Genomic DNA, 72,089 nt, shown 5'->3' with positions numbered 1-72,089 from the left:
ATCCAATTATGGCACATGTTGTAGGAAGAATAAGAAGCTTCTAGAGGATTCTCCACCATCTTGCATGTAACTCCCCCACTAAGTCTAATCAATTTGCATGAAGACCAAAATTGGGAAAGAATCTCCTTTTTAATTAAATTTTCTAGATAGTGGAAGGAGGGAATTTTTCTTATAAAATTATATGCAAGTTTCAAAGAAGGGAGTTGATTATGTTTTGAAGGAAATTTTCCAAGTTTTAGAAATAGATCTTTTTGGTAGTCTCATTTTCGTTGCAGGAATTTTAAGTTGTTGTTTAGGATTTCTCTCGAGTTGCAAGAAAGGATCATAAGGGTAGCTAGTGGATTTAACATCAAGCTCGATAAACCAGGTTCTCTCTTCATTGTTTATCCTTAGATTTACTTATGAGGAATTCGTATTATCAATAGTTATAGATCTTCCTTTATATAAAGGAAACTCTTTTATTTGATTTTAAATCTTTTATTTGAGGATAAATAGTAATGATGATGCCTTCATATAGTGCATGTAAAATATAGGTATTTAAATTATTTTATTTCCCTCAAGAAAATATGCACATGATCTTGCTTTTGTTTTTCTTCCAAAAAAATTTTAGCAAAAGAAAATCATATTCCTTTATTTGTTTAAAATCTCTTTTTCTGAAATCATAATTCTTCCTATGTGATTTGAATCTTTATTCCTCCCTCTGATTCTTTTCTCTGGTTCTTTGAATGGAAATCTAAATCTAATTCTTTAATCTTCCCGTGAGTTGAGTAAGATCTCTCTGTGAATAATAGTTGAATCTCTATGAATTTTTAGTTGAATAAGTTCCCTCTGTGATTATTAGATTAATTAAATCTCCTTGTGAGTTGAATAAGATCTCTCTGTGAATTTTAGTTAAATAAATCTCTCTGTGATTATTAGATTAAATAAATCTCCCTATGAGTTGAATAAGATCTCTCTGTGAATTTTAGTTAAATAAATTTCTTCGTGATTATTAGATTAAATAAATCTCTTTGTGATTATTTTAAATCTCTCTATCTTTCTGTGAGTGTTTTAAATATCTCTGTGAGTATTTTGAATCTTTGTGAATATTAGTTGAATAAAATCCTCCTGTGAATACTGGAAATAAATAATTCCCCTGTGAAATTTGGAAATAAACTTCCTCCCTGCGAATGGTGGAATAAGCTCTCTCTCTCTCTCTCTCTCTCTCTCTCTCTCTCTCTCTCTCTCTCTCTCTCTCTCTCTCTCTCTCTCTCTCTAAATATTAACCTCCTGACTGTAAAATCAATCTAAAACAATTGTTTGATCATCTATTTTATTCATGTTCTTATTTTCATAAATAAATTTTCTTTTTGTTTATATATATATCATTAAATAATTGAATGTTAACTAGATATATATGTATATCATAAATTCATTTCAAATGATAAAATACATTAAGTGTTGTAAAGCGATTTTATTTTAGCAAAAAAAAAATGGTTTCGAAAAAAAAAATGTTGGGCGGCGTGCATGGGGGAGGCGGTTATGGTAACCGCCGGGGAAGTGGTACTCTCCACTTCCCCTGCGGTCACTGTCACGGCAGTGGCCGCAAGGTAGTGGAGGGGACCATGGGGTCCCCTCATCACTACGGGCCTACTTCCGCAGACCCGCAGTGGTGATGGGACCTGTGGGTCCCACTCCTCACCATCCCTTAATAAAAAATTTGCCTATCCTTTTTTTTATATTCACTTTTTTTCTTATAAATATAAATGTATAAGTTGCAGTTTAGAAATTGTTAATTTTTTTTTGTATAAACTTTAAGTTATTAAATTTAACTTATAAAAATTTATAGATATTGGGGATTATTGTGTAGTAAATTTCATGATTAATTTATCCTTAGTAAATTTTGTATTTGTAAATTATTTTATACCAAATTCTTTTAATTAGAGTTATTCAATCCATTTAAGATCCATTGGGGCACTTAGTTGGCCTTTAGCAATTAATTCACATTAATATGATTTGAATTGAATGCCTAAATTAATCACTATTTTTGGGTTGCTTAATCATGCATGCAAGATGCACTATTCTTAGAACATGCAAATTACTTATAGATTAATTACATTTATTGACGTTTTCATGCAAGTTGCACTATTCTTATAACATGCAAATACTTATAGATTAATTACATTTTTTGACGTTTTTCATGCAAGTACACATGTATATGCAAGTTTCATGATGGTCATTGTTATGCAAAGTTATATTTCAAGTTTTGAATAATAAATAATGTTAGTTATGGTTTTTATTCCATGTAATTCATCAAGTAGTTATTTCAAGTAATTGAGCTTTACAATGTCTAAATTCATAATTATTTTTCAAGCATGATGTTTATCATAAGTTAGAAAATTAAATAAAGGAAGTTGAAAAACCAAAACCTAGTAGCGTTCGGTATATATAGTGCCTCTAGGTCACGCTTACGAGTAATGTCGTTGTGTTGAATTACTGCACTTAAAACCTAATAAAGCTACATCAACGGCGTCTGTGGCATCGTCCCTATAAATTATCGGGGAGTAATAAGGGACACTTGGAAGTTAAAATCCAAGGGGCGGGTAATCCCCCTTGGATTGATAATCTAATAAGATAATTTTTTAAAAATGATTTCACATCCGTTGAGATAAACCATAGTAAACCCCTTAGGGTTGGTTAAGTAAAATGCTTTTATGAAATCAATTTTTTAATCTTGAAGAGATATTGGTGACTGACAATTTGGTCAAGGGTGACGCTCATGATAGGTGTTAGGATCTAATTGTTAGGCCACAAACAATAGGCCATCTTGAGCCTTTGTTTAAGTGCTACCATTGTGGGTAGCAACCGCAGAGAAATTGTCTGGGACATTGACCCTAGAAAGGGTTGCATACCCACTAATCAGTTTACATCAAACCATAGAGTATAAAATAGAACTACATACTTTACGCCTTGATCCCATACCGAAGCGGGTATGTAGGCAGTCTTGGGACAGAGTTGTCCCTCGTACTCAGGCATTCGTGGGTGGGGTCTAGGCTTGGTAAAAGAAAGATTGAGTAAGGATCCTATTTGAAAGATAAGATAATTAAATTGGAAAAAGTAATTCAATGCATACTCAGAAGGAATCCCATATGGATTTGCTTGACTTCCCGAGGCTTTAAGCCAAATTTCAAGGCGGAACTCAAGCTTGTATTATGTTGTTTAATTACTCCTAAGGACGGTGACCTCGGTGCACTTCTGTTAGAAGAGTGTAGTACTTAGTGAGTGGCTCAGGACCTGAATGGTCCCGATGAGTCTAAGTCTCTAGCCAGAGCACCTCCTATCCCGATTGGATAGATGCCTACCCAGTATGGGTAGATGCCTATCCCATATTGGATAGATGAAATCTTATGTCCCGTATGGACCGATGCTTATCCCGTATGGGTAGATGCCTATCCTGTATTGGATAGATGAAATCTTATGTCCCGTATGGACCGATGCCTACCCCGTATGGGTAGATGCCTATCCTGTATTGGATAGATGAAATCTTATGTCCCGTATGGACTGATGCCTACCCCGTATGGGTAGATGCCTATCTCGTATTGGATAGATGAAATCTTATGTCCCGTATGGACCGATGCCTAAACCGTATGGTTAGATGCTCATCCCGGATGGAGAAATGCCTAATCCAAATGGATGGATGCCCAAAGTATGCAATTGAATCAAATAGAATGATTAAATTAAACAAAAAAAAAGAATGATCAATTTTTTTGGGTTAATTAAGGTGGGTTATTACACGAGGCTCCATGCATCCCAATACTATTCTATTAAATAAAAGATGCAACATCAAGACTTGGCCTATCCTGGTTCTCAAGTATATTAGCTAGAATTAAGTGCAACAAATCTAATATGTAAGAACCCTCATCAACAAATCTAATATGTAAGAACCCTTATCCAAAATTCAAGTACATAAAACAAAATTAAAAATATCATGCATGGCATCAATTAAACATGAATTTTGAGTAACACCTAAAACCATTAAACCAAGCTAAGACTTAAAATGCATTAGAACTCAAAAATAATTCTTAATCATTCAATAACATTCAATTTTTTCTCTCAACAAAATTGTCTTGCCAAGCATGGCAGGAACTATGCTGCAATGTAACACTTGATTTGGATGGTATCCTTTTTAAAAGATAGACATTTGATATAGATATGTTGGTATTATTCTGTATATAAAAAAATTAAAGACAAATATATAGTTTTAATTTATTTCAAATAAAATAATATTATTTTATTTATATTTTTCTATTATGCACTAAAAAAATGTTCAAGAAATAATATATTTAGATTTTATTTAAAAATTATTTTATTATACAAAGAAAAACATTAAAAAATATATAAGAGTTTTAATAATTTTTAATTACTATTTTATTATGTTATATTTTTATAGTATATTTTTTATTATATATTTAATCATATAATTGCTTTAAGATAAAAAAATATATTTATACTTTTAATAGAAATAGTTTAGTTAAGTAAACAATTTAATGGAATGAGGATTTGAAGTGAAGTGCCATTGATTTTATATCAAACAATTAGCATTATGTTTGTTACTAAATGATAATTGTCTTTGAATGTTTAAAACAAACCACAACAAGTGTTGAACCAAATTAGTTGATGGCCTAAAAGGGGTTTCAAAAGAGACTTGAACAACCCTTTGAAAATTTATATAAAAGGTAACCGAAGTCCAATTTAATTTATTGAAGGTAAATTAGTAACTTTGAACAATCAATATAACAAATATTTTTAATTCTCTTTCTTCCTTATTTACAAATTAGCAATCTTTTGGAGCTAAAGTCATATAGAATAAAAATCAAGCTTTAGATTATAATCCTCATGTACATATGCCAAACCACCTTTTTGACATTATAAAGTTCTAATGTTATACATGACTAGTGAAAAATTATGTCTATCCTTGGAATAATTTTGGAGATAGTTTGTTATCTATGACTTTGATGCCATCACAAAGTCCCCCACCCTTTAAAATTTGTTAAAACCAAAAACCAATTTCTAGTTGGATATGAATCATAACCATGTTACAATATGCTAGGGCACTTGCAATCACAAATAAAAGTCCACTTTTGATTTTGTTCTAATGAATGTCCATGCCTTATTTCAAATATTTGACTTTACACATGTCAATCGTATTTTCTTGAAAATTATCAAAGTCTTTTTTACAAACCTATTTTGTGCATATTCTACAATCATTGCATTCCATGAGACTCCATTTCTTAGTCATTTTGTTGGAAAGGCTTTAAGCCTCATAAGTGCACCAATTTGAGAACAAAAGACTACATTTTTAGAAAACATGGCCTCATGGCCACAACCATTGCAATATATGCACATAACTGTATTTTGAAGGAAGTTTTGATGCATGAAAAGCCAATCTCCAAATCATTTCCCATATCTTTCTAGTCTATGCCAAAACTTGAACTTCAAAGAAATGTAACAACATGAACAACAATGATTGTTCAAAACATACGCATAAAATGATATTTGCAAAATCTAAACCCATGCATAATGCATGTGAATTATTTGACATAATTCTTAAAAGAAATGTATTCTCATTGAATATAATGATTGTTGGGAACAATGTGAAACAATAGCCATGTTGTGGCATTCTACATTCCTAAACGTAGGGCGGTAACTAGTACTCAAACACATGCCGAATTTATATGTGAATCTAATGTAGAAAACAAGAAAGAATTTTTAACTATATTTAAGTACTTGAAATAAATTAGGTATATATTTTACACATTATAGACTAGTCATGTTTTTTTAATATTTAATAATTTTATCTTATACTTATGTTGACAATTACCTTAGCAAACTCTTATGGACTTTTGACATTAATGTAATGGCGATCTTGATTAAAGCCCTTTTTAACTACCTCTCACAAGCTAGTTTCACATTCAATGCATTATAAACATTATACTGGTGAAGATTTTAAATATTTATCTAATTTTCTTATTTACCAAAGACTTGGAATAATCAATCACCTTTATTTCAATAATTTTTCATGGACATGGACACAGTTGTAATAAGTTGATTATGGTTCAAACCTTGCTATAACCGTCCGTCATTGAGATTGAAATTGAAATTTACCAACGATTTAGAATAATCAATCACTTTCATTTCAATAATTTTTCATGGACATGGACACAGTTGTAATAAGTTGATTATGGTTCAAACCTTGTTATAACCGTCATTTATTTTCAAATTATATATTAATATTAAAATATAAAATTATAGTCTATTTTCAAAACATGATGAACAATATGATATTACACTTCAAAACCCAACAAATAGAGTAGGTTGGGAAAAAAACATCTAGCTGATTCCATAAAGCAAACAACTACAATAAATAATGAAGAATCTCAATAAATAATAAAACAAATTCCACCCAATTCTCAGCTCAGGTTAAAAGTAAAGTAGAATATATAAAATATATTATGTATGTTTGAAAGATATAGTTCTTCCTTCCTAACAGAAGGAAGAAGATGAATACCAAATTGGCAGCCATGGATTTCTTTATGATGCAGCAGCTCTTATCAAATATTTTCACAGCTTGTTAAGAGCTTTGAAGAGAAATATATAGAGCAAGCTAGCCTGAACATTAATTGCATTGCTATGGTACAAATTTCAGTTCAGAGAGTATTACTGTTGCCATTATCTTTTTAAAGATTTGATTGCATTTAAGAGGAAAGGTCAATAGGCAACGCGAGGCAAGATTCCTGATCACCAAAAGATTCTTCTGAGACAAGTTCACGGGTTTTAAATACTGTTGCCATTCACTCTGTAAGAAATCAATATCAATTATGAAAGTGACATTTCTGTGAAGATAAGTGGCGTATATGTGAGAAAGGAAGCCTGCAAATTTAGATGTGGTGTTAAATGTTTTGCAGGTTTTGGACAGTTGTGTTCCTCGAGCATTGAATATTTGACTCATTATGAATGTTTGTCATTACAGGTGACAAAAATTCCATGGAGGACAGGCATAATTGTCTGAAATACGGTGCTCTCCTCCAACTCTCTAAGAGCTTTGAAATACGGTGTCTTCTTCCATTTATCCATTAATTACTTATAGGTGCTCTCCTCCAACTCTCTAAGAGCTCATCTTATTACGTAAAAGAATGGAGTTTTCCTATCACTAAGGGGAGAGGAGTAAGTACTTAGAGGTCTCTCCTCCAACTCTCTAAGAGTTTATCTTATTACCTAAAAGAATGGAGTTTTCCTATCACTAAGGGGAGAGGGGTCAGTAGTATAGGGTCAAATAATTATACATTCATTTGTGCTTATAATATCTAGACTTACCACATATTTATACTATATATTGTAAATAAATAATTTACATATAGATTAAAAAAATACCAAATGTTGGTCAAGATGGATCAATACTTGAACATAGGAGAACCTATAAATGTTATATAAAAGGCACATTACGACGTGACTAATCTAGCTCCAAAAAGTGTCGTAACTTGTTCTGCCATTGTACTTTTTCATGACTTTTTGGAGCCAGTTTAGCCACAACCCATAAATAAGTTCATTAACAAGTGAAACAAATAATTTTTGTTTCAAATAAAATATCATAGTTGTCCATTATAAGTGTGTCATTTATAAAATAAGATGCTCACTTAAACAAGTACTCTTATCATAGTGAAAAAATATTATTCTTATGTATACAACTATTGTGGTAGCAATATATATGCATTAGAATATTTCATATTAATAATTTGTCTTATCACAAATATAAAAGGTGAACACAATAAATACCTTGTGTTTTCCCACGAAATGTGAAGGATTGTCCAAAGGTTTTAGTGTTCAACAATTGGTCTCTTTGTGTTCAATATAAATTGTATTTTATATAATAATATGTTGTTTTTATACCAACACATAATTTTTTGTGTACAACTATTGGTCCTTTGGTGTTGGATATACAAGTTAGAAATAACACACATTTATGATTGCTAATAGGTATTTGGTCTATTTAAGTTACATATAAGTTATATTTTACATAAAAAAATGATAGTAAATTATTACAAATGATATTTTTTTATTCAACTACTAGGGACTTTTAGATTAAGTTTTGGTCAAATCTTTAAAAAGTCATTTTTTGGACACTTCACACTAGATGTGTTATTTTCACAATTTGCATGACGAGTCACACCTTCAAGCCTTAGTTGTAGATAGTTAAGTGTCCATTTTACATTTCTAAAAAGAATGGAGCTCTTGCGATATTCCATATGATGGCTACATGTTGACGAAGTTAACCCTCACGACTACTAGTCCCTCCCCCCTAAAAGTATTTCTATTAGACATTATTCCATAGGGCCATTTTTTTAGCACCACAGAACGAGGGTGAGGTACAAGTCACATTTATGGTATGAAATCTTTATATTGCACAAATTAAAAAGATAAAATAGAAGTTGAATGATGGTCAAGAATTAAATCAATATTTTTACTTTGAGACACCTTTCTTGACATTATTGCACTTGTACAAAAATTCAAAAAAAAAATATAATGACATTATCGATTATCTGCTAGGGGCCAAGAGGTTCATAAACTTATTATACCACCTAAATTTATTTTTGCTAACTATCTTCATTAACACATCATATCCTCTACCATGTCATGAACAAAATGATACTAGATATCTATCTGCTTCATCCTTACATGAAAGGTCAATTTTTTTGCCAAACACATGACATTCTAAATATCACAAAGAACTCTTATAGCTCCTTGTCTCCGTCCCACATCCAAACACAATCTCTTAAGCCAAATGGCCTTCTCCTATGTGTGACTAGCTACCATGAACTTAGCATCTATAGTGATATATATCCACTCGCATAGCTTCTATTTTTAACATCTCTTTCCCAATCTAAATCCATTAATATCCACTTTGTGCTAATCCCATATTAATATAGAATCATCACGATAACAAACATAGTAATCAAAGGAACCCCGTAAATATATGATGACCCTCTTAACTACATTTTGATGGTCTCATCTAGGATCAACCATGAATTGGCTAAGGATTCTCATTTTTTGGGCAATGTTAATCTTTGTACAAATCATAGCAAACTCCTAATAGTACTAGCATAAGATATTCAAGCCATGTTGTCCATCTTACTAGGTGTATATGGAGACTACTTTAGAAATAACTTAGTCTTGACCAAAATTGGAACACTTAGTGATGTAAAAAATATCACATTGAATCTTTCTAACATAAAGCTCAAATACTTACTTTGACCCAACTATAAATTTCTATTTTACCTTTCTCTTTGGATCTCCAGACCATAGATACACTTGACACCTCCTGATTCCTTTATGTCAAATTATGATAGTAGATAAGACATCAAATTATAAATACCATCCTTAATATTACTAAAAAATAACAAATGATCTACATATAAGGTGATAAAAAATAATTGTCATTCATTTAATGATAAACATACTAATCCAATTCATATTTAAAGAACCTTAAGATCAACATAGGCGGTGGATGATATTTAACAACCACTTTGCAACAACCACAATGTTCCTATATATATATATGTTGATAAAAACTTATAATGAGTTTGTGCTTCATGAAATTCAACTATTTTTATTTGAGATAAGTTTAGCTTAGAGGAAAAGGTTTTGTAAGATAGAGTGGGAGCTGACCAATAGAAAATTAACAACAAAGGCTACTAGCCCAAAAACCAATTCATCATGTGATTGTACATTTAGTCATAAAGGAAAATCTCCATATAATTTCTAGCCTTGTATATACCCTAGTATAGTGTAGCATTTAAATATCATATTCTCATGGTTTAGCATATGATCATGTAAGAATACCATCTAGTTTAATTGATGCAACCACCTAGTAGTATTATATCTACGATTAGTTATTAACTAGAGGAGATCGTGATCCATATGGTGGAGAGGGTGTCGTCTTCCATGAGTACAATCACTATCAGTGTATGTATATTGGGAGCTTGCAACATGATCAAATAGTATAACCTTGGAGTAAAGCACACAAAATGTGGTGATCATTGATGATTTAATATAAATTTATAACATATATTTTAAAATTTTACTTTAAATTTAAAATAAAATTAAAAAATTAATCAAAGAATTAAATTAAAAATATGCAATTATTATACATTATAGGGTTTAGGATCATAGGGTGGTATGACATTTAATCGACCCACCAAAAAAATTTATGCTCCTATTTGTCTAATAGATAAAAAAAAATTAATATATGTATGAGTATTAAAATATACATTTATTTATTATTATATCATTCTAAGGTCTCTCTCTCTCTCTCTCTCACACACACACACACACACACACACATATATATATGTATGTATATATATATATATATATGTATGTATATATATACACGTGTATGTATATATATACATATATGCATACACACACACACATATATATACATATATATACACATACATATACATGTATATATATATACATATATATATGTATGTATATATGTATGTATGTATGTATATATATATATATATATATATATATATATATATATATATATATATATATATATATATATATATATGTATATGTATGTATGTATGTATGTATGTATGTATGTATATATATACATGTGTATGTATATATATACATATATGTATACACACACACACATATATATACATATATATACACATACATATTCATATATATACACAAATAGATATATGTATATATACACATACATATACATATATATATGCACATACATACACACACATGTATATGTATATGTACACACACACACACACTTTTTATTATGTTAGATAGACTGATGCAAGTGACACAATCTAACGAAATGCCTCTCTTGATGATGCTAAGCATAATACCTCTCTCCCTCTCTCTGTTTCTCCCTCTCCACTTCTCCCTCTCCACCTCTCTCTCTTTCTCCCTCCTATTACTATCTCTCTTTGCCTATGTCTTTATCTCTCACTCTCTTTGTACCTATTGGGACTCAAATTTGTAATGTCATTTTTTTCTTGAACCCCTTCTTTTCTATGTGTCTTGGTGATATTTGGCCCAAGTTAATAAATAATCTAAGAAATTTTAAATGGGTCAACCATGATTATTTTTATGTCTCTGGATGTTGTTTGATTTTCGTTATCGGAGTTTGAAGTTTTCTTTTCCATTGTATCATTTTTGGCACACATTTTAAGGGGTATCTCTAATATTCAATTTCTTACATCTTCCCTATCCATTTTGAAATTCTTCTAAGTCTTTCAAAATTTTATACTTTCCTCTACCTTCCTATCATCCTTGATTCCATGAATGTTTGCCTATCCTCCCCTATTAGCACAATGAAATCATCTCCCTTTACTAACATCATGCTAACATAATCCATCCCAAGAATTCCCTTCCATGTTGATGTTATCATTAAGTCATTTTGATGTCATCCTTTTCTAACATCATCATCAGGGTCAAAATTTTAGAGTATCTCTTCTTTCCCCTTCTCATTGGCAAGTAGTTTATCATGCTTGATAAATGTATGTCTTAAGGTATTGATGGTGTATTTTCTCTCCTCCTTCCTTAATGGGTATGTTTTTTGAGGGAGGATCGAGGCCCAATATTTGACAATGAACTTGGTTATAATAGTTCTGTTTGGGATGTTAGTGGTGTCTTTGCTTCTCTCCCAAGTTTGATGGTTTAATGGGTATTTGATTCCTCAATTCCTCATGATTTTCATTTTTTTGTATCAGGGGTTTGAAAATTATAATAATTCATCCGCCAAAGGTCCAATATAGTATAGGGAGATTATTCTAAACATGAGTGTGACCTATTGGTACAATTCTCCTCCACTTCTTCCACCAACGCACTTTAATGGCACTAACTTGTATGTCCATTAGAAATAAATGTAAATGTCCTTCATTGATATAAGGTGTCCATTTGAGTGGGACTAATCCCTAACCATATATTTTGTGGGTGCTAAAATGCTACAGATTAGGGTTTTTCCCATATGTTTTAATAAGTAAAATTTTAAACCATTTTGGATAGGTTGGTTCAATGATGGTTTTCTAGACACCAAAGATTTTTCAGTGTTGCAAGGTAACCATAGAGACCACATCAAATTTTGTTAATTGATATTAGATCTGAGGAGGGCAATATTGTAAGTGGATTTTGTTGAAAAGTTTCTCCATGGTATTAAGTAAGGATCTAAGAAGGTTTCTTAGTCATAGATAGGATTTTTTATTTTCCATATTTATCGATAGGAATGTAATTTTGAGCTAGATGAATGTAACAACATTTTGAAAATATAGAAGGCTTGTAATGATATTTCTTAGTTTATATATGACTATATGCAGTTATAGGTCATGGATTACTAACTATGTGCTATTACAAGATTTCAGAATTAATTATATGCAAATAAATAGCTCCTTGTTCATCTATCCCAACTTGTTCTCTTATTGGTGTGTTGTGACTTTGTTTCCTAATTAGATACACACTAATTTGGAACCACACTTAAATATCACTTCATTTAAACCAAATCTTTAATCAATATATTATAGTGTAATAAATTAGTTCGTCTTGTGCACCCACATTCGTTGATATACCAAAAAAAAATTCTTAAGTGAGAATTCAATAAATACATTTTACGTGGGTTATGCTTGCATAGTCTTATCAACTATATAAGAGTTGCATGCAACTAGTCTTTCTTGACCCAGTGACAATTTATTTGGGGTGAAGATTACAATTGGGTTTAGTTGTAGTTATTTTGGTTGTCCTTTTTATTTAATTTTAATACATGTTAAGGTCTACCCCTAGGAATACCTCACCCTCTTGTAACCCATACCATATGTGTGTACACACACATGTATGTTATATGTATGATAAATTTACTAAGTAAATTAAGTTGAGGTTATCAATAAACAAGTTAAAAAGAGAATTTAAATGGAATTATTACTTTAAATTGATGGAATATTGATTTTGATTGTTATGTTGTTGCAATAAAGAGATAAAAACTAAAATCTAGTACTAGATCTAAGATCAAAGGCCTAAGAAAAATAAAAGTTAAGAGTACCAAATCCTACAATACATAATTATATTTATGCAATATGTAGTCTATTTGGCATAATTTTTCCTTGTGATATTTTTTTCTAAATTAAAGATGAATCCTTATTACTTGTGAAATTTTCTGCCTAGCACATATTTGTATATGAAAAATCTTAGTGCTGCTAAGAATCACTACTAAGACACTATAAAAATGAAGGAAAGTGTTTCACTTCCATGTTAATAGTTAGCCCTAAAATTAATTCAATAATCATAAAAGAGAGAAATAACAAAGGAATTGACACTAATGTAGACAAAGTAGTTGATAGCTAGAATCTACAATATTTAATAACGTATATACACATGAATGTGTTCTTCTCTTTCACTAATTAGCTCATGTGTTAGAATTATATAGGGTGTTACCTTTAAATAAAATCCCTAGACATTGTACTTGAAGTATTTGACATGCATGTTAACAAGTAATGGTCATGCCTATAATTGTAGGCTTTGGGATGTGGCTAATTTTAGTTTTCTAAATAGGAGATAAGATCACATCCATGATCTAATCTAGGGTAGTTAATTTGTTTGAATATTATGGGTAGAAGGAAACAAATTATATAATAGTGAATTGGATTTAGGATTTAGGTTAGTGAGTGCACAAAAAGAGTGAAAAGTTGTGTTATAATCATCGATTAAAGTTTTGAAAGCATAAAAAGATAGGCATTATCAGACATTGTTAATTAAATAGTGATATATTTAATACTAAAAAATAAGATAAATATGCTGCTTGGTATTAGGGGTAAAGATGGTCATTTTATTTATATTTTTCCTAGTTATTGAGAGTAACATGGTCAAAAGGGATGGGGCTTGTTGGTAATTTAAGCTACATCCAAATAAATAATGGATTACTACAAAGGGGCCAATGGCTCAATGGTAGACTACTCCAATAGTGAATAGAAAGTCCTAGATTAGAGTCCTAGATAGTCTATAAAGACTAGCTCAACATGGTATAAGAGTTAGATTAGGCTAGGAATCCCATGCAACTATATTATGAGTTACGAGAGGGTGTTGAAAATAAGGCACACCTAAACCAATGATGGAATATCTACAAAGAGGCTAATATCTCAATGTTAGAGTACTCTAGAAACAAATGAAAGGTCCTAAGTTCGAATCCTAATTGGTCCATGAACAACAACTCAATGTGGCATCAAAGCTAGGATATGATAGAAGCACCAAGAACCTATAACGTAGTTTATGAGGATGAGTTAGAAATAAGCCACATCTAGACCAATTGTGGACTAACCATAAAGAGACCAACAATTCAATGGTAGAACACTCCACTAGCAAATGGATGATCTTAGGTTCAAGTTCTAATTGGTTGAGGCCTAAGGGATAACAAGTTGAGTGAAAATTTGCAATTAAAGTTTATTCAATTTAATTTTTAGTTTTTATGATGCCATAGAGAGGTTTATTAATTATGTTATCTATGTAGGGCTTGCAAACATATTTGGTTAGTCTTAAGTGGACATAATGTTCAAACCTTGTTTTACATCATAGAGGAAACATAATTTTGATTTCAAAAAAGAGGATATGATATGTACATTTTATTGGGTAAACATTATGAGAGTAATTTATTTGTGACATCTATCAAGAGAGTCTCATCAAATTGATGTCTCACTTGACAATGATAATTAGAAAAACTAATCATCTTAATATATACGTAAACTTTTCATTCAGAGTAGATGTGATTGAAATGAATAAAAAATAAATGCTTAACGTACATAGTAAAAAATAAAAGATAGTTAATAAAAATAACATTAAAAAAAAGTATTAAAACTTAATAGAAAGTATTATAGAATAAATTTACAAATGAATTCCTCAATTTAAGACAAACTTACCAGATAAATTCTCAAAAATTAATTTCATACACAAAATAGTAAAGATTTTTTTTCTTTCTTAAAAATTCAAAAAAATTGAAATAGAAAATCAATTATTATATTTTCTTAAATAGAAAGAAGCCTCAATTAACTTTTTATTAAACGAAAAAGACACTACCCCCAAAGTATAAGCAAGATAAAGTCAAAAATTTAGGGAAAAACAAACCAATAATATCAAACAGCTAAAACAATCAGAAAAATACATATTTTGCAGAACAAAAAAAAACAAAAAAAATCATCCTGAATAAATCATGAGAGTGAACAAATTGTGCAACGAATTTGAGTTGAATCATACTCTGGGGAACTGTTCATTTGTATCTGATCCTTTTGCTGAAGCACAAGAATATGGACCCTCTCAATACAAGTCAGATCCTCTAATTTCAATTTACAAGAAATAGAGCCTTCTAATTCTATATTACAACCCAGAGTCTCTGAACAATGGAGAACAATAGGCTAAGTAAGAACTTGTAGAAAAAAGAAAAGTTTGTACGATTCCTCCATGGATGGCTGTGCAATTTTTAGTTAAAAATGGTCCGTCTTAAATTATATACATTAAGCAATATATTAAGATTAGAGAATGTCAGTTAATTCTTAGTGTTTAACACTTTTAAATTTAGAAATCAAATCTTAATATGTATGATTTAAACCATCCGCTTAAGAATAACCAAGCACTGAAACGCAATGCATAAGACAAGTAGAAAATTATCTGAATAAACTGAACGAACGATTATCCAGATTCTTTTGCAGAGAGTAAGTTTTCCGAAACAAGATAAAGAATACAGATCTGAATTTAGCAAACTTGGAAATTATCTGAATAAACTGGACGAACGATTATCCAGATTCTTTTGCAGAGAGTAAGTTTTCCAAAACAAGATAAAGAAAACAGATCTGAGTTTAACAAACATGGAAAAGGCAGATAGTTTGCATGTTTTTAATTATAAAGAAAATACTTCATAAATCTTTCTGAAAAACATCAGAAGTTTTCCATAAATTGTTCAAATGAAAACCAACATAAAGTAACAATATATAGTAAAATAGTATGTTTATGATGTGAAGGATACTTTGCCTCAATTAATATAAGTGCACTATTGCACTATAGGAGTAATCTGATACTTTGCCTCAATTAATAGGAGTAATCTGACAATTTTACAGCCCAAGATGTTGGTCTTATATCTTCATTCTAAAAAGTCTAATGCCCAGGTTTAGAAGTAGTATAGATGTAATCAGCATGATAGAACTCTTCATCTTCACAAGTTTCTTTTCCGCCCATGGATTCGCATTTGGCTTCCTTGTTGGTATGCTCTGAAGCCTGCAATATCATAAACCCTAACTAAGCAGAAGCCAAGCATTTTTACCATTAACTGGATTGTTAACATTTTTGAAGAGAGATAAATGAATGTTACCTTATACTGGTGGCCGGAAGATTTGTTGGCTTTGTCTATTTCATGTCTCATATCTGCAATTACATTTGTTTGTAAGTATGAAATATCATTACATATATTCCAAAAAAGAAATGGGTGAATATAAAATCACATCTATAGAGTGCGACTATAACCCAGAACGTAAAACATAGAAATACAATTATAATTTATAACAGATTTGTTCAGTTGAAAAAGGTTTTTAAAAGTAGAAATCCAGACTTCTATTCCTTCCATAGATTTATATTCTATAAAGATGATAAGTTGACATGAGTTTTCCACAGTCTATGATATATTATATGTTTTTTGTGTCAATGTTTCAGATTACAAACCATCATCAAAAAGAAGAAAATTCGATCCAAAATGTTGACAAAAAAAACATCCAAAGCATTCTCCTAAAGATAGTAAGTTCTATAAAATAAAACAACAGAAGCTGCTTCTCCACTGAAATAAGTATCACTGCAAATGACCCAACATATTAATGTGCACAATGGGTTAAGGAGAAGTGACAGACCAGATAGCAATAGTCTTGAAGCAGAGGATTCATGGGTATTCATCAGCAGGAAGAAAATCAATACCAATGTGGCACCCTGAAGCATTCTCATATTGCAAAACCTCTTACTGAACATTTTTTTTGCAGCCCACAGCACAAGAGCTCTGAAGATCTATATGTAGTTCACAAATCAACCTAAGCTTGAAGATTATGGTACAAATTACTGTAGCAGTTATTTCAGAAGTCTGAAAAGCAACTCTGTTGCCAACCCATTGTAAAATGACTGGACAGCGTTTAGCAGGGATTGTGTCGTAAGAAGACAAAATGCTGAGCTTAATTCATTGTACAACTTGATGCAGGGCAAGAAGCATGATCCCTTGAAAGTTGAAAGATGTTTTTGCTACTGTCGTAATCAACTGCTCATTTAAAAAATGTTATCATGTGCATGTCCATTGATAAGTATGTCCCTCTGAAATGAGGTACAAGCTCACGGGTCATGTTGTCATTAAGTGTAGTTACTCACACTTAGGATCAGAGATGACCTTGACAGATGATGTCATAAACAGGGTAAAAATGGTTTTACTGTCATTCAGTCATGCATAGTTTGTCTGTAATCAAATAAAAATTCATTTCTATTATTTAAACTTCCAGGGATTAAATACAATAATTCTAATTTCCAAGACATTTATACAATAATGTAGTTTATTTTAATCTTATGCAAGTGTGATAATCATTCAACAAACATATAATAATAGTTTTACATAGGGGAAGGGACCTAGTTATCACTCATGTTCTAATTGATGTTAATTAGATTTTGCTAGTTAAAAGTCCACTAAAAAATCATCTAGTGATCCAATAGCAGCCTATTTGTAAATCCAATAGTTAGAAAAAAAGTTAGTAATTAGTATCAACTGCACAACTTTATTGGTACCAATAACATACGATTATTAAGGTATTTGCGTATAAATATTGGATCAATTGTGCAAGTTTTTTGGTTATCAAAGGGAACGCAACAGGAATACATTTTGGACAACACTTGACCACTTTTTGACCCTTGCATGCATAACATATCCCACAACATTCGTCCAACAGCGAGAACAATAGCTATATCCACTGTTGGTGCTCTTCTCCTAATAAAAAAAAATATATCAAATTAATTTGATTGATAAATTAATAAAAATTTCAACAATCTCTTCTTAGTATAATATAATTCCCTATGGTGATTTTAAATTAATGCTCAATTTAATAATATTATATTTATTAATGATATGGTTCATATTATAATCAATAAATAAATATCTTTATATTATAAAAAAGATTATTTAATTTATTTTTAGTACGATTAAATTATAATGATATATATTTAATAAGATATTAATTTTAAAAAATTAAAATAAATTTAATATATGAGTGAATAATAATTTGATATTAAAATAGATCAACATTCTTTGCTTATATTAAAAATAAATAAATAAAAGAAATTTTTTATACATTATGAAAAGGGTTTTAAATTTATTAATTTTGAGTATAATAAAATAGTTATTAAATTTAGAATTTAAATTATTTTAATTTTTTTTTAGACAATTGATAAAATTTATCCTCGATGAGACTAATAATACTATGAGGGATATTATAGTATATTCTTCTTTAAAGACAACTCTTTAAAATTTATCCAAATAAATTGAATATTTTATAGAACAAAAGGTTTATATGATAAGATATTCTCACAAATCTATTATTTATATATTGAATTTGAATTTTACACGAAAGTGTTTATATTATTTATTGCAACTGAAAGTGAAATCATTGAGTCAAATTTCTTTAAAAGGACCAAATGTAATCAATGATGAATTTATTTATTTATTTTGAAAAAAGAAAAAGAAAAAAGAAAAATAGTAATTATCTTCAATAGTTTAATCAAATCTATTTGCAAGTAATGATTGTGAAGTTTATAAAAAAATTAAAAGAATTGATTAGTTTTCAATAGAACTAGATGTTAATTTAAAATGAGTAGAGAAACAAAATAAATAACAACTAAACTAAGATGAAAACCAAACCAATTAATTGCTACACCCACTGAAAGCAGTGAGAATCATCTATTAATCAAACAATATCCAGTATACATGTGACTGTACACATTTGTTTATACATTTATATTCAGGTATGAAACAAAGAGTATGGAGAAGGCGAATGGTCATGTGACTATTGGGCTTCACATTCCTAACAATCTCCCCCTTGAAGTCCAACCGCAGTCCAACCGACACAACCATGAGAAAGGACATCCCTTCTTCCATTTCAATTATCATGCAACTAGACTCATCAAAAATTTTAACTTCACCAAACTCTGTTCATCAACATTGCGAATTAGTCTCCTCCAAATCAAACCAGAGTAAAAAACTTCATCTCATACCCAACACAAACGCACCCATTAATTTATACTCAAGAACAAAACTTTTGACAAGAGCAAAAAACACTGCTCCGTCACAGTCTCCTGCTCCTGTGCTCCCCCTTAATAGAAAATATAAAAAATAATCATATGCATATCTTGAACTGAACCCATCTGCATCAATTTCATCAACGAAGACGATTACAGGAGAAAGATCATTAGCAAATCGAAACAACTCTCTGACCAATTTTGGACAATCTCCTAAGTCACCATCACAATCTTTCTATGAATCAATAATGCCTGCGACAATTATCATTGAACCAGAATGGCCAAAAATAGATACGATCCTAGCATTTTTGAAATTGCTCTGTGTCCCATGTTGCAAAACAGAGCCCTGCACTGTACTAGCATCATTGTCAGTAATATCAAAAAAACTTTTGCATATCATTTGTATCCTCAAACTATATCATGTCCCCATAAGCTAGCAGAGCACTTGTTTGCAGTGCTATCGTCCAAGTTGCTACCGCACTCAGACCTTCCAACCGCCCCTCCACACACTTTTGCAATGCATTGTCCACCTCGTTCATCTTCTGCCCAATAAACCTCTTTACCGAAAAGAATGTATTCTCGGGATTCATTTTAGTCTAGCACATGAGACAATCTAAAGTCTCCGTTTTTAAACAATCCGCACCATTATCTTTGGAAATTTTCTTGAGATTGTACATAATCAACCCAAGTATCTACGTAGGAGGAAATCTTATATCAATGTACCTCTTCTCTACACATGTAGCAATTGTAGGCTTCTCGCCTTCCATGAATATCACTGTCAAATTCGTCAGAAAAACATGAAGCAATATTTGTTGTTCCAAACCACTTCTAAACTCTTCTTCATGTTGTCGATTCAGGGGCTCCCACCTACACTGCTATGATGCTAGGAAATTGTCTTGAACCGTTTTTCCCAAATAAGTGCCTTCTACAAGTCGATTATGAAACTTGCTGACAGGTCTCTCTCCAGGTTGTTCCACAGTAGACCACTTGGTCAGCTCCTCCACTTCTAGCACAACCAAGGTGCCGCATCTTTATTATTTGATGATAAATACTTATGCAGAGCATAGAACTCATTACTCGATGATCTGAAACCTCCAGGAAACTCACCTTGTAGAGCTCTCGATTGCAAACCGAAACTGTCGAGGGAGGTGGAGATCATAATATCCTACGTAGCCTTGAGCTAGGTGCTCTCAGCGGCCTCCTTGAGCTTTGTAATCCTTGCACTCCTAGGATCTCTAGTTACCAAGCACCCCAAATAATCCTTCATCAGCTCTTGTTGTGCCTTCTCCAGCAAGGTATCCAACACAAATACAAGGTTCTCAGACGACTTCTTCTTCTCCCAATCTACAATGGCCTCCTATGGTTTCTTTCCACCAAAGAGAATCTTCTCGATCAACAAGAGATGAATGCCTACACAGAAAGAGTTCTCTCTCAAGTTCTGTTGGGCCTTTCCATCACTTTCCTCTGCCTGAATTAAGGTCTCTTCAAAAACTCCCAGTCTTTCTCGAAGTTGTCTTTTTCCAAATTTATCATATGACACAAAACCAACAATTTTTATTCCATACAAATAAATTGGTTTATGAGTAAGAAATTATCTTCCTTCAGCTTCATAATTTGGTTGTTTTAGTAATCCTCCAAATTCTTGGTCTCATCTTCCTCAATTTCATCTTCACTCACCTCAGTGTCCTCTTCTTCAAGTGAATCTAAATTGTCAAGAAATTCTTCAATAACAAAATCAGCTGAAATCTCACACAAAGATGAATTAAAGGTAGGATAAACAACTCTCACTTCATCATGAAATTATCCAGAGCCACAAGACCAAGACATGAGAGCTCGACATCACTCTTCCCAGTTTATTCTCTCTTCCATGTCACCTTCTTCCATCTTTCATCTCTACTCAATCACTTACCAAGCTCTGATACCAATTGATAATTTAAAATGAGCAAAGAAACATAATAAATAACAACTAAACTAAGATGAAAACAAACATAAATACATAACACGATTTTTAACGTGGTTTGCCAAATAAAGGCTACATCCACTGAAGAAGGGAGAATAATCTATTAATCAATCAGTATCCAATACATGACTGTACACATCTATTTATACATTTATATTCAGGTATGAAACGAAGAGTCTGGAGAAGGTGAATGGTCATGTGACCGTCAAGGCTTCACATTACTAACACTAGAGAGTTTGAATCTATGTTACAAGTTAGATTTCAAGATATAGAGTATACAAGGCTATTGAGAATAGTCAAGTCTATTAATAGTTAAATTTTGTATAGTTGTATCTTCTAGCTTTAAAGGAACTTGAGACTAGTAAAAGGAGTAGTTACAAATTTATATTGCAAAGTAACTTTACTATAGATTAATTTATTAACATTTAGATCTAAAGATAAATTGCATAGTTAACTTTTCATATAATTTTAATGGCATAATTTATTTTGTAAGAACATAAGTATTAATCAAGATGCAAAGAAAGATTATTTGAAACCAAATATCTGAAAACTGAGGAGAAAAATAAATATCTTGAATTCCAATCCATGAAAACCAAAATGGTTTTAGCAAATGGAAATGAAACAAAAACCAAAATCTTTTTACATGAGATTATTAAACTTGACTTATCTCACGGATCTCAAATTAAATACTTGTCTTTAGATTGTAAATTTCTAATGAAACTTAGTTTGGAAGTTGAATAAAGTTAGATTTTATTGTTCTAGATTTTTGGATTCTTATCTTAATCAATCAAATGAGTTTTTGAAAAACCAACCTAGTGATCACTTAGTTAGAAAATTAAATAATAATTTTAATTGAAGTAAATTTTAAGAGCAAAGTATTACCTCATTTCTAAGAATTTTAAATTGACAAAGTTATCATTTGCAGGAAATATCTATAGATAAATTTGACGTTAGTTCAAGTGGAAGAATTAGTTAGTTTATCAATTACAATTTTGCAAAATAATTTGGCATTAGTCCAAGAGAAAGTAGAAGTAGATTGATTAGAAATTATTTTTAAGAAATGACATAGATGAGTTTTATTTGCAAGTATTTAGCCTTTACCATTTAAAAGTGTTTAGTGTAGCACCCGCCAACAAACCCCAGGGAACTTACACTAACAACCTAGAAATAGAGTAATTTTTTTTTGTTTGTTTACTAATTAAGTTTCCAGTATACATACTCTAGGCTGCGTGATTAAGAATTAGTTCACTTAATTTCATCTTAGTGCTAGATCTTAAACATTGATTGTCCAATTAGGATCTTGTATAAACGAAAACATGAATACATAGTCACATATAGGTCCCTAGGGCATATTGACGCCACTACTAAATTTCATACTAACTTTATGATTCTTAATCCATGCATTAGATTTAGAATCAACATGACAATGCATGTATGCACTTAATGATCTTGCTATTATAATGTATCCACACAAGGGTATTCTATATAGGCTGCCCTCTAATCTCTAATGCATTCTACTATCCATAATGCTTAGCAACTACTTAACTACATATGAAATAAACCCCTCTATACACTATCTCCTTTTAGGAACCCAAACCATTCAATCCTACAAGTCTACATGCCTTAGCTTGCCTAATGAATTGATACTACATACCCTTTCTAGTGCATGACAAATAAATGAGAAGCTTCTATCATATGCATATTACTTATGATTACACATCCTATTCCTACATGATTTTAATGCATCCATTAGGTGATCTATCACATAAGGCAATGCATAATCACTAACCTATCATCCTACAACATGCATGCTACCAAATACTTATGTCTTATCATGCTAAGGGAGAGCTCCTACTACCATTATCTTAATGTTTCTATCGCTGCCCACAAGTAAAATGCATCACTTAAATGACATACAACCTAGTACTACCATGATGTTAACTGAACTATTGATGCCCATACACATAATGCATTACCTATAAGCCATTCTAACTAGCGCTGTCATAAAACGCATGCATACAAGCTTACCTATACTTCTTTATGAACATTGACATTGTTCACACATTGATTGTTTTATTGTCGCCACCATACTAATGAGTTTATAATCATTTATATTCCTTAATGTAATTAATCTTCTAAGTCTTGCTATAATTTCAAGCCCCTTGGCTAATTTAGTTTCTATGATGCTAACTAATGTCTTTATTGTGTATGTCATGTTTTCTACCTCTATCATTAATGGCTTAATGGGGTCTTGTTTAATAGTAATTACACAAGTTTTAGAGTCTCGTAGTCAAGATCTAACATCTAACTATATTGCATCCACATATTCATGAAAATACCTCATTCCCGTACAAAGGTTCATTTCATAGTTTTGAGCATAACATGATGAAAGTAAACAAAAGAATCTTTTCTTCATTGCAACACAGATCTAACTATATGCACATATCTATTACATATCATGGTAATGCCACATAAATGTTTAACTTGCTGCTCCAAGACTATTCCAATGATGAACACATAAGATACAACTTACTAAGTACATTACAACATAAATATGACAATCTCATCACAAGTGTTTAGGTCTTTACACATGTTTAAAATGCTATCCAAAAGGTGGCATAACCATTCATAACTCAATGTTACATATGAATTACCATGTACAACAAAATTATATGAAGAACTCCATTGAATGCCTAAGTCCAATGCATAATCATGGATTCACTTCATGCTACTATTACGTAATCCACATGGTCATGAGATTTACTCATCCTTCCAAATGTCTCTACACTATTACATAACATTACAACTCATGTGACATGAAGTTTTAGTACATAAATATGCTCCATAGAATCCATAGCCATCATGAAGAAAGAACCAAGTCCATGCACAAGAAGCACAACAACAAGAAGGGAAAAAACCCAATGGCAAAAAGCTCCAACCACCCAACCAATGTGGAACCTACAAGGAACCATCCCCCGAGCTAGGAGATGTTGCTAGGTCCCAACACACACACTACACCTAGGTTGACGCTTAAGACCAAAGGGATTAACTCCAAGAAAGACTCTCGCACACATGGACCCAACACCAAAGAAATCAACAACCTAAGTAACTCCCAAAGACCGACACATCATCAAGACACAAATGCAAATTAAAAACACAAGGGAAACACATGTACAAGGGAGTGTCATCACATGTCGTAATAAACACAAGGTTCTCACCTAAGGGCATGCAGAGCCATCTCAACCTTTGAGAGACCAAGGGAGATTGGCTTACCATCTCCACATTCTTCTCATGCTTAGCCTAAAACATCCTCCCTAGGACTGAGTCATGAGGCACTATCAATTATTATCTTTTTAATTGTCTATCTACCCATTCCCATTCATTAATTAGTTATCACTTGATTAAAATAAGGTAAACTCCCTTACGCCCAAGAGGTATGGACTTCATGCATCCTTACAAGAAACCTCATGATAGTCCATCTCTCGTACCCATGGATGTCGCAAAGGATCTCACTCCCTTACATGGACCCATAAACAACATTACAAGAGGCTTTAAGTTAAAGAAGTAAATCTGAAATAAGGCATCATACAATACCAAATCATGCATAGACACATGCTCAAGAAAATCAAACATCAACATATAAGAATGGACGAGCCTCTTGACCAAAAGAGTACATAAACCAAGTTGTAACATTGTTGCAACCATATTAAAGACAACACAACAAGGTCTTCACACTTGTTGTCATAAAATCAGCAACATAAACAAACCAACTTCTCATGGCAAAAAATCACGAGACAACTCAAAATAACATTATAATCTTGCATTCAGATGATGGCATCAAAAATTGAAACTAAGATCAATATGAAATACAACATAAGCAAGATGGCCTCTGGTACCAAAATGTAGCATAACACATGGCGTAAAAATGATGTCCACAAAGGAAGACAAAAGAATAAGATAGGACAACACTTGCATTATGATTGGCCCACACTGTTACTCGTGCGCTTCCCCCAAATAACAACGAAATTTAATATTCCAACCTCTAACTTGTACACAACCATTACATAGACGCATACGCTCAATAAGTAAATTTATCAAATAAAACACTACATTTACAACATTTAAATACTAAGTACATATATTTTCCAAAACTGCCCAACACACTAATTACGGATGATGAAAGTATCAAACCCATCGAAGGGGTGTTTAACCCCATTGGAATATGGCAAATTCCAAACAACAGGCAGAATTAGACAACCATCCAAGCTCCAAAAATCATGGTGTTGTTGTGTTGTGCACCCACCACGACATGGGTGGTCCAGTGCACCCACCATATTATTGGTGGTGGTGTTGCACCCACCATGTCATGGGTGGTGCATTGTGGGTGGTGCATTGTGGGTGGTGCTGAGAACCACCACGTCATGGTGGCGCTACTGCACCCCCAAGCTGTGAGTGGTGCTATGCACCACCACGACATTGGTGGTGCAGTGTACCAACCATTCCGTGGGGAGGGTGCTATGCACCACCACGACATGGGTGGTGCAACAACATTCACCATGTCGTGGGTGGTGTTGGCAACAAACCCACGATATGGGTTAAACAATCAACAAAAAAAAATAAAGAATAGGGGGCGACATAACAGGGTAGCAACCCATCCAAAATCTGGATAAAGTAAAATACAGTAAATCCCCAAAATAAAAAAGGTTCTACAACAAAATGACAGAGAATCTAGAATAATAGATAACTATCAAATTGCTAAATACAGGTAATAGAAAACCCAAACCTTACATTTCTTTTTGTTCCAAATCATGAACAAGGAAACTATAACAAATTGCAGATTTCATATACAGTGTTCTCTCCCCACTACCATTAAAATAATAACACCCCCCACTAATTTCAATTCACATTACAAGATATAAATCCCACAGTCACAGAGAATACACATAGAAGGTTCCAAATCTGTAGAAAAATACATGAAAGACGAAGGAATTAAAGAGACAAACCTCTTCCCTGAGTGATGGAAGAGAAATATTTGATGAAGACCCTGCTCATAGCCTCCAGCAATCAACACAATTCCACTTCAAAACCAAGCTCTGATTGTAGACATAAAAACCCCCAAATTCACTAAGTTTGCAGAAGGAAAAAAATTGCAGAAGAAGAAGAAGAACACCCCAAAAAAATGCTTTCACGACAAGTTTTAAAAAACAAGCAAAAAGTTCAAAGAGGTTGAGCTTAACTGGTTAAAACACTGAGTTCTCACTGTGAAGACCCAAGTTTAATTCCCAATAGGGACATCTAAGTGGAATTCTATGCTGTGACTCTTGGCCATCCATAAAAATGGGGAAGGTCTAGGGTCAATCTAATCAAACATAATAATAATAATAATAATTCAAAATATTGTTGCTTCGACCTATTGCCTACTAAAAACTTCGGCCTATTACCTACAAAAAAACAAACAAACAAACAAACAAACAAACAAAAAGAAACCAATAAAGCCCTAGCCTACCATTTAGCCAATGGGATTATTTTATTTTGAAAATATTTCCCCTTCAACTATGACAATAAAATAAACTTATTTTTCCCATTTATTTTATGCGATTTCAAAAAAATCAAATTGAAATAAAAATCCAAATAAAAGTATATTACTCTCATCAACGTAGTAATAACCAAAACATTATTACAATTTTATAATATAATAGATAAGGTAGTTATTTAATATTTACCATTATTATCATTATCATTATTTATAAATATTTAAAATATCACTATTAATAAAAATCATTTAAATAATCAACCCCATAATAATTAAATAAAAATTAAATTTCAACAATTAAAAAAATAAAGTAATTAAAGTAAACAAAATAAATAATTGAATAAAGGTTAAATTCGCCAATAATTAAATAAAATCAATAAAGCGAAATAATTAAATAACACAATAAATCAAATCGACTAAAGACATTAATTATTAAATAAAATTTCAATAATCCAAATAAATATTAATTGAAATTCAATCGTGAGAAATAATTAAATAATAAAAAATCGTTAAAGCTAAATAAATTAAAATAACACTACCACTAATAAAATCATAAATTATTATTAAATAATTACTCAATCACAATAAATCGTTTATCGCCAATTAAATAAATTAAACAATCAATCCATTACTAAATCAATAAATCGTGATTAAATAGATTAAATGAATAATCTATTACTATAGTCAATAAACAACAATTTAAATAAGTTAAATTAAACTAAATAATCAAACTCACCATGCCACTTACTCACAAATCATGACGACTGACATGACATGGCGAAATTCGCCAAGCCTGATGACAAGTACTCAACGACAACCTAGACCTAGAGTGTGGGTAGGGAACCAACGACACCTCCAAACCACATATTTGCCATCGGGAAGAGACACACTCGCACCTGTAAAGCCAAGGGAGATCGTACCCGGTTGCCCGAGAGGAATAAGTGTCTTAGTACTTACAATCCTACAACCACAACAATGATACATGTGCATATATATATATATATATATAACAAGTAGGTGGAGGGATATTGCAATGGCACATCCTGCTCGTAATGAGTGATGTGACATTTATCCCCCCATGAAGACAGTCAAACAATATCCATACAATGAACATATAGCTCATGAAACATCACATCACAAGAAAATCAAAACTAGGGTTAGTATGTCCATTCCAAAATGAGGCATAATCCATAAAATCTATCAAAGCACATGATAATCAAAATGCTATTACTAACCATCTAGAAATCATAACTAATCATGAGTAGTGTCAGTAATATCAAATAGTATGAAATCATATAGTGTATATCATCAAAATCATCAACTGAGAAATGTAAAAAGCCATAATCAATATTCATGCATTGCATAAGTCAAATCATATCTAGCATATCCATCGCACAAAATAAAGGTCCAATCAAGTCAATCCAAAATGAAATAAGAGTCCACTCAAGAGTGGGCACTACATTTAGCATGTACATATTTAGACATTAAGTATTAACTCGTTTTTAATTCATGTTAGTCTTATTTTCAAAACTTTATCTCAAAGCAAGTAGCATTCAAAACGTAATTAGATTCTTTACAAATCTTAATAGCTAGTCTTTTTACAAGTATATAGATTCACCTTTCAAGTGATTACTTAATATTTCCTTTCAAGCAATCTCATTCTTAGTACTAGTTAGTTTTTCTTTTAAGCAAATATAATTGTTTAGATTTCATGCAAAGTTACCTTTCAAGAAGTTAGATTTAATAGTCTTTTCCTTTCAAGAAGCGATAATTTTCAAGTGGTTGATTTGTTTATGTTTATTCTCAAGAAAATGTTCCTTTCAATTATATAAAATTAAAATCTTTGTTTTAAAATTTCAAGCAATAATTCCTTGCATGTATTAGTTTCATTTTCATAGTTGTTTTAGTATAATGCTTCAGTTAAGCTTTCATGAATTCATAGTTGAATTCTTAGTTAGATAGCTAAACAAGAGGAGATGGAACCCAAAACTTAGCAACATTTGGTATCTATGGTGCCTATGGGTCACGCTTACAGGTAATGTCATCGTGTTGAAATGTTGTACTTAACGCCTAAAAAAGTTGCAACAACAACATCTATGGCATCATCCCTATAAATCGTCGAGGAGAAATAAGGGTTATTTGGAAGTTAAAATCCAAGGGGCAAGTAATCCCCCTTGGATTGATAACCTAAAAAGATAAATTTTAAATGAACTAACATTTGTTCAGTTAAACTTTAGAAAATCCCATTGGGATTTGGTTGTGTGTGATGATTTTGTAAATTATTTATCTTGATGAAAATTTACATGAATGATAATGGGTCAAGGGTAACATAAATAATAGGAAATATGACTTATTTATTTTAGGCCATAAGAAAAAGGCCACATTGAGCCTTTTTGCTATAGTGCTACCACCATGGGTAGCAAATACAAAGAAAATATTTGGGACATTGACCCTAGACATGGCTACGTACCCACCAAATAGTTTACATTAAACCTATATAGAAACCAAAACTACATATTTTACGCCTTGATCTAGTGCTGAAATGGGCATCCAGGCAATCTAGGGATGAATTTGTCCCTAGTAATTAGGCATTTGGGGATGGGGATTAGGAATTGGTTAAGGATGATTTGATAGATTTTGAAGCTCCATAGTCCTTCAATCAAAGGGTCTAGATAAAACTAAACAAAAGATTAAATTTATTTCAATGCACACTCTGAAGGAATCTTGTATGGATTCGCTTGAGTTTCCAAGGCTTTAGGCCGAATTATAATGCAGAACTCAAGCTTATTTATACAATTATTTTCATATACTCCTAAGGACGACAACCTTGGTGCACTCCTAGTAGGGGAGTGTAGTTTTTAGAGAGTGACTCAAGTCCCGGATGGTCCCGATGAGTTCTAGTCTTTGGCTAGTGTACTACCCCTCCCTGGTTCGTCCTTTTGAGAGGATGTGATAAACACTTTTAGGTTTGTGTATGTTATATTATTTTTGTCTCTTTCTTATAGTCTCTTTGACATTAGTGGATTCATCATGATTTATGTGGATGAAATTATGTCCCGGGCTAATATGATGATCAAAATTATGTGTAGTGATCTAGATGCACTCATTATTCATCTATAGATTATATTACTTATGAGGATATGATGACATCTTATTATTGCTAACCCCACTTTATGATTGCGGTGGATGAGATGATTCTTTGTTGATTGCGGATTTCTTACTATTGTATTCATGATAGAGAGGATGTCATACCACTCATTACGAGCATGATATGACCTTGTAATTCTCTCTCACTTGCCTGATCATTTGTGAATATATATATATATATATATATATATATTATGGCATATGTTGCCTCGTGATTATTGGTGGTTGCAGGATTGCAGGTACCAGACATCGACTCCACTTGGTCTCACAAGTTTGAGCGTGTCTTTATCCCAATGGCAAGTTGTTGGAGATGACATGAGTTCCCTTTATGCACTCTAGGCTTAAGTTGTTATCCTTGTTAGTTAGTATCGTAGCTTGAGTCAGTGGTTAGAGTCTTGTGTTGCGATGTTCAACCCCATGTTGGGTTGCCTTGAGGTGTTGCGAGTATTTGATTACATGATTAATTAATATTTGATTTGTATAGTTTATTAATGTTAAATTAAATTAATTTATGGTATAGTTTAGAAATTTAATTATTATTGGTAAAATATTATCAAGGTTTAATATTTATAATAATTAATCAATTTATATAGTTTATTTAGTATTAAATTAAATTAATGGATGACATTAATATTTGATTTATTATTTAATTGATGATTTTATATTATTATTATTTTATGGTCTAATGTTTGATTGAATATTTATTATTTGAGCTTTTAATTTATTGGATTATTTATTTATTTATTCTTTAATTACTGGTTGAATATTTATGTTTTCCCGTACATTTACTTATTTATTATCCATTTTGCTTATTTGTCTATTGTTTTTTTTTTTTTTAAGCAAGTAATATCTTTAATGGGGATAGCTCCCTGTATTAGTTATGAAAAGATATTACAATCATGTTCCAACTAACTGAAAAACAACTCCCTACATACACATGGCTATAACATAAACTATTAAAGAGACCATATTATATGAGCCTCAGTATGGTAGCAACCCGAGACCCTATCAAAGCCACCCGCTCGACACTGCCCTCCGAGAGCCAACCCTTCTTTGTCTGCATCATCCACTTGAAGGGGTCCATTTTATCATTCTTCACACCCACATGAAACACCTCCCAGGCGTTATACATGAATTCCTCCTTCTTAGCTTTGAGGGCCACAACAGCAACATGTTCTTCATCCTCTGAGTCTGAGCATTCAACATCCGTCAGATAGACTATAGTGTTAAAAAAGGGTCCTAGAATGCTGGCCCATTCTTCTTCCACCTCCAAGACGACACTTCCCACGGCGTTTGCATCAACATCCCTGACAAACCCGATAATTTTTTTGATACAAGCCTCCTTGGATGGTAAATATCAACCAAAAGACATAATATTATTTCATAGATTTGCCCATCGCACCAGTGCCTATAATTGCTAAGGCAACCCTCCACTATTTTGCATATCGCTTCAAGCCCGCCTGTGTCGATGTCGAACAATCTATCGCACTGTACCTCCAATGTCTCCTCTCTGCAGAGGCAACTAAGCCTGAATCAATGCACCATATTCCTTCACTATGTGCAAAAACAATGACTCCCCATGTGTTATATAAATCCTCCATCCATTGGATTCATTTGCACTCTGATTTCGATGTGTTATGATAGTCTCTCATCATCACTGCGACCACCATAATCCTGAGAACCATAGAAATCCATCAACCTGAGATCGAATATTCACCTGCCCTGTCCTCCAACATCAAAGCTGATAAGAGAGCTCTTCTCTTATCCCAATGGTACCTTTCTGTGGTTGGGATTACCCGATCCCCTTCCTTGGGATTTTATCTTTGTCCATTTCTAGCAAAACATTCAGGTCCTTGAACATCGAATCTGCCACCGAAATGACCCTTGTCTGAGATTTGATTACACCCTAATTAGCAAGTAAGTCCGCCACACAGTTTCCTTCGTGGAATATGTGTTTTACCTGATAGTCTTCCAGATTTTGAATAAGCTGGTCTATTCTTGGGATCCGTTCGTTAAGCCTCCAATTGGTAAAACTTTTTTTGGTTACACCATTTAGTATAATTTGAGAATCCCCTTCGATAACTACTTTTCGATGATCGTTTGCAATGACCCAATTAAGCCCCTCCTCTAATGCAGTGACTTCTGCCACGTTGTTGGAAACAATTCCTGAAGGCCCACATATAGCCCCAAAAAAACTACCATCCTCATCTTTGACCACATCCCCAAAGCTCGACAAACCAGGATTACCATGACTAGCACCATCAAAGTTTAGCTTTTTTCAACTAGGAGGTGGCAGGCACCATCTGACATTCTTCCTCCCAATTGATTTGTCCTTCAACCTGTGGAGACTTGACTGTTTCAGATTCCATACCTGTTCCATTTCCATATCCCACTTGGTATATAATCTGTTGGTTTAACCATAAATCTTGGCATTTACATTTTCTTCTATTGTTGCCTGGACTCTGTTAATGAGTATTGAAACCTCCAATTCTTCCTCCCTGAAAACTCTCCTATTTCGTTCTCTCCAGATCAGCCAAGCGACCAATGATGGTCCTATTATCCACAAGTTGCCCCACTTTGATTTTTTGCGCACCATAGGTCAAGCAAATATGAAGTCTTTGAAGGTACAACTATGGACCATGTGATTCTGCAACTTACTTAAAAACCAATACCAACATTGAGTTGAATATTTGCATCCATATAATAGGTGATCAACTATTTATTCCTCTTCCTTACATAGATAACATTTTTTAGGTACCGATATACCAATTGTATTTAATCTATCACTTGTCAGTATCCTTCCATGAAGCACAATCCATAAAAAGGCACCCGCTTTTGGGAGTACCCTTTTATCCCAACATAGGATCGCAGGCCAATTACTGTCTTTTTGTCTCCTTCTTTTGATTTCATAGCCCAGATTTACCTTGTAGTTACCTGATTTAGCTACATTCCATATAAGTGTGTCCGCCTCATTCGAGATATGAATCTTCCTACATTTAAGGATCTCTGCCAGCTTTAAGCTCTTTCCCCTGTTCTCTATACCAACTATTTTCCAGATGATCGGTCCCTTATGGGGATCAAACTGTTCGATATAGTCTACCACAAATAAACCAACCTCTGCCTCCACCTGATTGACCCAATCTTGATCTTCCATCAAATCTGCCAATGTTTCCTCCCCACACCAAGAATCTCTCCAAAACTTGGCCTTTTTCCCATCGCCAATCTTCCATGTAAGATGGTCTGTGATTATTTTCCTACTCTCCCATGAATCTCCAAATTGGAGAACCTTCTGTAATGTTTTCCATAGTGAATATTCTTTTAGGCTCATTTGCATCCAGATACTTGTTTGCCATCAGTCTGAACCATCCCTTATGGGGATATTTATACATTTTCCAAGCTAATTTAGCACCAAGTGCCAAATTCTGAAGGCTCATTTTTCTCAAACCTTCCCCCCCATCTTCCTTTAACAAACATGTCATGTCCCAATTGATTAAGGGAATCTTTTTCTCCTCTTTATGCCCTTCCCAAATGAATTTTTTTAGCATCCCATCTAGAGCAGAAGCCGCCTGCTGGACAATCGGTAACAAGACATAAAATAGGTAGGGACAACCGATAGTACCAACTAATCATTTGTATTCTCCCGGCTTGAGACAACCATTTATTTTTCCAAGAGGTAGTTTTTGTTTGGCACTTGTTTATCACCTCTTCCCATATTTTAGTGTCCACTCGCTCAGCAAATAATGGCACTCCTAAATATTTTATAGGGAAACAGCCTTGACCATAATCCAAAATGCTCTTGATCTGCATTTGTGTCCTTTTATTTTTATTTAAAAAATATATCATCGATTTTTGTTTATTCATACTCTGACCAAAGCATTCCTCATATTCGTACAACACCTTTTTTAATTATCAAAGCTTCTCTTTTTGAGGCTTCTCCAAATAATATTGTGTCATCCACAAACTGTAAATGTGACACAGGTTCCATATACCCCTTAATAGAAATACCTTTCCATGCCCCCTGACCAACACTAAATTTGATACTCCTACCAAGCACTTCTGCCATCAATACAAATAGGAATAGTGACAGGGGATCTCCTTGTCTTAACCCATTAGTAGCCTGGAAAAAACCGCTCATAGTCCCGTTGACAATCACAAAGTAGTTCACAGAGGATACACAATGTTTTATACAATCCAACCATTTTTGCTTAAAACCAAATTTTTTAAGAACCTCAAAAAGAAAATTCCAAGAAACCCGATCATATGCTTTGCTTACATCTAGCTTAATAATCATACCTTTAGCTTTGGAACTATGCATTGAGTGGATAGTCTCTATTGCCATGATAATACTATCTGTAATCTCTCGCCCAGGGGTGAAGTCATGCTGCTCCGGGGATATGATCTTCATCAGTATTGGTTTGAGTCTATTAACCATCATCTTGGAAATGATTTTGTATATAGAATTGCATAAGGATATATGTCTGTAATGTGACATTGAAGTGCAATCCCGTTTCTTTGGAATAAGGGCAATGTTTGTATGACATATTTCTTTTACAAATATTCCTTGTTTTCTAAAATCCTCCACCACTTTGAAGATATCATCACCCATAAAACTCCAACATTTCTAGTAACATTCCATTGTAATTCCATCCGGACCAGGAGCTTTATTTGGATGCATATCAAACACTGCTTTTCTCACATCCTCTTTAGTAAAGGGACTTGACAGATATTCATTATCCTCATCGGAAATCTTTTGCTGAATAACATCCACCATCTGAGCCGAATGAGAATTTATCACATCATTGTCATTTCCCAATAATATTTTGAAGTTATTAACTACTATCTCTACTATAGCCTCCAACGAGGAAATAAGATTGCCATTATGGTCCATGACAGAATCTATTCTATTTCTATCCTGCTTTGTGTTGACTGACGCATGAAAGAATTTTGTATTAGCATCACCTTTTTTGATCCAGATCTCTCTGGATTTGTCTTTCCAAAATATTTCTTCTCTTAGTAAAACCTCTGCCAGTTCCTCCTTTAGCAATTTTTCTCTCAGAAAAGTGTCATTGGTCATTCCTCTCAAAATTTTGTCTGAGTTTATTTGCAAAAGTGCTTCTTCAATTCGACTTTTCTCTTCAAAAATGTTTTTGAAGCAATCTCTATTCCACCTTTTGATTTTTTCCTTCATAAACTCCATTCGTTTTGCAAAGCAAAAAATAGGGGTACCCTTGAAAATATTGCTTTCTTTCCACCATCGTTCAAGATTGGTCAGAAATTCCCCATCTCTCCACCACACACTTAGAAATTTGAAGTTGCACTTCCCCTTAGATATGCCTTCACTCAACTTTAGATCCACAGGGAAATGATCAGATAGAGAGACGGGGAGGATGCATGCTTCTGCTTGCAAGGAAGACCCCATCTAGTATTCACCAATAAAGTGCCTATCCAATCTTTCAAAAATATTAGCAAAGTTTATTCTTTTATTGGTCCATGTGTATCGACCATTTTTGGGCATGACATCCACTAACTGATTTTGTTCTACAAAGTCTCTGAAATCATCCATCACCTTATTTGTCATTCGCAGACCCCCCTTTTTCTCATCCAAGTCCAAAAGGGCATTAAAATCCCCAGCCACAACCACCCTATCACTGAATAAATCCTTAATCTTGAGAGTCAGAGTATTCCATACCTTTGTCTTATCTGCAGTTTTGGATGGCCCATATACATTGATTGATGGACACTCTAAATTCTCCCTGATGCAGTAAACTTTACAAATCATCCAATTCTCTTCTTTCTCAGAAAGATTAACTTTCACACTATCTAGTTTCCATAAAATACCAAGCCCACCTGCAGAGCCATTGGCCTCTTGAAAGACACCTTGCCAATCTCTTCTATATTTCAAAAACCCTTCAGCATTGTCTATGCTAAGTTTTGTTTCCTGCATCACTATGATTTCACTTGTGCTCCTACTTAACGCTCGTTTGACCAAGCGTCTTTTGTCAGGGGCCAAAAGGCCCCTGACATTCCAAGTAGTGATTTTCATGACTCACCAAGGGAGACCAATCCTCCTTTGGCATTTTTCATAAATTCGATGACACTCACTATCCCTTTCTCATTTGCTCTGGCCTCTCTTACTTGCCTATTGGACCTTCTTCCACGAACTCCTTTGGCTTTCCCTAGCAGAGCATTTGCAGATTGGCTGATACATCTTTGATCCACATTGTCTAGTTCATCTACAGACTTGAAGTCTTCTTCTGAACCCATGTCATACTCAATCTCGATATTCGATGAACCTTTGAAGAAAGGCTTATGCATGAGAAAATTATCTACTCCAGTAGAAATGGCGCACCCATTTGAACTGTACCCTACCTCCAAAGGACCTTCTTTTGACAAATTGTCATCCTCCATCACTTGATTCTTCAGGGAGAGTTCCAATCGAAAAGTTGTGATTTCTTCATTAATCAATGGCTCACCAGCTTCCTTGTTCGGATTTCTTTGTGTATAACTGCTTGTGATGGTTGGGTTGCCATCTTTTTCCAAACTTTCTTCTCCTTTCTGGGTGGGTCACCTCTTGCTCTTCTGACAAACATTCTGCAATTCACCATCGAATGAAGGCGACTGCCACATCTAGAGCAAGGAGAAATAGTCTTCTGAATCTCTACTCGTTGCCTCCATTCACCCGATGTAGTAGAGAGAGTAATTTATGAAGGTATTCTTTGGACCGCAACAATTCGCAATCTGGCGAATTTATAGAGGTTGTTTTCAATAATTTGCTCGTCTACTTCCAAAAGAGTACCTAAAGATCTACCAATTTTCTCCAACACCACATCATCCCAATATTCAATCAGAAGGTTATACAGCCGACTCCATACCGTACTGTCATACACCGCTAATGGAGTAGGTTCGAAGTTCGAGGACCATGGCTATAAAAATTGGGTTGCCATTAACAAACCAATTTTCTTGATTTAAAATCCAACATCTTTTTGATTCTTGAGCAAAGACAACCACAAAAAAACCTTTTGGAATATATTTAACCACAATATCCTCCTCCCAATTTTTGGAGACCCAATTATTGATTTCCACTCTGGACAATTTAGGGCCAATAATCCTTGCAATAACTGCAAAGCCCTCCCACAGAGCTTTCTCTGTCGAGATTTCCATAGACAGATCAATCACAAATTCATCTTTGCCGCCTGTACTTCCTCCTGAGACCGGACCTTCCTGGTTTCCTTCCAACGAATCTTCATCTCCATCCTCTGCCTTCCCTGAATTTTGCAGAGCGCATTTTCCAGCCATATATTTTTTTTGTCTATTGTTTGTTTATTTATCTTCTGTATTGTTTATTTATTTATTGTTGGGTTATTTATTGTTTATCTAATTATTTCTTGTTTTGATTATTTAATTATTGATTTGCCTTATTGTTTTATTTATTTGTTATTATTTATGTACCTACCCCTTGTTATGATTGGCCCTCTTGGGAATAGTGATTGTGAGGATATTATTATTTAATTGTTTGTTTATTTATTTATATTATTTGTGGTTTTATATTCAATTGGAGCATTTATTTATATTTCCTTTGATTTATTTTATTGGGCTTTGATTTATTATTATTGGTTATTATGTTTATACCCACCCTATTATTTTATTGGTTGAGATTTGGGGGTAAATAAATAATACTATTTTATATTCTTACCTCGATTTTTGGAAGAGATTTGGTATAAAATATAGTTTATTGGAATATTTTGATTGGCTAGTATTCTTCTATAGTTTTTGAATGAGATTTTATTTATTGGCTTTTGAGCTTTTGTCGTAGAGTGGTTCTGGATATTTTTCTGCAACTTTTGGATTTTTGAATTTCTTGGTTGGATTGGATTTTGAGAAGCTTGCTGGTTTGGATTTTTGCTCTTCTACAATTGCATTACCATCACTCTACTTCCAGGTTGGAGATCTTTTTCCATTCATGTATTTTGATTTTTGAAAAGAGTTTGTTTTCTTCGTGTCTGCTAAAAGATTGTCTGTGGGAGATTGGGAAACATAATTGAAGAAAGATTATTAATATTGAAATATATGTATTAAAATTGGGGAATTACATATTTATATACTTTTTATTTATTGTGTTGGGTGTTGTTGTGAGTTCTTATGGCATTTGGGAATAAATCTTATGTCCTTACTTTAGTTGATTGTTGAGATTTTTACTTGTTCCTTGCGATATATTCGTTATTGCGTCTCTCCTGGATTGGTTTCAAGTCATAAATTTATGCCTTAGTGAATATTATGACTCAATTGTGAGTCTTTATTTTTATTTTTCTAAGTTCTTAGTCCCTGTTGTATATGCACTACAAAATTGGTTGTATGTGTTGTTTAATCTAGTATATGCGCCACAATGAAAGGCAAACATGCTCCTATGTTAGGCCAATGAACCATCATGACCAGTAGATGTGTTTTTATTTTTTGAGAATGTGCTATTATGTTTTGTAGATGTGCTAATCTGATTGGTGGATGCACTAAATTTCTCTGTATATGGTTCTTTGATCATTTGTCAGTCTGTGATGCATTTTTTTGGATTTTGGGCTTATACCAGAGGCTTTTTGTGATTGTCTTGAGTTTCTAAAAGATGCTTATGGTTCAGTATCATTTATTTTATTGTTGATTAGTACCCCAACAAGATGGTTTTGCCTTGACATTGAGGATTGTGCACATATGTTGATTAGCTCCAACAAGAAGGAGAATGCCTTTCTATTGAGGTTGATTTTATGTGAGCTCTAGTGGGATGGTTGTGCCTCACTGTTAAGGATTGTATTTGCATATTATTGAGTAAGATGTTTTATGTCTTACTCTTGTTTATTGTTGTTCTTTTGATGGTTGAGGCTCTTGATTTTCACATTGACTTCATGGTCCTTGTTATGCTTCAATTTTGTATCAACATGATGTTGTTATTGGTGGAATATTTATGAGACTCCTTGTGATATTGTTATTATTTTGTTTCACCCTAAGGTCTTGGTCCATGGTTAGGGAGAGTCGTCTCTTGCATGTGTAGGACTGAGGTCATGAGCAATAAACTTCTAAGAGGTTCCTTGTAAGGATACTTGGGGTCTAGATCTATCATGGAACCACATGGAGAGTTTATGTTTAATTGCAAGTGATAACCTTAATAAATTAATTAGTGGGTTGGGTAATTAGGATTCACTTAATCAAGATAATGAATTTGAGTTTTATGCCTCAATGGCGGGTCTGAGGGATATGGTTTTGGGATCTATGGTTGGGTAGACCATTTGAGCGATAAACCAATCTCCCTTGTTTGGTTCCATCCATCCATCTAGTATATGCATCTATCCATCCAGGATAAGCATCCATCCATCTGGGATAAGCATTTATCCATACAAGTTAGGCATCTATCCATATGGGACAAGAGTTTCATCTATCCAACTTGGGATGGGCATCTACTCAAACGAGGTAGGAATCTATTCATAAAGAATAGGAAATGCTCTAGCCAGATACTAGAACTCATCGAGAGCATCTGGGATTTGAGTCACTCTCTAAAGACTACACTCCCCTACTAGGAGTACACCAAGGTTGCCATCCTTAGGAGTATATGAAAATAATTGTATAAATAAGCTTGAGCTCCATGTCAGAATTCAACCTAAAGCCTTAGGAAGTTGAACGAATCCATACGAGATTCCTTTAGAGTATGCATTGAAATAAATTTAATCTTCCATTTAGTATTATCTAGACCCTTTGATTGAAGGACTATGGAGCTTCAAAAATCTAACGACTCATCCTTAACCAAATCCTAATCCCCATCTCCAAACGCCTAAGTACTAGGGACAACTTCATCCCTGGACTGCCTACATACACAATGTGACACTAGATCAAAGAGTAAAATATATGTAGTTTTGGTTTCTATCTATGTTTAATGTAAACCATTTGGTGGACCTACACAACCCTTTCTAGGGTCAATGTCCTAGATAGTTTCTCTACATTTGCTATCCATGATGGTAGCACAATAGCAAAAAGGATTAAGGTGGCCTTCTACTTATGGCCTAAAATAACTAATTCATATTTCCTATGATTTACGTCACCCTTGATCCATTATCATTTGTATAAATTTTCATCAAGATAAATAATTCACAAAATATCACACACAATCAAACCCTACTGGGGTTTTCTAAAGTTCAACTGAACAAATGTTAGTTCATTTAAATTTTATCTTTTTAGGTTATGAATCCAAGGGGGATTACCAACCCCTTGGATTTTAATTTTCAAATGACCCTTATTTCTCCCCGACAATTTATAGGGATGATGCCACATATGTCGTTGTTGCAAATTTTTTAGGCATTAAGTGCAGTAGTTCAACACGACAACATTACCCATAATTATGACTCATAGGCACCATAGTTACAAGTAATGCTAAATTTTGGGTTTCATCTCCTCTTGTTTAGTTATCTAACTAAGAATTCAACTATAAATTCATGAAAACTTAACTAAAGCATTATACTAAAACAACTATAAAATGAAACTATTACATGTAAGGAATTATTGCTTGAAATTTTAAAACAAAGATTTTAATTTTACATAATTGAAAGGAAAATTTTCTTGAGAATGAAAATAAAAAAATCAACTACTTGAAAATTATTCTTTCTTGAAAGGGACTCTTAAATCTAACTTCTTGAAAGGTAACTTTGCGTGAAATATAAACAATTCTATTTGCTTGAAAGAAAAACTAACTAGTACTAAAAATGAGATTGTTTGAAATAAAATATTAAGTAATCACTTGAAAGGTGAATCTATATACTTGTAAAAAGACTACTTGTTAAGGTTTGTAAAGAATCTAATTACTTTTGGAATGCTACTTGCTTTGAGATAAAGTTTTGAAAATAAGACTAACACGAATTAAAAATGAGCTAATACTTAGTGTCTAAATATGGACATGCAAAACACTTTTAAATGGTAAGGGCTCAATACTTGCAAATAAAACTCATCTATTTCATTTCATAAAAATAATTTATAGTCAATCTACTTTTACTTGCTCTTGGACTAATGGAAAATTATTGTGCAAAATTATAAGGGATAAACTAACTAATTCTTCCACTTGAACTAACATCAACTTTATCTATAGATTATACAACTCAAGGAGGTCGTTGAGAGCACCTGGCTCAAGGCTACGCATGATATTACGATCTCCACCTCCCTCGACAGTTTTGGTTTGAAACCAAGAGCTCTGCAAGTTGAATTCCTTGGAGGTTTTAGATCATCAAGTGATGAGGTTGGTTCTCTGCATAAGTATTTGTCATCAAATAATGAAGACAAGGTGCCTTTGGCCATGCTGGAAGTGGAGGAGTTGACCAAGTGATCTGTTGTGGAACGACTCAGAGAGAGACCTGTCAGCAAGTTTCATAATCGACCTATAGAGGGCGCTTATTTGGGGCAAACAATTCAAGACAATTCCCTGGCATCATAGCAATGTAGGTTGGAACCCGTGAATCGACAACATGAAGAAGAGTTTAGAAGTGGTTTGGAATGACACATAATGCTTCATATTTTTCTAACAAATTTGATAGTGGTGATCATGGAAGGCGATAAGCCTACAATTGTTACATGTGCAGAGAAGAGGCACACTAATTTAAGATTTTCTCCTACATAGATACTTGTTGATTATGTACAATCTCAAGAAAATTGCCAAAGATAATGGTGTAGATTGTTTAAATATGGAGATCGTAAATTGTCTCATGTGCTAGGTTGTTATGAATCCCGAGAATACATTATTTCTGGTACAGAGGTTTATTGGGTGGAAGATGAATGAGGTGGACAGTGCATTGTAGGAGTGTGTGGTGGGGCGGGTGGAAGGTCTGAGCACGGTCACAACTTGGACGATAACGCCAGAAAAAAGTGCTCTACCAGTTTATGGAGACGTGATAAAGTTTGAGAATACAAATGATATGCAAAATTTTTTTTGATATCAGTGACAATGATGCCAGTACAATACGTGGATTTGTTTTGCAACACAGGACATAGAGAAATTTCAAAATGCTAGGATCATATGTGTTTTTGGCGATTCTGGTTCAATGATATTTGTCACATGCATTATTGATTCACAAAAGGACTGTGATGGTAACTTAGGAGATGGTCCAAAATTAATCAGAGAGTTGTTTCATGTTGCTGATGATCTTTCTCCTTCAATCGTCTTTGTTGATGAAATTGATGTAGATGAGTTCAATTCGAGATATGCATATGATCGTTTTTTAGATTTTTTATTAAGGGGGAGCACAAGAGTAGGAGACTGTGATGGAGCAATGATTTTTTGCACCTGTCAGAAGTTTTGTTCTTGAGTATAAATTAATGGGTGCATTTGTGTTGCGTAAAGTAAAAGGAGATGAGATTTTTGACTCTGATTTGACTTGGAGAAGACAAGTTCACAGTGTTCGTGAATAGAGTATGGCAAAGTTAAAATCTTCGATGGGCCTAGTTGCATTATGAGAATTGAAGTGGAAGCAGGGATGTCACTGTGCATGGCTGTGTCGGTTAGACTTCAAGGGAGAGATTGTTAGGAATGTGAAGCCCAATGGTCACATGACCATTCGCCTTCTCCAGACTCTTCGTTTCATACCTGAATATAAATGTATAAATAGATGTTTACAGCCATGTACTAAATATTGATTGATTAATAGATGATTCTCCCTGCTTTCAGTGGGTGTAGCCACTAATTGATGAACCACATTAAAACTTGTGTTATGCATTTATATTTGTTTACATCTTAGTTTAGTTTAGTTTAGTTTTTCTTTATTCTTTTTCTCGAGTCATTTTAAATTAACATCTAGTATTATTGAAGATTAATTAATTCAATTAATTTCTTTATAAACTTCACTATCATTACTGGCCGTATTCATGTGATTCAGTCTATGGTTATTTTAAATCCCTCGAAGTATTTGAAAGTAGATAAAAGAAACTGAAAAATTCCACAGCCATCCATGGAGGAATCGTATAAACTTTTCTTTTTTCTACTAAGCTCTTACTTAACCTACTGTTCTCCATTGTTCAGAGACTTTGGGTTGTAACATGGAATTAGAAGGCTCTAATTGTGAATTGAAATTAGAGGATCTGACTTGTATTGAGAAGGTTCATATTCTTGTGCTTCAGCAAAAGGATCTGATACAAATGAATAGTTTCCCAGAGTATAATTCAACTCAAAGTCGTTGCACAGTATGTTCACTCTCATGGTCTATTCAGGATCATTTTTTTACACTTTTTTGCTCATGTATTTTTCTGATTGTTTTAGCTGTTTAATGTTATTGGTTTTTATTTTCCCTTTCTGATAGACTATCTTGCTTATACTTTGGGGGTGTGTCTTTTTAGTTTGTTTATATTAAGAAAATATAATAACTGATTTGTTATTTTATTTCTTTTTAATTTCTAAAAAGGAAAAATACTATTTATTATTTTGAGTATGAAATTAATTTTTAAGAATTTTTTGGTAAGTTTGTTTTAAATTGAGGAATTTACTTGTAAATTTATTTGATAATACTTACTTTCTATTAATTTATATATATGATTAGTTGTTTTTCTTATCATTGTCAAGTAAGACATCAATTTGATGTATGAGACCTTCTTAATACATGTCACAAATAAATTACTTTCATAATGTTTACTCAATAAAAGGTACATATCATATCCTCTTTTTTTGAAATCAAAATTATATTTCTTCTATGATGTAAAACACCTTAATCATTAGATTCACTTAAGGCTGAACCAAATATGTTTGCAAGCCCTACATAAATAACATAATTAATTTCTCTTAATGCCATCATAAAAACTAAAAAAAAAATTGAATAAACTTCAATTACAAATTTTCATCTAAGTTGTTATCCCTTAGGCCTAAACTAGTTAGAACTTGAACCTAAGACTATCTATTTTCTAGTGGAGTGTTCTACCATTGATTTGTTGGCCTCTTTATGTTTAGTACACCATTGGTCTAGATGTGGCTTATTTCTAACACCTCTTCATAAACCACACTATAGGTTCTTGGCGCTTCTATCATATCCTAGCTTTGATGCCATGTTGAGTTGTTGTTCATGGACCAATTAGGATTAAAACTTAGGACCTTTCATTTATTTCTAGAATGCTCTAACATTGAGATACTAGCCTCTTTGTGGTTATTCCATCATTGGTCTAGGTGTGTCTTATTTTCAACACCCTCTTGTAGCCCATAATATAGTTGCATGGGATTCCTAGCCTAGTCTAACTCTTATACCATGTTGAGCTAGTCTTTATAGATTAGCTAGCACTTGGATCTAGAACCTTCTAATTTTTATTGGAGTACTCTATGATCGAGCCATTGGCCCCTTTGTAGTAATACATTCATTATTTGGATGTGGCTTATTTCCAACAAACCCCATCCCTTTTGACCATGTTACTTTCAAAAACTAGGAAAAATATAAATAAAATTACCATCTTTACCCCTAATACCAAGTGACATATTTTTCTTATTTTTTAGTATGAAATATATCACTATTTAATTAACAATATATGATAGTGCATATCTCTTTATGCTTCCAAAACTTTAATCGATGATTATAACACAAGTTTTCACTCTTTTTTATGCACTCACTAAGTTAAATCCTAAATCCAATTCACTATTATATAAGTTGTATCCTTCTATCCATAACATTCAAACAAATTAACTACCCTAGATTCGATCATAGATGTGAACTTGTCTCCTATTTAGAAAACTAAAATTAGCCACATCCCAAAGCCTACAATTATAACCATGACCATTACTTATTAACATGCATGCCAAATACTTCAACTTCAATGTCTACCTAGATTTTATTTAAAGGTAACACCCCATATAATTCTAACACATGAGCTAACTAGTGAAAGCGAATAACGCATTCACATATATGTTATTAACACTTGTGGATTCTAGCTATCAACTACTTTGTCTATATTATTGTCAACTCTTTTGTTATCTCTCTCTTTTATGATTATTAAATTAATTTTGGGGTTAACTACTAACATAGAAGTGAAACATTTTCCTCCATTTTTATAGTGTCCTAGTAGTGATTCTTAGCACCATTAAGATTTTTCATATACAAGTATGTGCTAGGTAGAAAATTTTACAAGTAATGAGGATTCATCTTTACTTTATATCACAAGGACAAAATTATGCCAAATAGGCTATATTGCATCAATAAAATTACATTGTACGATTTTATACTCTTAAATTTTATTTTTCTTAGGCTTTTGATCTTAGATCTAGTACTAGATTCTAGTTTTTATCTCTTTATTGCAACAACATAACAATCAAAATCAATATTCCATCAATTTGAAGTAAGTGCTAATTCAATTTGAATTCTATTTTTAACAATTATCTATTTATAAACTCAACTTAATTTACTTAGTCAAATTATCATACATATATACATGTGTGTGTGTGTGTGTGTGTGTGTGTGTGTGTGTGTGTGTGTGTGTGTGTGTGTGTGTGTGTGTGTGTGTGTGTGTGTGTGTGTGTGTGTGTGTGTGTGTGTCTATATATATATATATATATATAGTATGGTAGTATGGGTTATGAGAGGATGAGGTATTCCTAGCGGTAGACCTTAACATGTGTTAAAATTAAATAAAAAGGACAACTAAAACAACTGCAACTAAACCAAATTGTAATCTTCACCCTAAATAAATTATCACTAGGTCAAGAACGACTAGTTACGGGTGCACAAGAAAAAACAATTTATTACATTGTACTATTGATTAAGGCTTTGGTTTAAATGAGGTGAGATTCCAGTGTGGTTTCAAATTAATGCCTATCTAATTAGGGAACAAAGTCACAAAACACTAAGAATAAAACAACTTGGGATAGAAGAACAAGGAGCTATTTATTTGGATATAATTGATTATGAAATCTTGTAATAGAGCATACTTAGTAATCCATTACCTATAACGGCGTATAGTCATATATAAACTAAGAAATATTATTACAAGTCTTTCAAATATTTTAAAAATGTTGTTACAGTCATCTAACTCAAAATTACATCCATGTCAATAAATATGAAAAATAAAAACTCCTATCTATGAATAAGAAACTTTCTTAAATACTTACTTAATACGATAACAAAATCCACTTACAATATTAACCCTCCTCAAATTCTATACTTGTCGAATAGCAATTAACAAAATTGGATGTGGTGACTATGGTTGCCTTGCAACACACTGGAAATCTTTGGTGTCTGAAAAACCATCATCAAACCAACCTATGTTTTAAAAAATTCCTTATTAAAACATAAGGGCTAAACCCTAATATGTATTATTATAGAACCAACAAAATATATGGTTGGGATGAGTCCCACTCAAATGGACACCTTAGATCAATGAAGGACATTTATATTTATTTCTAATGGCCATACAAGTTAGTGCCATTAATGCTATTTGGTGGAGGAAGTGGATGATAAGTATACCAATAGGTCACGCCCATGTTTAGAATAATATCCCTATAATATATTGGACCTTTGAAGGATGACGTATTATAATTTTTAAACCCTTAGGCAAAGAAAAATGAAAATCATGAAGAATCGAGGAATCAACTACCCATCAGACCATCGCTTGTGAGATGATTGAGCAGTATAGCCTTGGAATAAATCACAAAATATGGTGATTGCTGGTGATCTAATACATGATTTATTTGGTGACCACAAAGGTATTTTAATATAGATTTGTAACATTTTTTTAAAAAAATTTACTTTAAATTTAACATAAAAATTGTTTAGCTAGTAGTTTATATATAAAAGAATATTGAATGTTTGAAAATAAAAATTTTATTGAATAGATTGGAATTACACTATCTTCCTACATAGTTGTTGCTAGAACTAGTTGTGAAATTGGATTTACTAAGGTACATTAGAGTATATTTTAATTGTTTATTTTGTAGAAGTTACTGTTAATGTTTATGTGTCCTTGAGTTTTCTAGAAAAGTCTATTTCTTTTTTGTTTCACTGATGATTTTAATTGTCATACCTCCATCTATACAAAAAAAAATGGCTGTTGTTGTTAATGTTGTTATCTCCTCATTGATGTCTTTAATATATGTATGAGTATTAAAATGTCAACATCAAACAAACCCTATTATAACCAAGTTCATTATCAAATATTGGGCCTCGATCCACCCTCAAAAACCATACCTATCAAGGAAGGAGGAGAGAACATCAACCATCAATACCTTAGGACATACATTTATCAAGCATCAAGGCATCAAGCATGCTAAACTGCTTGCCAATGAGAAGGGAAAAGAAGAGATACTCTAACATTTTAACCCTGATGATGATGTTAGTAAAGGATGACATCAAAATGACATAAGGACAAAAGAATGGGTTCAAGCAAAAAATGACACTACAAATTTGAGTCCCAATAGGTACAAAGAGAGTGAGAGATAGTAAAACCTTGGTGGTAATTCTTTTTACTGGTGATGAATCCCTCATCCCTTATGATTGATTTCCAAGAAGTATTAGGGTTAATTGAATACATATGACTTACAAGGTTGATGACAACTTAATCGTAATAGAGACAATACCAAGGTTCCTGTAACTCCCACCTTCCCTCAAGATCAATCCCCACCCTGGAGGCATTGTCAAGGACATTGTATTTGTGACAATCAAGATGTTCACTCTCAAACCTTTTTGCCTCTTGTAAGAAGAGATCATGCTAATAAGGTTATTCACAACATCTTAACTACCAATTTATTTTCCCACAACCTCTCAATGATAGGAATATAAGTTGACCAAATTTTGACAAATTCCCTAAGTTAGCTCTTGGTCTTTCTCCTATTCTTGTTTATAATGAAAAAAATCAAGATCATCATGCTAAAGGTGATAATATCGAATGGGACCATCTTATGGATATTTTTGACCTCGTTAATATATGGAACAAATGAATGATAGAATCCTCCTCTTCTTTCTCCACTTGTTCTTGCTACTCAATAGCTAATTTTTATTGTTTTAATATTTTTTAATTTTTTTTAATTTTGAGTACAACCTAAGTTGGCCTAGTGGTGGAGAACTTGTGCAATTGAAAGAGAGGTCACAAATTCAAATCTCACAAGGAAGTTGGGTATGTACACCTTATCAGCTTTGACCCATTATCCATATATATATATATATATATATAAAACCAAAATCAAATCGAACTCTCAAAATATGATTATCTCCACCTGCTATTTTTTTATAAATATATTTAACACTTTCTATCAATAATAATATAAACAAAATTCATTTAAAAAATCTTCCATTACACCTTTAATTGCTTATGAAATCAAACACTTGCATACTTGGGCTTATCTTTGTATATCCCTCCTTACAAGAAAAAGAAAAAGAAGTGTGTCTTGGTGTTTCATGTACAGGCCACAACACACTAGAAGACACGAAGGTCCTTCCCTATCCCCTTCTCTTCCACGGTCTTGATGCTCTTCTCCCAATAAAGATTTGAATGGATATGGGCCTCAAATTTATGCAGATCCGCTCCTACACAATATTCCCTCCCTCAATGCAAAAGATAAAAAATATGATATTCAGGCACGAGGAGAGCAGATCTCATTTTGAGTGGCCTCCTACTGTGTTTGTCCAGCAAATCCAGAAAAGAAAGACAAAGCCGTAGATCCTTTAGTGGAGGTTTGCAATGGCAGTAGCGTCAAAATCTTATAACTGCCACACCCTTTTTATATCAATTGGATAAATTATTTAACAAAATGGAAAAAAGATAGATATATAGTATGTATTGTTTCTGGATTTGATTGTGTGAATGTTTTTGCATCAATGTTTTGAATCACATTTGATGCATCATTTTTCTCCTTATGGTATCTATCTCATCTTGATGATGGATCACGGAATGTGATCTGAAACATTGATATAGAAACATTCCTACAATCAAATCCAGAAGAAACACGTACAGTTTCATAGATGGTAAAAATCTGATAACTTTAAAATAGATATACAATCAAACCACACATGATAAATTGGTATCTTACAAAATTTGAGCTTGTACAATTGTCCCCTGTTAAACCAACTGAGACGTACCTGTATAACTGCTATAAGCAGTAATTGTGCCAGCCTATCTGACTATCTCTACTTTCGAGGTTCAGAGATTGATGGTGATTTTGCAGATGGGTTGTACCATTTTGAGGATTGTAACTTTGACTGGTTACATGACTATATTTTGTATGATGAAAGATAGGAAAGAGATTATCGTAATTATGAGGCTTTGTATGAGGTCTCAGAAGGTGAACCCACCTTATTATGGAAGCTAGAGCATTCTTGTGCCACCTAGAACAATATATTATTTGTCTACACTGGACATGCGGTGTATGTTATATCAATTTTGAGCTTTTCACCCTGTAATTTTGTTCAGCATAAAGAGTAAGGTGTGAAAACCTGCATCTTCAACCTGTGCTTTGTACCAAATTTCTCATTATCAATTAGAACTTACCAGTCTTGACACGAGTTCTATTTTTTACCTTTGAAAAAACAAAAAGAATTCAGAGTACAAAAGTAAATTATCTAGTTGTATTAGTTTTTTACAATCTATGAAGTACTGTTTGATTGCTTTTTATTTCGATGAAATAAATGCATAATCCGATATTTCAGATGACATTCGACGATTGACCGTGAACCATAAAAAGGAAAGTGGTAATTATATCTTTATTGAGGAATACTTAGAAATTTACAATCAAATGGATTCAATGGACTCAATATTTAATTTATTTGCTCTTTTCACTTCTAACTTGATAATAAAGTAATGTTGTCAATTCATGAGAAGTGGTGCCAATGGGATGTAGTTAATCCGGCTTCAAAACAACTGATTAATATACATCATACATTTTAGAAATCTGCGGGTTATGCAAAACTAGAAGTTTTTGTCTTAGTTCTTCATAACTCATATGGGTTATGTAGACGTATAAAAATGATCATATTCCTGAATGAATATTTAATGTTCATTTTATTCTCATTCCTCTATTTAGTTAAATCTAATTTAATTAAATCATCCACATTCTTCTATTTAATTAAATAAATTACTCAATTTATTTATTTAAATTCACTTAAGTCTTTTATGTCATTTAATTAAATAAATCATTTTATTTAATCGCTTCTCTCTACTTTTTAATTAAATTTACATTTAATTAAATAGTTCACTCCAATTAAATAAATCTAATTTATTTAAATCCCCAACTTGCAACCAAATTGAAATAAAGCAATTTATTTTAATTTATCCCTCACCCACTTGCATTTTCCTACATCTCCCACTTGCATCCTAACCCTCTTCCTAAATTCTTTTAGAATCCATCTAATCCTAATCAATTAACCCAAACCCATCAATTATCCCCTTTCCCTAAATTTGAGGAGGTCACTTCTCAAATTTAGAGTAAAGTCTTCAAAGAGCATTAAAGCCTTTATGCCTTCAACAAGCTAACTTGTTGAATACCCCCAAATTTGGAAGGACTCTTACAAATTTGTCCCCAAAGTCTTCAAACCATTAATGGTTAACTAACCCTTAGTGGCATGGTTAGAGACTTTTTGCCTAGCTTAACCTTCTTCTAACCCAAGGGTTTCATCAAGCATTCATTGCTTTGACCATGGTTATTCCTTTAACCTTTGCACAAGAGTTTATCCTTTGGGTAAAAGCTTTATCCAATGGACAACCTTAACCTAACCTTAACCCTTACCTTCTAAGGTAACGATGAGGTCTTCTCAAGCATTTAATGTTTCTTGCATCTCCTCTCAAGAAGTCTTATGTTGATAGTTATCACCATTTCATTGATGAGAATTGTGAACATGGATTGATAACTTTCAATCCTGACCCTTGATTAGATCTTTCAATCCAGACCATCCATTGCCCTATTTTCCCTATAAATAGAGCTCTCATTCCTCCATTTTGAAGGATCCAAGCTTTTAGTATCTCATTTATGGTCAATTTTATTAATACATCTAGACTCTCTTTATAATAGGAATTAATCTAATAAGCATTTTAGAGTATTTATGTTATCATTAGCTTAAATCATTAGCTAGTATATCATGTTAGGATAGTATTGCTATTTGCTACTAACCTTGTCATCTTATAATCTAGTTTAACTCATCTATAGAATCATGCATAAATAAGATGCATTTTATGTTAAAATCAATCTAAAGCATCCCTCACTCTTGCATTCGTCATCCCTAAGTCACTTTGCTCAGTGATCTGAGAGCAAAGGCATTGGCTTGAGGGACCTTGTGAGATAAAGAACCATGGAACCTACCTTGGGAAGTTGAGTCATTCTTCATGACTCCATAACTTGCACCAAGAAGTCTTGTGGGTGTGTGGACAAGCTCTTTGAACATCATTTTTCACATTTTGAGTTTCATAGCCCCACTTTTCCTGCATACAGGTTATATAGAACTAGGAACCAAATAGGAAGTGGAGAGAGAGAGAGAGAGAGAGAGAGAGAGAGTAGGGAGTAGGAAGAGAGGGATAGAATAGGATAAGGAGAGGGGGAGGGAGAGAGAGTTAGAGACAGAGAGAGAAGGGGATAGGAAGAGAGGGAGAGATAGGGAAAGAAAGAGAAGGGAGAGAGAGAGAGAGAGAGAGAGAGAGAGAGAGAGAGTAGGATAAGGAGAGGGGGATGGAGGGAGAGGGAGAGGGAGATTAGGAAAAGGAGAGAGGGAGATTGGGAAAATGAGAGGGGGAGAGGGAGAGAGAGGGGGAGAGGGAGAGGGAGAGAGAGAGAGAGAGAGAGAGAGAGGGAGGGGTGTAAGAGAGAGAGAGAGTAGGAGATAGGAAGAGAGGGAGAGAATAGGATAAGGAGAGGGGGAGAGAGAGAGAGAGGGAGAGAGAGGGAGAGGGAGGGAGAAGATGGGGAGAATAGGATAGAGAGAGAGAGAGAGAATAGGATAAAATAATGAGTGGGGAAGGGAGAGAGAGAGAGAGAGAAAGAATAGGATAAAATAACGAGAGGGGGAGGGAGAGAGAGGGAGAAAGAGGGAGATTGGGAAAAGGAGGGGGGAGAGGGAGAGGGAGAGAGAGGGAGATTAGGAAAAGGACAGAGAGAGAGAGAGAGGGGGGGACAGGGGGTAAGAGAGAGAATAAGGGATAGGAAGAGAGGGAGAGAATAGGATAAGGAGAGGGGAAGGGAGGGATATTGGGAAAAGGAGAGGGGGAGAGAGAGAGAGAGAGAGAGAGAGAGAGAGAGTTGGATAAGGAGAGGGGATGGAGAGAGAGAGAGAGAGATGGGGTATGGAGGAAGGGAGAAGGGGAGAGAGAGAGAGAGAGAGAGAGAGAGAGAGAGAGAGAGAGAGAGAGAGAAGGGGGGAGAGAAGGGAGGGAGAGAAGAACAAAGAGATGGATGGGGTATGGAGAGAGAGAGAGAGGGATGGGAAAGAGAGAGTGAGAGGGAGAGAAAGAGAGGCACTTTGTACACGCTTGAGAGGGGGAGAGAGGGAGACAATACACATACATACACATATATGTGTGTATATATATACTTAATATATTATATATTATTATATACATATAGATATATATTATATATTATATGTACATACACATATAATATGTACAATATCATATTATACACACTCCCAAAATTTAAACAAAAGTAGCGCATACAGGCTGTTTATAGTAAAGATAGAGCGTACGTGCTTCTTACACCATAAGTACCCCATACGCACTTTTTTATACCATAGGTACCTCATATGCGCTTTTGACTGTTTAGGCTTGGAAATAGGCCTGGATGACAAAGCTACGGTTTGGAAGTTTGATTTCCCTCCATTTCCCTCCTTTTTGACATGTTTTATTTTATCAACTTGGTTTCTCGACTTTGTCATCATCAGGTTTACACTTTATCAAGTGTGTATTTATAAAATTGCCACCATATTTTCACCCATCTTCTGAACTTTCAAACCATATTTTTAAAAAAAAATTTTGAACAACAAGAACATATTATTATTCGAATTTCTTTTACCAGTGTCTCCATAGTTCTCACAGACATATGTGCACCATTTTTTTAATAACTTTTGATCTACTTATCTAAATTTAAAAAACTTTATTTATTATTGTAGTGCACTTGATTCTTTACAATTTAAAAAAAATATATATTTTCAATGTTTTTAGTGCAACTTATGCTTCGCGCACAAATAGGTACCTAACTTTTCAGGGTATGCTCAATTGGAAAAATCATAAAAACATAAACACTCAACAAAAAATTACAAAAAAATACACATCTTCTAGTGCTCACTCTTAACTATCTTTCTGCCAAAGGATTTGTCAAAATACTAAATATAAATATGACTTTTTTGATGCGCACGTCAAACACTATGTTATATTTTTTAGAAAAAATCAGGGTCTATTTTTCGTGCACGAAGGATTTGACCCCCTTAATCTTATCCAATTTTGAAAACGTTTAGTAGTTTGGAAACTAGATTCAAATTACTACAATATTTTTCCTTTGATTATCTTCATATCTTGAGTGGATGACTTCCAAATTTTGCCTCCAAGTTCAGGTTCACTTGATTTCAAAAAAAAAAAAAGTGTCCACTTATACCCCCCTTTTTTACCACCATCTTCGTCCTCTTACCCGTTTTTTCGGTTTGACTTGGAGAAGACTAATTCACAGTGTTCATGAACAACATATGGAAAAGTTAAAATATTCGATGGGCCTGGTTGCATTATGAGAATTGAAATGGAAGTAGGGATGTCACTGTGCATGGCTGTGTCAGTTAGACTTCAAGGGAGAGATTGTTAGGAATGTGAAGCCCAACGGTCACATGACCATTCGCCTTCTCCAGACCCTTTGTTGCATACCTAAATATAAATGTATAAATATATGTGTACAATCATGTACTTAATATTGATTGATTAATAGATGATTCTCCCTGCTTTTAGTGGGTGTAGCCACTAATTTGTTAACATTAAAACTTGCGTTATGCATTTATATTTGTTTACATCTTAGTTTAGTTGTTCTTTATTCTATTTCTCTGCTCATTTTAAATTAACATCTAGTATTATTGAAAAATAATTAATTTAATTAATTTCTTTATAAACTTCACTATCATTACTTGCATATATATTTGATTAAACTATTGAAGATAATTAATAATTTTCTTTTTTCTTTTTTCTTTTTTCAAATTAGATAAATAAAGTTATCATTGTAAATTACTTTTGGTCCTTTTAAATAAATTTGACTCAACGAATTCACTTTCAATTGAAATAAATAATCTAGATACTTCTATATAAATTTTGAATTCAATATAAAATAATAAATTTGTGAGAATAACTTATCATATCAACATTTTGTTCTATAAAATACTCAATTTATTTGGATAAATTTTTAAGAGTTGTCTTTAAAGAAGAATATACTATAATATCCCTTATAGTATTATTTGTCATGTGTTTGTCTATGAATTTAAATGTTATCAACTTCCAATCTTTCATTGAGGATAAATTTTATCAATTTTCTCAAATAAAAATCAAAATAATTTAAATTCTAAATTTAATAAATATTTTATTATACTCAATATAATTAAATCTAAAACCCTTTTCATAATGTATAAAAATATTTCGTCCAAGGGGTTGAGCTTAATTGGCTAAAACACTGGGTTCTCACTGTGGAGACCCAAGTTCAATTCCCAATAGGGACATCTAAAGTGGAATTCTAAGTTGTGACTCTTGGCCATCCATAGGATGGGGAAGGTCTTCGGGTCAGTCTAATGGAATTCTAAGTTGTGACTCTTGGCCTTCCATAGGATGGGGAAGATCTTGGGATCACTCTAAATAATAATTCAAAGATATGTAATGGAGATGGGGCCCCCTGATGTGTCCCCACTGGTTCATAGCTCCAGTCAAAAGCTATTCAGGCTTCGGCCAATTACCAATCAAAAAAAAAAAATGTATAAAAAATTTCTTTTATTTATCTGTTTTTTATATAAACAAAGAATTTTGATCTATTTTAATATCCAATTATTATTCATTGATATATTACATTTATTTTAATATTTAGAAATTAATATTTTATTAAATATATATTATTATAAAATAGTGCTAAAAATAAATTAATTAATCCTTTATATAAAATAAAAATATCTATTTATTGATTATAATATAAACCTTATCATTAATAAATTTAATAATGTTAAATTGAACATTAATTTAAAATTTAAAATTTAAATTCAACATAGCGAATCGTGGTCCCCCCACTATTTTTGGGGTCCATGTCCCAATGGCAGCGACCTTCCATTTATGGTTGTGTCTATTCTAGCTCGAAAACGGACCTTTCGTACAACGTGTTAGCGACAGGTAGCCGTTAATTGAAAAATCGACGGTGTAAAATGCATGAGTAACATGTGTGTTAGTCAATCCATACTGTCATTTTCGAGCCAGAATAGATGCGTCCTCCATTTATCGAGGTCATAGGCCCATTAATGGGGTTGTGGGCCCCTTTCTATTATTATATAATTTAATTTTTTATTTACACTTTAAAATAATTTGATTCATTATGCATCCCCTTATAAAAATATTTTATTTGAAATAAATCCTTTAATAATTATTATTATAAATTAATTTAAATAAGTAACTAAATTTTATTTATTAAAATTAACTTATTAGACAAACTTAAAATATAAATAGTTGTGAGTACCTATTTACACATGTATGGACCATAAGATGTATCCTAATCTATGTGTTTTTTAGTGAATTGATGTGTGTGTTCTTGTTCATCATCTAATCATATCTATATTATACCATGTTTATATTCTATTTCTCACTCAATTTTTGCATCCTCCATGTCTTTAAATTATATTATACTAAGAAGAGATGGTTGAAATTTATATTAATTTATCAATTAATTAATTTAATTATATAAATTTTAATTAGGAGAAGAGCACCTTAGCTGTTATAGCTATTGTTCTTGTTGTTGGGTGGTAAATACAAATGTTTTGGGATCTGTTATGAATGCAAGTGTTAAAAAGTGGTCATTTCAAAGTGTTCTCCAAAATGTATTCCCTTTTGCCCATTGGCTTTGACAACCAAAAACTTGCACAATTGATCCAATATCTATACACAAATGCCTTAATAATCATGTGTTATTGGTACGAATAAAGTTGCAGAGTTGATACTAATTGCAAACTTTTTTTTTCTAACTATAAGATTTACAAATAGACCCTATTGGGCCACTAGATGATTTTTTAGTGGACTTTTAATTAGCAAAATCTAATCAACAACAATTAGAACATGAGTGATAACTAGGCCCCTTCCCTATGTAAAACTATTATTGTATGTTTGTTCAATGGTTATGACAGTTGCATAAGATTAAAATAAACTACATTATTAGTCCCGCCTATTTATAGGCAGAGACTAATGTTTTCATCTCACTCATTAATTTGTTTTGAAAATTATGTTTATTCTATGCTTTATCTTGAGTTTTTTTTGTTAAAATCATTTTTCCCACCATTTTTATATTTGTTTGGTTGGCCAAAAAAATTTACCGATTAAACTTTTTTCATTTAAAAAAAAAGAAGTGGCCAATCAAATGTGAGCAGGGAAAATATCGGATTGGTTTTCTAATGTTTCATAGATTATGATATTGATTTTTATTTTATATTCAATCTTATCCTTAACCTTGAGAAAAATGTGGAATAATTTTATAAATAAAACATATATTATTAAATTTTAAAAAAATTATAATTTTTGCTAGGATTTTATAGAGCTTCATTTATTAATAATGATAGTGATTAATGTTAATATTATTTGATATTAATTATATATTTTTAATTCTATTTTAGTTTTTTATTTAAATTTAAATTTGAAATCATTTGAATTATTTGTCTATTTGTGAAATTATAATAATAAATAAAAATAATTAGAAGTAGTTCAATCTCTTCTTATTTATGTTCTAAATTACAATTTGAATTATTGTAGAATCGTTATATTTTGAATTTTTATTTTAATATATACAATATTTATAAAAAAGGTGATATTTAATCATTTTTAACTATATTAACTATCTACGTTCTTTAGTTTTTTATAAGATTGTTATTATTATTTTATTAATTATTTTATAGAAATATCTTTTTTGTTTTATATCTCCCTCTCTATCTTCCTACCTCTCTATATATGTGTGTCTCCCTTTTTCTCTCGCTCTATCTTCCTCCTGCTTCCTCTATCTCTAGACATGTGTCCTTCTATTCATTTATGTCTCTCCCTTTCTGTACCTTCTTGTCCCTCTCACTATTCTTAGGCCTCTATATCTATATCTCGTAGTCTCTTTATCGAGCTATCTCTCCATACTTCTTGTCCCAAATCTCCCTTTATCTCAATCTTGTTATCTTGTCATCTCTCTCCACCCCTATATCTCTTCCTCACTTTATATTTATCTCTCTCTCTCTCTCTCTCTCTCTCTCTCTCTCTCTCTCTCTCTCTCTCTCTCTCTCCTCCATTTCCATCTTTATCTATACCTTTTTTTATCTCTATCTCCTTTACCCCTCTCTCTTACTCTTCCCCACTCCATCTCTCCCTCTCTCCCTATTATGAACATTACATGAGCTTAATTAACTTCAATTCACAGGTTTTATTTCACTCCTCGTTGGATCTTTGTAAGTGGATGCATAATTGATTTGAAGATATCATTTCCTCATTAAGACCTTTGTTACACAAACAACGTCACTTGCTAAATGACCTGCCAATTGACCTCATTTAATACACAAGAGTATGTAAGTAATAGACCAAAAAATTCCATAATTGACCTTCCACACCTCTTCAGCATAGATATTGCACACCAAAGTGCACTTGCTTGTTTTAGTCTAATGTTAGATTACTCCATCAATTGTCTTTTTTTGCTTTCATTGCTGAAATATATGTATGTTTGTTTTAATATCAAAACAAAAATGGCAGCAAACAAATAGAAGATGGTTTGAGGAACTAGAGAAGCCAAAAACCACATAACATTAATCGCTAAGCTACTCATGAAATCTAAATAACAAGCAATCCTTTTATTTTTTTCACAAAAAAAAACAACTTATCAGTTTTTAGCAAATAAAGAGGGACTCCAGTTTAATTAACAGCAATTAGAACATGAATGATAACTAGGCCCCTTCCCCTATGTAGAACTATTATTGTATGTTTGTTGAATGATTATGACTGTTGCATAAGATTAAAATAAACTACATTATTGTATAAATGTCTTGGAATTTAGAACTATTGTATTTAATCCCTCGAAGTTTAAATGATAGAAATGAATTTTTATTTGATCACAGACAAACAAGTCATGCATGAAGGACAGTAAAAACATATTCGATCATGTTTATGACACCATCTGTCAAGGTCACGAAATCCTTCCTTGTTTCTGAACTCGACAAAATCCAGACAGCTTGAAAAGAAATTTATTACCACTTCCAGAAATGCATGCTTTCATAACATTGAAAGAGTTGTCAATGTCATCTCTGATAATAATTGTGAGAAGCTACACTTAATGACAACATGACCCGTGAGCTTGTACCTCATTTCAGAGGCACATACTTATCTAAGGGCATAAATATGATAAGTTGATTGCGACAGCAGCAGAATCATCATGCTTCTTGCCCTGCATCAACTTGTACAATGAATTAAGCTCAGCATTTTGTCTTCTTACGATACAATGGGTTGGCAACAGTGTTGCTTTTCAGACTTCTGAAATAAATGCTGCAGTAATTTGAACCATCATCTTCAAGCTTAGGTTGATTTGTGAACTACATATATATCTTCAGAGCTCTTGTGCTGTGGGCTGCAACAAAATGTTCAGTGAGAGGTTTTACAATATGAGAATGATTCAGGGTGCCACATTGGTATTGATTTTCTTCCTGTTGATGAATACCCATGCATCCTTTGCTTCAAGCCTTGTTATCTGCTCTGTCACTTCTCCTTAACCCATTGTGCACATTAATATGTTGGGTCATTTGCAGTGATACTTTTTTCAGTGGAGAAGCAGCCAAATTTGTAATATTGTGGAAAAAATTGTGTATGTTTTTTGTGTCAATGTTTTGAATTGAGTTTTCTTTTTCTTGATGGTGGATTGCAGATTGCAATCTGAAATGTTCTTATAAATATATCATAGACTGTAGAAACTCATGCCAGCTTAACCCATTGTTATCTGGTCTGTCACTTCTCCTTAACCCATTGTGCACATTAATATGTTGGGTCATTTGCAGTGATACTTTTTTCAGTGGAGAAGCAGCCAAATTTGTAATGTTCTGGAAAAAATTGTGTATGTTTTTTGTGTCAATGTTTTGAATTGAGTTTTCTTTTTTTTGATGATGGATTGCAATCTGAAACGTTCTTATAAATATATCATAGACTGTAGAAACTCATACCAACTTACAATCTCTATAAAGAAGCCTTCTTGTAAATATATTATGAATTGTGAAAAATTCATGCCAACTTACTACTTCTATAGAATATATATCTATTGAGAAGATAGAAATCTGAATTTCTACTTTTAACAACCCTTTTCAACTGCGAGCAAACCTGTTATAATTGTATTTATATGTTTTATGTTCTGGATTACAGTCGCATAAACTCTTTAAATGTGATTTTATATTCACCCATTTCTTTTCTTTTTTTGAATATGTGTAATGATATTTCATTTCTATAAACAAATGTAATTGCAGATATACATGAAATAGACAAAGCCAACAAAGGTAACATTCAGTTATCTCTCTTCAAAAATGTTAACATGCCAGTTAATGGTAAAACTGCTTGGCTTCTGCCTAGTTAGGGTTTATCAACACAGTTGACTGATCTCTGTGATATTGCAGGCTTCAGAGCATACCAACAAGGAAGCCAAATGCGAATCCATGGGTGGAAAAGAAACTTGTGAAGATGAAGAGTTCTATCATGCCGATTACATCTATACCACTTCTAAACCTGGGCATTCGAATTTTTAGAATGAAGATATAAGACCAACATCTTGGACTGTAAAATTGTCAGATTATTATTACTATAGTGCAACAGTGCATTCCTATTAATTTAGGCAAAGTATCCTCCACATCAAAGACGTACTGTTTTACTATGTATTGTAGATAAAAGAAACTAAAAAATTCAACAGCCATCCATGGAGGAATCGTATAAACTTTTCTTTTTTCTACTAAGCTCTTACTTAGCCTACTGTTCTCCATTGTTCAACACTTTGGGTTGTAACATGGAATTAGAAGGCTCTAATAGTGAATTGAAACTAGAGGATTTGACTTGTTTTTATTTTCCCTTTATGTTAGACTATCTTGCTTATACTTTGGGGCTGTGTCTTTTTAGTTTGTTTATATTAAGAAAATATAATAACTGATTTGCTACATCAATTTCAATTCCTTTTAATTTCTTAAAAGGAAAAAATATATTTATTATTTTGAGAATGAAATTAATTTGTAAGAATTTATTTGGTAAGTGTGTATTAAATTGAGGAAGTCACTTGTAAATTTATTTGATAATATTTACTTTCTATTAAGTTTTGAATACTTTTTTTTTATGTTGTTCTTATTAAATATCTGTTTTTTTACTATGTACCTTAAGTGTTTTTTTTTTTAATTTCCACTTCAATGACATCTAGTTTCAATAAAAAAGAGTGTGTGTGTATATATATATATATATCTGTGTGTGTGTCTATCTATATCTACGTATGATTAGTTGTTTTTCTTATTATTGTCAAGTGAGACATCAATTTGATGTATGAGACACTCTTAATAGATGTCATAAATAAATTACTCTCATAATGTTTACTCAATAAAATGTACATATCATATCCTCTTTTTTTTAAATCCAAATTATATTTCTTCTATGATGTAAAACACCTTGATCATTAGGTTCATGTAAGATAAACCAAATATGTTTGCAAGCCCTACACAAATAACATAATTAATTTCTCTATGTCGCCATTATAACTAAAAATAAAATTGAATAAACTTCAATTGCAAATTTTCACCTAACTTGTTATCCCTTAGGCCTAAACCAATTAGAACTTGAACCTAGGACCATCCATTTTCTAGTGGAGTGTTATACCATTGATTTGTTGGCCTCTTTATGGTTAGTGAAACATTGATCTAGATGTGTCTTATTTCTAACACCTCCTCATAAACCACACTATAGGTTCTTGGGGCTTCTATCATATCCTAGCTTTGATGACATGTTGAGTTGTTGTTTATGGACCAATTAGGATTCAAACTTAGGACCTTTCATTTGTTTCTAGAGTGGTCTAACATTGAGATACCAACCTCTTTGTGGTTATTCCATCATTGGTCTAGGTGTGTCTTATTTTCAACACCCTCTCATAGACCATAATATAGCTACATGGGATTACTATCCTAGTCTAACTCTTATACCATGTTGAGCTAGTCTGTATAGATTAGCTAGGGCTTGCATCTAGAACCTTCTATTTGTTATTGGAGTACTCTACCATCAAACCATTGGCCCCTTTGTAGTAATCCATTCTTTATTTGGGTGTGGCTTATTTCCAACAAACCCCATCCCTTTTCACCATGTTAATCTCGATAAATAGGAAAAATATAAATTAAATTACCATGTTTACCCCTAATACCAAGTGACATATTTATCTTATCTTTTAGTATTAAGTATATCACTACTTAATTAACAATATATGATAGTGCCTATCTCTTATGCTTCCAAAACTTTAATCAATGATTATAACACAACTTTTCACTCTTTTTGTGCACTCACTAACCTAAATCCTAAATCCAATTCACTATTATATAAGTTGTATCCTTCTACCCATAACATTCAAACAAATTAACTACCCTAGATTTGATCATAGATGTGATTTTGTCTCCTAATTAGAAAACTAAAATTAGCAACATCCCAAAGCCTACAATTATAACCATGACCATTACTTGTTAACATGTATGCCAAATACTTCAAGTTTTATGTCTAGGGATTTTATTTAAAGATAACACCTTATGTAATTCTAACACATAAGCTAACTAGTGAAAGAGAAGAACACATTCACACATATGTTATTAACACTTTAAACTAGCTATCAACTACTTCATCTATATTATTGTCAACTCCTTTGTTATTTCTCTCTTTTATGATTATTAAATTAATTTTGGGGCTAACTACTAACATGGAAGTGAAACACTTTCCTCCATTTTTATAGTGTCCTAGTAGTGATTCTTAGCACCATTAAGATTTTTCATATACAAATATGTGCTAGGCAGAAAATTTTACAAGGATTCATCTTTACTTTAGAAAAAATATATCACAAGGAGAAAATTATGCCAAACAGGCTTATATTAGATCAATACTACTACATTGTAGGATTTGATACTCTTAACTTTTATTTTTCTTATTTTTCTTAGGCCTTTGATCTTAGATCTAGTACTAGATTCTAGTTTTTATCTCTTTATTACAACAACATAACAATCAAAATCAATATTCCATCAATTTGAAGTAAGTGCTAATTCCATTTGAATTCTATTTTTAACATTTATCTATTTATAAACTCAACTTAATTTACTTACTACAACTAAACCCAATTGCAATCTTCGCCCTAAATAAATTGTCACTAGGTCAAGAAAGACTAGTTGTGGGTGCACAAGAAGAACTAATTTATTACATTACACTATTGATTGAGGTTTTAGTTTAAATGAGGTGAGATTCAAGTGTGGTTCCAAATTAATGCCTATCTAAGTAGGCAACAAAGTCACAACACACTAACAATGAAACAAAATGGGATAGAAGAACATGGAGCTCTTTATTTGCATATAATTACTATGAAATCTTGTAATAGAGCATACTTAATAATCCATTACCTATAACTACATATATTCATAGATAAACTAAGAAATATCATCACAAACCATGAATATTTTCAAAATGTTGTTACATTCATCTAACTAAAAATTGCATTCATGTCGATAAATATGGAAAATAAAAACTCCTATCTATGAATAAGAATTTTCCTTAAATACTTACTTAATACCGTAGAGAAACTGTGCAACAAAATCCACTTACAATTTTACCCTCCTCAAATTCTATAAGTCTAATATCACTTAAAAAAGTTGAATGTGATGACTATAATTACCTTGCAACAAAGTTTTTGTTGCAATCTTTGATGTCTAAAAACCCATCATCAAACCAACCTATCCAAAATGATTTAAAAATTTCCTTATTATAAACATTAGGGAAAAACCTTAATATGTATTATTATAGAACCTACAAAATATATGGTTGGGGATGAGTCCCACTTAAATGGACACCTTCGATTAATGAATGACATTTACATTTATTTCTAATGGCCATTCAAGTTAGTTCCAATAAAGCGATTTAGTGGAGGAAGGGGAGGATAAGTGTAACAATGTTTAGAATAATCTCCCTATATTATATTGGACCTTTGAAGGATGACGTGTTATAATTTTTAAACCCTTGAAAAAGAAAAATGAAAATCATGAAGAATCGAGGAATCAACTAGGTACCCATCAGACCATCGCTTGTGAGATGATTGAGCATTATAGCCGTGGAATAAATAAAAAAATATGGTGATCGCTGGTGATCTAGTACATGATTTATTTGGTGACCACAAAGGTATTTTAATATAGATTTATAACATATATTTTTTTTAAATTACTTTAAATTTAACATAAAAATATTTTTTAATAAAAAATTAAATTAAAAAATATAATTATTATACATTACAGGGTTTAGGCTCACAGGGTGGTATGACATTTAACGTTACACAAAAAAAAAATTATGGTCCTATTTGTCTTATAGATAAAATTTTAATATATCATAATTGTTTACTTAGTAGTTTATATATACAAAAAATATTGAATGTTTGAAAATAAATATTTTATTGAATAGGTTGGATTTACACTATCTTCCTACATAGTTGTTGGTAGAACTAGTTGTGAAATTGGATTTACTAAGGTGCATTATAGCATATTTTAATTGTTTATTTTTTAGAAGTTAATGTTAATGTTTATGTGTACTTGAGTTTTCTAGAAAAGTCTATTTAATTTTGTTTCATCGATGATTTTAATTGTCATACCTCCATGTATACAAAAAAAATTCAGTGTTGGTGTTAACGTTGTTATCTCATCATTGATGTCTTTAATATATGTATGAGTATTAAAATGTCAATATCAAACAAAAACTATTATAACCAAGTTCATTATCAAATATTGGGCCTCGATCCTCCCCCGAAAACCATACCTATCAAGGAAGGAGGAGAGAACATCCACCATCAATACCTTAGGACATACATTTATCAAGAATCAGGGCATCAAGTATGCTAAACTGCTTGCCAATGAGAAGCGAAAAGAAGAGATACTCTAACATTTAAACCCTGATGATGATGTTAGTAAAGGATGACATCAAAATGACATAAAGATAACATCAACATGGAAAGGAATGATTGGGATGGATGATGTTAGCAAAGGGAGATGATTAATCATGTTATTCATGGAGGAAGGAAAACATTCATGGAATCAAGGATGGTAGGAAGGTAGAGGAAAGTCTAAAATTTTGAAAGACTCGGAAGAATTTCAAAAGGGCTAAGGAAGATGTATGAAATTGAGTATTAGAGATACCCCTTAAAATGTGTGCCAAAAATGGTAGAATGGAAAAGGAAACTTCAAAGTTCGATAAGGGAAATTAAACAACATCCAGAGACACAAAAATAATCATGATTGACCCATTTAGAATTTCTTAGATTATTTATTAACTTTGGTCAAATACCACCAAGACACATAGAAAAGAAGGGGTTCAAGCAAAAAATGACATTACAAATCTGTGTCCCAATAGGTACAAAGAGAGTAAGAGATAGTAAAACCTTGGTGGTAATTTTTTTTTGCTAATGATGAATCCCTTGTCCCTTATGAATTATTTACAAGAAGTATTAGGGTTAATTGAATACATATGACTTACAAGGTTGATGACAACTTAATCCTAATAGAGACAATACTCCTTGTTCTATTACCAAGGTTCCTATAACTCCCACCTTCCCTCAAGATCAATCCCCACCTTGTAGGCATCGTCGAGGACATTGTACTTGTGACAATCAAGATGTTCACTCTCAAACCTTTTTGTCTCTTGTAAGAAGAGATCATGCTAATAAGGTTATTCACAACATCTTAACTGCCATTTTATTTCCCACAACCTCTCAATGATAGGAATATAAGTTGACCAAATTTTGACAAATTCCCTTAGTTAGCTCTTGGTCTTTCTCCTATTACTGCTTATAATGAAAAAAATCAAGATCATCATGCTAAAGGTTAATATATAGAACAAATGAATGATAGAATCCTCCTCTTCTTTCTCCACTTGCTCTTGCTATTTAATAGCTAATTTTTATTGTTTTAATATATTTCTATTTTGAACCAAAACCAAATCAAACTCTCAAAATGTGACTATCTCCACTTGCTATTTTTTTATAAATATATATAACACTTTCTATCCATAATAATATAAACAAAATTCATTTAATAAATCTTCCATTACACCTTTAATTGCTTATATCTTTGTATATCCCTCCTTACAAGAAAAAGAAAAAGAAGTGTGTCTTGACGTGGAACACCAAATTCATGTACAGGCCACAACACACTAGAAGACACGAAGGTCCTTCCCTATCCCCTTCTCTTCCACGGTCTTGGTGCTCTTCTCCCAATAAAGATTTGAATGGATATGGGCCTCAAAATTATGCAGATCCGCTCCTACACAAAATTCCCTCCCTCAATGCAAAAGATAAATAATAAGATATTCAGGCACGAGGAGAGCAGATCTCAGATAAATTTACTGTCAAAGAGACAAAATTTTGAGATCTCCCACCATCTTTCTTATCCTATAATCTTCCCACACCTTCTACTTAATTTATTATTGCTTAGCTTTTGATTTCTCCTTCCAAAGTTTTCTGTAAAAGAATTTATTATGTTATGATCTACATATTGATTTAGTCTGTTGTGGGTGTTCAATTGACTTTATCGACATCATTATAAAGCAGTTTAATTTATGTTGGTCGATGTGAGGTTGGGAATAGCCACCTAGTCATTTTGAGTGGCCTCCTACTGTGTTTGTCCAGCAAATCCAGAAAAAAAAACAAGACAAAGCGTAGCGTCACAGATCTTATAACTGCCACACCCAATATGATAATGATTTGACATCAGTTGGATAAACTATTCAACAAAATGGGAAAAAGATAGATATATATTATGTATTGTTTTTGGATTTGATTATGTGAATGTTTTTCATCAACGTTTCAAATCACATTCTATGATCTATCATTTTTCTTCTTATGATCTCTAGTATCTCATTCTGATGATGGATCATAAAGTGTGATCCAAAATATTGATATAAAAACAGTTCAACAATCAAATTCAGAAGAAAAACATACAGTCTCCTAGATTGTAAAAATCTGCTAACTTTAAGATAGATATACAATCAAACCACACATTATAAGTTGGGTATCTTACAAAATTTGAGCTTGTACAATTCTCCCCTGTTAAACGAACTGAGACGTACCTGTATAACTGCTATGAGTAGTAATTGTGCCAGCCTATCTGACTATCTCTACTTTCGAGGTTCAGGTTAGCCATACCAAGTACATTGAATGTGCCCAGGAGTTTCAGAGATTGATGGTGATTTTGCAGATGGGTTGTACCATTTTGAGGATTGTAACTTTGACTAGTTACAGGACTATATTTTGTATGATGAAAGACAGGAAAGAGATTATCGTAATTGTGGGGATTTGTATGAGGTCTCAGAAGGTGAATCCACCTTATCATGGAAGCTGGAGCATTCTTGTGCCATCTTGGAGCGGTGTATGTTATATCAATTTTGAGCTTTTCACCCTGTAATTTTGTTCAGCATAAAGAGTAAGTTGTGAAAACCTGCATCTTCAACCTGTGCTTTGTACCAAATTTCTAATTATCAATTAGAACTCACCAGTCTTGTCACGAGTTCTATTTTTTACCTTTTAAAAAACAAAAAGAATTCAGAGTACAAAAGTAAATTATCTAGTTGTATTAGTTTTTTACAATCTATGAAGTACTGTTTGATTGCTTTTTATTTCGATGAAATAAATACATAATCGATATTTCAGATGACATTCGACGATTGACCATGAACCATAAAAAGGAAAGTGGTAATTATATCTTACTTTCTCCATTGAGGAATACTTAGAAATTTACAATCAAATGGATTCAGTGGACTCACTAAAATTCAATCTGCTCTTTTCACTTCTAACTTGATAATAAAGTAATGTTGTCAATTCATGAGAAGTGGTGCCAATGGGATGCAGTTAACCTGGTTTCAAAACAGTTGATTAATCTTTGTGTTACACATATAGTCGAAAAATAAAAGACGCAGTTAGTTCTATCAAGTACGACCGAGATCTGTAATTTTTGACTTACCCTCGTGTTATGTGGAAATCATGACGTTTTTGGAGCCAGATTAGCTATACAGCCACTAATACATTTGGCCTTAATTTCCGACCAAGGTTTCCGACGGAGAAGGTATATTGTGACCAAATTTGATTTTTTTTGAAAAAATGCACGCATTCGTCGGAATTCCGACAATAATTCAACATTTGGTTTTGACGGAGAGGAATTGGCAATGAAATTTGTGTTTTTTTTAAAAAGTGCCCGCGTTCGTTGAAATTCCGACGACCACTGGCATTACTTTAAAAAAAAAAAAAAGACCAAGTCATTTGATAAACATTAATCCCGCCTCTTGGTTTCATCAACCTCTGCCATATTCACAAAAAAATTGGACATTACAAGGAGGGAAACAGTTCTGGATTGTGGTGCCGCCAAGATCCGGTTGAAGAAAAAAGGTAGGGTAATCAACCAATTCATTCACAAGATGTTTTCTTGAAGAAAAAATCATTATGTTTGTGACAATGTGTCGAATTTGCTTTATGTAGTGATGAAATTGTTTGAATTTTACATAGGAGGTTGCATTTGTGTTGGTTGATGATCAAGTTTTATCCTTCTTATAATGAATTTTCCTGCTCATAATTTTTTTTTCCCTAGCTCATATTCATTGTCTGGTAGAAAAAGAGATTTAAGTAAGATTGATTTGGATGGTAGATCAAATGAAATGATCAATTATCCTCTTTATAGGCATAACCTCTTAGGGCAGACCCTAATTAAGGAGCGGGATGACCTAAACTTGCGTGATCAAATACAGAACAACCACAGATTGTGCCACTCTTATATCCGACATCCGTTGGAAGTGGCCTGAACGTAGGCTCTAGCTGAGGAGCTTACCTTGGGTATGGATGCTGCTATATATGGTTGTGATAGAAACTCCCTACTACAGGATCGTCAAACCACTGTGTAGTGATCGAGTGTCATTTTGTCGGTGTTTTGGAAGGGAGGATAAGCATATTGTGATAGGAAGGTGGTATAAAATGGAAGTTGAGAGGTATAAGGTTATGAGGTGTGGGTTAGGATAAGATAGGGAGGTAAATGATGAAGGATGTAATGGTGAAAGAGTAAGTTAGGATATGCTAGGGGTTTGGAAGGTAGGAAAGTGAATGTGGGGAGATAAAAGGATGTGAAGGATGGAATGGGGTTAGGTAGGTGAAGTAAAAGTAAATGTGTATGAGGTTAAGGTTTAGGATAGGATGTAGGAAAGTGAAGGAGGTTAAGAGAGGGGATATGAAAGATAGATGGAAGGTAATAATGATAGGAAGTGAGGTAAAGGTTATGAGGTGTGGGTTAGAAAATAGGGTGTAGGAAATGGAAGGAAGGGTCATCCATGTCGTAGTGCTTCAAGAGGAGCACATTCACATGAGGGACAAGAAGAGTCATTTCATATTATAGTGTACCTCCTTAAACCTTCCACCAACACCAAACTCAATAGTAAACTCTTTCCCAATCTTGCTAATGGACTAACTCAACTCACTGTCAAATTGTGACAGTCAATGCAAGGTTTAGGACAGTAGTAATTAGGATCTTCTAATTATGGTGGGGCCTAGCCAACATAGGGTTATATGAGACAGGGGTAAGTTCAACAGTGATGTGTATTAGATTGTCATCAAAGTTTCCTATTAGTGTTACTTTGTATTAGCATTAACCACTTATTGTCATTTCATTATAATCAGTTTGTTATTCCTTATAAGAATTTTCAGTATTACCATAATTTGCATAACCTGAATCTGATTGTATTATGTATTCTTGAGATTATGTGCAGATATATATGTTTATATGTTATGTCTGGCAGTAATGTTATGTTATTTTAATGTTGTTTGAATAAATAGATAAAATTTACCTTCTTAACTTGATATGATATTAACTGTCATTGACTTGATTAAGAACATCTTAATTTATATTCAATGATGCACAAATCTGAATTTAAATATGTATATCATACTGGCTTATATATACTCTAATGCTAACTCAAGAAATTCATGCTTATACATACTTGACACTGAACTTACCCCTGTCTTTATCCCTGCTGGTAGACTATCATTATTCATCTTGTATGCTTTCTAAACTTGGGCATTAAGGTTGTCCTATGCATTATCACATGACTATTTTTTCTTGTTCTTAGGGTTGCCTATTGCTCTAAACATGATTAGGCTTTTTCACTATGTTGACTACCACCTTTAATGGACTTCCATCATGAAGACTTATTACTATTGCCCTCTTTGACTGTCACAAGATGACTAAAATGTTTGCATAGGTGACTAGATCTATTCATGTGAGTTCTCTTCATAATATTGGTAATTGTCATACTTTGATCGTAAGGATACCACCTTAGCAGTAGTGAGAGAAAAAACAATGATCACCCCATACCCAAAACATGGTGATCTTGCAAGCTAAGGATTAGAACAAAGATGGAAATACAGTGCACAATTAATTCTACAAGAGCCTTCATCATCATTGAAAAGACAAGATAGAGTTGCAGACCAAGTCTTCTGTTCAATTATCCTAAAGTGTTTTGGTGTTTTGAGACTGCTCTCTTTTCTGTTTGATAGTGAACATATGTTTTACCACTTTATCTCTATTCTTAGATTTGGTCTGAGTATTTTATGTATATAATTTGACAATGATTTTATTAGTTTGACTATGTTTCCAATGAAAATGATGGGCCATTTTTTATTTCTTTTGAAACATTGAATCTACAATAAATATTATCAAACACAGTAGCTAGTGATGGCTCTTTTTTACTATGTTTGCCTATATGTTTCCCTCTTACTAGCCAAATATAAAGTCTCTCTACTTGAGGATTCTTCATGACTTATCTCACTATCAAAATCAACTTTTGGGTTTTCTTTTCATGGTATTAAGGGTCATGATTTTAGTTGTTCTATGATTTATACCATGGATTGATCTATCTTATTGTGTATAGACTACTTGTTACTATTTTGTGGCTATCTCTTTTTTATAGGCTTTGTCCTAACTTTTTCTCTTTGGTTGGGTTGTCATTGAGATTTACGTTTCAAATCTTTGCCCATGATCTCACTATTATTAATTTGGCTAGGACTATTATCACTTGTACTTTTCCATTTGTATTTGGTTCTTACTGTGTATCATCTTCTCATGACTTCTTTAGGAGGCTTTGTGTCTGCTCTTAACACTATCCTAGAAGATCTTTACTATATTTTCAATGAAACTTGTCTTTGTTTAAGTTTCTTATTCACTATTTTTTTGGTGTAGCTATTCCTTTATATGTCTTCTTTTAATGTGTTCTTCAAAGCGACATGTTTCTCACAATTCTTTTCCTTAGACCTATACATAAGGCTTGTCATTGTCATTTACATACCGCAGTTAAACTATGCTTTCAGACTTAGGCATATATGTGTTTCCTTGCACATTTACAAATGTGTGTGAGAGTCATCTTGAATCAGTTTTAGGGAGGTATCTAGCAGAGGAAGCTTCATAACATTACAATTTGTGTTAATATGTTCCAAACATATATGTAAATAAAAAATTGACAAATATACCTCAATTTTGAAATGCTTTAATGTTTCTAGAACATGTTAGTGTATGCTTTCATCATGGAAAAACATAATGTAGTTGATCATAACTGATGTAACAAATTTGTATCTTTGAATGCCTTGTTCCTTGATTATAGATCTATGCTCAATTGATTTAAATTGCTTGATTGAAAAATTGGTAGATGTGGATTGGAGTTTATAAGAGTTTGAAATGAGAAATAGACTTGTATCTATATGCAGCTTGCACCTTTTCAAATTGAACTTCTAGAAAAGTCCAAATTTGGAGAGGAAATTCCTACTATTTGCGAATCCAACATTCATCTTTCAAAATTTAGGTCCAGTTTCCATGAATAAGGGTTCCCAAGACCCTAGTCCTAGAAAATTGAACCATGAGGAACATCATGAATAAGGGAATGAACCAAATTTATGGAAACATGTTCTGAAACCTAAGTACAATTAGGCATAAATAATGCACAACCACTAAAGTGAGTCCAAACCTAGTGTATATTTATAAAGAGATACAACTTATGATGCAATATTTAGCCCCCTCTTAGCAAGAGTATGAAATTATGCTCATGTACTCTTGGGAAAATATGGAAAAACCAAATATTCTGAAACCAAGATATTGAAGAGTCAAGATGACTACAAGTTTGGAAAGGTGGTAGCTCCCAAGACATGATATTGTCAATCTACAATATTGAGATAAAAGGGAAGTACAAAGTGAGTAATATGAGTAACATTGGTAACAAACATGGAGCATGCAAAACACAAAGTTATGACATTTAGAACTAGTAAGATTCATATATTCTCACTAGGAACCATATCAAAAAGACAAGGCATAGATCTAGGACTAGTAAGATCCTTATATAGTTACTAGGAGTCATGTCAGAGACACATAAAAGCATGATACCCAACTTCGTAAGATACTCTGATACTTAGTCATAGATTGCATTCTAACAACAAATAGAAGGTCATATCTTGGTAACCTAACTAGTCCACGAGTAGTAGCTCAAAATGTTATCAAAGCTAGGTTAGGTTAGGAGCCCCAAGAACCTATAATGTGTCTTATAATGGGTGTTGAAAATAATCTACACTCAAGCCAACAATGGAATGGTAAGAAAGGGGGCAGTAGCTCAATGGTAGAGAAATTTATTAACAAATAGAATGCCTTA

General features: G+C 32.7%; 1 protein-coding gene and 1 long non-coding RNA gene across 2 annotated transcripts; both read right to left on the bottom strand.

Moving 5' to 3' along the window:
• Nucleotides 1-16,014: 16,014 nt before the first annotated feature.
• LOC131046871 (uncharacterized) lies at nucleotides 16,015-17,205 on the bottom strand. The gene is made up of 3 exons (XR_009106076.2): nucleotides 16,947-17,205; nucleotides 16,418-16,470; nucleotides 16,015-16,323 (listed from the first exon to the last, which is right to left on the bottom strand). It is a non-coding gene; the product is annotated as an uncharacterized LOC131046871 (long non-coding RNA).
• A 16,674-nt stretch (nucleotides 17,206-33,879) lies between these two features.
• On the bottom strand, nucleotides 33,880-34,404 carry LOC131046843 (secreted RxLR effector protein 78-like). The gene has a single exon (XM_057980631.2). The coding sequence runs from the start codon at nucleotides 34,402-34,404 to the stop codon at nucleotides 33,880-33,882; it is 525 nt and encodes a 174-aa protein (XP_057836614.2).
• Nucleotides 34,405-72,089: the final 37,685 nt, after the last annotated feature.

This window comes from Cryptomeria japonica, chromosome 4 (genome assembly GCF_030272615.1).
Source record: "Cryptomeria japonica chromosome 4, Sugi_1.0, whole genome shotgun sequence".
NCBI lineage: Eukaryota > Viridiplantae > Streptophyta > Pinopsida > Cupressales > Cupressaceae > Cryptomeria > Cryptomeria japonica.
The sequence above is the reverse complement of the archived record's forward strand: the minus strand, read 5'-3'. Positions and strand labels throughout refer to the sequence as shown.

Coding starts and splice junctions, on each gene's coding strand:
- LOC131046843 (XM_057980631.2), bottom strand. CDS start 34,404: ATGAAGATCATATCCCCGGAGCAGCATGACTTCACCCCTGGGCGAGAG.